Source organism: Lemur catta, chromosome 4, assembly GCF_020740605.2.
Source record: "Lemur catta isolate mLemCat1 chromosome 4, mLemCat1.pri, whole genome shotgun sequence".
Taxonomy (NCBI): domain Eukaryota; kingdom Metazoa; phylum Chordata; class Mammalia; order Primates; family Lemuridae; genus Lemur; species Lemur catta.
The window spans coordinates 101,009,844-101,081,932 of record NC_059131.1 but is presented as its reverse complement, the minus strand read 5'-3'; positions in this window follow the sequence as shown (position 1 = coordinate 101,081,932).

Here is a 72,089-nt window from a genome sequence, read left to right as displayed (position 1 = left end):
GGAGTTTCAGCCACTGCCCTGTGTTTTGACTGTGAAATGTTAATCTGTTAGCTGTTGATAGAGACTACAGTAGGGAGAGCCAGGGCAGTTCCAGTTAGGTCCTGACTCCCTGGCTTGCAGCCTGACTGGATATCGCAGGGCTCTAAATCTGCCTGTCAGGAGATGGGACACAAAGGTAACAACTGCCAGTTAAATCAAATTGCTCCGAGTAAATTGGATAAATTTTGTTAGCCTCTTGCCTACCCTGGCTCAGAGCCACATCAGCAAGGGCAATGATGTTAAGTTTGGAATTGAACTTGTGACTGAACAAAACTAATTCAGTAGATGCTTCCAGCAACTATGTTAGGCTGATTAAAAGCAGCTCCATGGTCAACTCAAATTGTTTTATATATTGATGTTTTGCTGTCGCCAAATGAGTTGTAGCTTCCTGGAGAACAGGGCCGGAGATTCAAACAGCAGTGCCTCATTCAGAGTGTGGAGCAGAGTGCTAGGCACATAAAAATGCTCAATTTATATTGTTTGGACGAAACTGAAATAAGCTGATTCTTCAATACAAACAAGCCTTGTTAACTTGGACTTCTTTTTTGATTACAGAAACTAAGTAATATATTACAGATATGCTTTCTTAATTTATACCCATGTGGCAATCAGGTACACACCTTATCAGTTAAGCTGTCTAAATATTTGAAAACATAGGCTCTGACAGGAGACTCAACTCTATTAGTAATATTCTTACTTAGGAATCAATTCCTGTTGTGGTGAAATTTCTTCTGGGGATGGAAAGAATAGTCCTAAGTATCCATTGCTAGCGCAGCACAGGACAGAGATATGTCTCGGTGTATGGAACAAAGCTCAACTTATTAATGAAAGGCGTAAATGCAATGTCCTATTTTCACACACTCACTTATTTTTACAGAAGTTACCAAGAACTTCTAAAATTGATTTATATTGTTCATCATTATTTTTATAGCAAATTATGTGGGAAAAAATACAACATTCATTTGTCTTTTGCATGAATCCCCACTTTATCCTTTCAATCAATCCATATAGTTAGAAATCAAATAATAAACAGAGCCCATAATGGTGAGAAAGTTTATTAAAACACACACAAATAAAAAATAAAAATTCAACAAATCATAAAATAGACTGACAACAATAACTCAAGTTAATTTAAAAAAAAAATTATGGTCTAACCTATTTCCATTCAAGATTTCACTTAAGTACCAAGGAAAAATTTATTTTGTTGATGAACCTCTCATCTATACTATCAAACTGATATATACTTTTACTGTAATTTATGTTTTAGTTTAGTTTATGTTTTATTATATTTACTATTTTTTAAATTAGTAAATCCAGTACCCAAGACCTAGTATCAAGTCATTTTGGAAGAAAGAATATAGAAGAAGATATATTAGACTGGGCATCGGATAGGTCATTCCAGACACATACAGAACATTCACAAAAGCTGTAAGTAATTCAAATAAAGTGGTTTTGTAAAAAAATGTTAGGTAGCTAGAAATAAATCTAGCAAAAGTTGTGCAAGGTCTGTTCATAACATATTTAGAATTTTTCTAAAAGATAATAAAGAAAATCTAAATTAATGGGGAAACAAACATCTACTGCCCACACATAGGAAGACTCAATGTTAGAAAGATGAGACTTTTACTAAAGGTCATCTACAGAGTTAATACAGTGCCAGTCAATTATGTTGTTATTTTTGTTGTTACTCTTGAAAAGTTATATTAAAATATGTACAAAAAATTTTAATTGCCAAGTGTAACCAAGACATTTTGAGGGAGAAGAAATAAAGATGAAAAGTTGTCCTAGCAGATAGAAAAATGTATTATAAAGATTTAGTAATGAAAATTACATGGTACTGGTGTAGCAAGAGAGAACAACAGAATAAATAAAGGGCCCAGAAGTGATTCCAGAGTCCAGAAACATGAAGAGTGTCAAAATAAATCTTTAAAATATTAAAATAAAGGAGAATATCATTCCAAACTAGGCATAGGGAAGTTTTTTAAAAGATGAAAAATGCAATAACCAATCAAAAAATTACCAAATTTAACTACATTGAAAACAAAAGGCCTTAGTAAAATAAAAATATAAACTTCAAAATTAAAGGAGATATTTGTAAAACAATATAACCAATAGAAATCTAGTATAAAGAGTAGATTAAAAAAGAGGAAAGTGCTCATACAAATCAAAAATTTAATAAAAATGGACAAAGAGAGGAAGTAATTATGACTAATAAGAATATGTATAGATGCCTAAATACATTAGTAATCAGAGAAATTTAATTAAATGCCCCAGTTTGTTTTTTCACTCAATACATACACACATTGAATGTCATTTTATTTTACTGATTTTATGTGTTTGCGCATGTGTGTGTGCTTATGTGTCTCTGTGCATGTAAATAGTGAACTAGGATTTCTAAATACATAACACAAATTATAACGTGCATAAAAATGTTAAGATTTTTAACATAGAACAAATTGTTTAGCGTGCAGCCAGTTTATAAGAACCTGCTAGCTCACATTGCAAGCAGAACCTAGGGTGGCCCCCACTGATTTTCTGCCTCCTGGTGTTCATGCCTTTGTCTAATCCTCTCCCCATTGAGTGGTCAAGGGATGTGACAGGCTTCTGACAAAGAGAATATAGAAAACATGATGGAATGTCACTCTCATAATTAAGGTATGTTATATAGAAAGGTAATGGGATGCTACTCCCTTGAATAGGTTTTCATATGGCAAGGTGAAGGGCTTGTGCATTCATAATTAAGGTTCCAAATCGGTTAATTTTGAAGTAGTCAAAAATAATGTTATTTGGGGTGGGCCTGGCTTCATAAGTGAGGGCACTTTAAAAAGGGATTGGTCCCTCCCTGAGGTCAGAGAGACTATCGTTGCTGATCTCGAAGAGGCTAACTACCATGCTGTGAACTGCCTGTGGAGAAGGGGATGCGGTGGGGGACTGTGGGTAGGTTATAGACTAGAAGAGCAAATTTTACCCAATTCATTAAGAATTGGAGCCCTGAGTCATATAGATACAAGGAAATTAATTCTGCCACCATTCTGAATGAGAGGAGAAGCAGATTCTTCCCCAGGCAAGCCTCTCAATAACAGCTCAGTTCAACCTTGAGTTTCTGAGCAGAGGACCTCACTAAGCTGTGCTCGGAGGACCTAGCTAAACTGGCTCTAACATGGGTGTCGTTCTAAGCCACTAGATGTGTGGCCATTTGTTATGAATCAACAGAAAACATATAAAGCTTTTAAGTCAGAGGTTAGTTGTTTACATTTTGGTAGCAGAACATCTACATCCAGAACTCAGTAATCTTTCATTTATTTAACAGATAATGTGATCATCTTCTATGTGCCAATCACTGTTCTAGGCACTTGGGATACATCAGTGAATATGGAGCTTCTATTTTGGATGGGTAGATAAATAAAAACATAAATATGATCAGTAACATATAGTAAACAGAAAGATAATAAATAACACTTTTCAAGAAAATTTTAAGTGAGACAAAGCACATTTATAGAAGCTTATAAACTACAATAATAAATACCGTAATTAGGATGAGCTCCTTCGAGTATATAATGAAAGGGGTCGGCTAATGTATTCCAGGGAGGTAATTGCTTAGAGCAATGACCTAAGGGAACAGTCTGTCTTGAACATCCAGGGAAAAGAAAAGTGGTCAATGGAGTTGAAACAGAGGAAGCTGAGGTAAGAATGTACAAGAGCAGATCAGAAGCACACAAGGTGCGACAGAAAGTGAGAATCACAACGCATCAAAGCTTTTAGTCTTAGAACATGGAAGCCTAGAGTTGTCATCAAATGAGACATGAAAAATTGTGAGTACATAAGTTTTTGAGGGAAGACCAGAAGTTCATTGTTGGACATTGCTATGGACTGAATTGTGTACACCAAAATTCATGTTTGCATTTGGAGACAGGGCTTTTTGGCGGTATTAAGGTTAAAAGAGCTCATATGGATGGAGTCCTGACCTTATGGGACTGGTGGCCTTACAAGAAGAGAAAGAGAGAGATTTGTTCTCTCTCTGTGCACACACCCTGAGGAAAGGCCAGGTGAGACACAGTGAGGAGCCAGGAAGGATGCTCTCACCAAGAACTGAACCCTGCTGGACCTTAAGCTGTGACTTCCAGACTCCAAAACTGTAAGACATAAATTTCTATTATCTAAGCCATCCAGCCTGAGCACGCTAATATAAACATTTTAAATTTTAAATTATTATTAGAAAAATAAATGATGTTGACTAAGCTGCTGTTTATATCATCCTTTGCCATCAACAAGATTATAGCAGACAAATCACCTGAAAGCATATTTCCTCATCTTCTTTAATGAGCATTGGCATTCCTTTATATTGGTGGCTGGAGAATTAATATTATACGTACAAAAGCCATTACTGTCAATGCATTCAAATTTCCAAATATGAATTAATGTATGTGAACATGTGCAGTATAGATGTGCACATCTCTATAGTGGTGGTGGGGGGGAAGAGAGAGAGAGAGAGAGGACTGACTATTGTAAATCTTCCCAAGAACAGATTTTAATAGGCACACAAAAAGTGGCATTCATCTGGGTGATATTTGAAGCAGTATAAATAGAGCTGGCTATAGTCAAGCACATACATTTATTTCACATGGCTGTAATTTGCCTAGGTAAAAGCTGAGAGACATCAACAGAAGAACAAAAAAAGTTAGAGTCTTCAGAGTTGGCAGGATGATGGCAATAATCTTGGTATTTAAAAAAAAAAGTTGAGTCATGGGGACAAATCTAGGTGACAACAGAGAGAATAAACATTATGGAAAGATTCTTTCCAGCATTAATTCAGAGTTTCAACTTCACTTTCAGGTTTGATAGTCAACCTTGTTATGAGAATAACCTTATTGTTCCTCTGGATCCTTTGGGTGCCTTGTTCAAAATAATTTTGTTAGAAGGTACAGTGTCTGAATACAGTTTTACTGATTCTTAATGGGGAAGCCAAAAGACAGAGGTATTTACAGACATGGAGGGACTTGTTAGCTGGATGTCAGTCTCTGGTGTGATTTTATTCTGTTTTGTTTTCTGACCTATACAGACCTTTTTCTTTGTTTTCATCTGTTTCTATTATGACAGCATATGCCAAATCCTTATGAGAAAAAATCTGGTAGATAATTTTATACAAATTGTTTCTATTTCCAAGGCTCATAAGTGGTTATAGTACATACAATGGCATATACATTTATATAACCCAGGGCTAGAAGAAGGGGAGGTTCATAAAATTATATAAAACAAAGTTACAATCAAATAGTAAGTCAGTCATGTAAGACCACACTGAGAGGAGGTAGTAGTCTAAAGTTTTATAAGTGGCTGACAGCTATGGAAGTCATTCCCGTAGGTGACAGGAGCATCCTAGTTTTTAAAGGGTTGGCTAGACTAAGGACATATGCCAAGTAGGAGATCTGAGCACTGTCAAATGTGCATGGTTCTAAAATGCGTATTCAAAGAATATTTGAAATATGGTACCAAAGGGGATCCAGAATTTCATACAAATGTAGATGACATTTATGGATGATTCAGAATGAGGACAAAAAATTCAAACACCTATAGACAGCTTTCAGGCCTTGAATCGGTAGGCAATTAAAAGTGAATTATTCATGCACCATAGATTAGAAGCCGTAAACAAGAGTGGTGGAAGAAATAAGACCATGGGAAATCTGACCTTTGACTTGAAGTATGACTGGATGAACCACAAATTAAAAAAAAAAATCAAGCCATGCATGGGATGTATTGCCTATTGCAATGGATCATTTTAGCAAAAGTTATGAATTACTAAATTTAAACAAAATTTTGAAATTTAAATTATGCCAATCAAATTATATTAAAGCAAATTCTAAAACAAATCTCTATAATTTTTTGTAAGATTAGAAGTTATTTTGGAAATATCTTTCTGGTTTATCTTTTGTGAGAGCAATTGGGTTTGCATATCTTAGCTTTGCTTAAAGCAGTACATACATATTTAGATGAGGGCAAGTAATAAATACTTAAATATAATCCCTAATGCTAAAAAATGCTGGGAATTGTTTATGTTTACACATAATGTTTCCAGAGAATATACTGGGAAATAATTCTATAAAGTACAATAAACCCTCTACCCGAGATATTGTACTATAATTAAGTAAATTCATTTATTTTTACTCTGCATTGGTTGAAATAATCTTATAGGGGATCTTCCCTGTAAATAAATTATCACAAGTAATTTTTCTGTATTCAAAATGTGTTTTATATGCATAAATAGAATTCTGTATTCATAAAGGTCATTATAATTTCAAGATATATGCTAACAAGGCTATTTCTGTGATTGGCAATTAGCCAAGCAACATTATATAACAAGTTCCAATATTTTTAAAAAAAATGAGATATAAAAGTGTAAATATTAGTTATCTTTTAAAATATTTTAAATATTTTTAAGTAGATATTTAATGTTTGAGTAATGAATCATTCTTAAATAGATGTAAAAATTTTATTTTATAATGTGTAAAAACTACATTTCAGTATTTATTTCACATTAAAAATAAAAAAATTGATATGTTTAAAAAGCACCAAATTGATACTATTTTAGAGTTATGTTGTTTGTTTGTTTATAAAATATGCTATCTGGATTTGGAGTTAGAAAAGTTTTCTATAATCTATGCAATTCCTGAAAAGTCTAAGATTTTGAGTATCTTCAAATAATGCAAATTATTGCTTGGCTTTTTTTTTAAATCAAGACTTTGTTTTGGCTGGGCGCGGTGGCTCACGCCTGTAATCCTAGCACTCTGGGAGGCCGAGGCGGGTGGATTGTTTGAGCTCAGGAGTTCGAGACCAGCCTGAGCAAGAGCGAGACCCCGTCTCTACTAAAAATAGAAAGAAATTATCTGGCCAACTAAAAAATATATATATAAAAAAAAAAAATTAGCTGGGCATGGTGGCGCATGCCTGTAGTCCCAGCTACTTGGGAGGCTGAGGCAGTAGGATCGCTTAAGCCCAGGAGTTTGAGGTTGCTGTGAGCTAGGCTGATGCCACGGCACTCACTCTAGCCTGGGCAACAGAGTGAGACTCTGTCTCAAAAAAAAAAAAAAAAAAAAAAAGATTTGTTTTAACTTTAGATGCAGTGATTAACAAAGCAAATATTGTTTTTACACTTTGGAATGAAATGTTGAGAGATAATAATACACAAAAAGACACGTTCTTTAATGACAAATTACTCATAATCTAATTGAGAGTTTTGAGCCTACTAGGTAAACATTTAATTTCAATAAAATGTGAGGAGAAGGATGTTTTACTTGTTCATAGGAGAGGAAAATTACTCAATCTGAGACGTCTGTATAAACTTAACTGTGATATGAGACCAGAAGAGGGTCTTGAAGAATGTAAGATAGTTCCAAGCTCTCTGGACCAAGGAATCAGAACAAATAACAGCACAACATAGAATTCCATGGTGAGCATGCAGAAAACCCCACTGATGCACAAGAAGAAGCAGAAGGGCCATCAGTGTGACAAAGTGGGAAGAGCAGAATTGAGGGTGTCCGTATTGGAGAAAGGTAAAAGGTGGTAGCAAAAATCCAGAGATTTTAGAGGCATAAAGTAGGCCAATTTTAATATTGATGGCTGCAAAGGGATAAACAAAATATTACGGAGTTAAAATTAGCATTGTATGTAGGTAGGGAAGGAGGAGAATCATTTAATGTGGTAGGTGAAAGAAAAGTATCTAGGATGACACTAGGTCATATGATTGACAAGATCATGTGATTATATTATTCACAAAAGAAAAATTAGGATGAGCAACGTATTATGTAGGAAGACAGAAACTTCATTTTTGGGACAAAATGGGTAGGGCACGTGTGAGACAAACAAGGAAATATATACAGTAAACAACTAGATTCACAAAGCTGAAACCTGAGAGATGTAAGGAACAGAGAAATGATTTGGGTCACTTTGTTGCAAAGCTGTAGTTCCCAGGTAGATGTTCTTCATGCAGTGGTTTTACATGAAAACTGAGGAAACCAGAGCTTAAGAAAGCTAGGACTTAAGAAACCCATGTTATTTATAAGAGGCTATAAGCAAATTTGCCTGAGTTTTTCCCTGGAGGGAGACATTATCTTTGTTATATAAGACAGAAACCAGACTTAGTTAGGAGGGAGATACTATGGATATTTTCCAATTGACAATCTATATCGATACCCTTGGAAAGATAACCACAATAAAAGGGCATTTGGTGTCTCTGCTCACAGGACTTGGACAAACTTGAGAGACCCATTGAAAATTGTCCTCTAATACATACAGGCAAGGATGTGTTGCTATGCAATATGGGAAAGAGGAATTATGTTTGGAAATGAGGGAACTCATTGACATGGCTCATATAACTTCCATGTAAAACAATCAAAGGCAAAAAAAAAAAAGAAAAAACATTTCAACAAAAGCAAGAAAAATACATAATGAGTTTGAAGAGCAAAGGTTAAATCACCTCATCAGGTAAAGAATCCTACCTCATGGCAACTGGTGAAGGAAATAGAGAATTTGTATTAGAAGGAAGATAAGATAATCAACTTCAGGCATCTACTTATTAAAGCATGAAGTATAGCAGCTCTGCATATCTTATATTAATTGATTTCCCCATTTCTTTTCTTCTACCTGTATCTGGTGGTGGTCAATATTGCAATTTTAATTTCAAGTGGGTGAAAAAGTGAATTGACATTAGTAATGTGGTGGCTGATGGGAGTTTGTGTTTCTCTTGTATTAGCCATGAGCCAGAATGTGACTTTATCTTTATAAATGGAACAAATGAATTCGGAATGGCCAAAAGGAGTATATTTTTCACACTCATTCTCTACTCTCCTTCATTTTGTTCTACACCTCAACAGCTGATCTTCACAAAAGAAATCACCTTGGCTCCCTTTCTATCAAGCTTCAAGTTGGAATCAGCCAATGAACAGCATTTCAAGATACCAAAAAGCAGAAGAAGAGAGCAGTTGAGATATTTCTTCCTCACCCATGTCTTTGTTTTGTTGCTGTGCTTGTGGCAGTGGTTTTAAAACTGCAGGTACAGTTCCTGCAGTGAGTTGTAGTGACATGATTTCTTCCCCTCTGGCTCTAAGGGTGGCAATGGTTTTCCTCTGCTACTAATCTCAGGGGGTCTCAGCATTCATTCTTTATTTCCTTAGGTCTACCCATACCTTACTAAAAGTTTCTTTTTTTTTTAAAGTACATAGAGAAGTGTTTTCTAATAGTGTCTTAAAGGACTATTGAAAAATAGGTCAATAAATTCTCATCATTTAAAAAGCTGAAGTATATTTAGGATCTCTGAATAATATAGGGTGTAAATAAGGGTCACAGCTTGCTTGGAGGAAGACTATGTTCTTTATTGTATCTGGAAAAAGTACAAAATGATATGTACAAAAGTTCCTGATTTTGAAGATTTGTGAGTGATTCAATGAGGTAGTTCACATTCAGTGACTTCTATTTACTCAGTGATATAAAAAAGTTCAGCAGATAAGAGTCAATAAAGTAAGAGAAGAAATAGTTTTAATTTGAGTAGGTCCAACTTAATTATATGAGTCCTTAAAATAAAGAACCTTCTAGCTGTAGCTAAAGAGAAATAGACAACTGTGGAAGAAGGGTCAGGAAGATGAGACATGACAAAGATTGGACCATTGCCTACATTACAGATGGAGCAAGATGGCCGTGACTCATAGACTAAGGCAACATCTACAACAAAGCTTAGTGCAAGACATAAAATGGGGGATCTTGATCCCAGAAATGCAGGGAACCAAATTCTGCTAACAACCTAAATGAGTAAAATGGGGACTAGAATGGATTCTCCCCATAGCCTTAGGAAAAAACAATGTGCTGACTCCCTAATGTTAGCCCAGTGAAACTTGTATCAGTCATCTTACCTACAGAACTGTAAGGTAATACATCTCATTATTTTAAGGCACTAAGTTTATGACAATTTTTATAGTAGGAATAGAGAACTAATAGGTCATTCTGCAGCTCTCTCTATTGAATTATGGAATGCTTTTTTTTCACCACTGTAGCAGTCTAAACAGTATTACTTCTGATCGGTAAATTTTTTTTTTTTTTTGCAGAAAAGAAAGTACAATGAAGGGATCACGTGCATGGAATTAAGAGTTTTTCTATAAACCTCATACTTCAGAATCTACTGGATTAATACAAATGTATAAAGGCTTATTAAAAACTTAGTTATGGCACTAGCTGGGAGATAAGACCTTGAAAGACTAGGTTCTTAAGTGTACATTACATACTTTGAATCAAGATGATTACAAGGCAGCTGTACTCAGATAAAAATGTCTGGAAATCAATAAATGGAAGTGGTAGTGGTTTCTCTATTAAACATAATAAGCTTTTCTTTATTTTTTGTCCTGGTAACTATTCTGGTTTAGAGATCTTAGTTCCCAGTGGGGGGAATTATTCCATTAGAGTTCTAAAAAAGGTTCCATTAAGTTTTATAATGAGACTGCCACTCAGCCATTGAGGATGCTTGTGTTGCTAAATCAACAGGCATAAAAGGGATTGTTCTACCGGCTGGAGTGGTTTACCGCAATTACCAAAGGAAATCGGGTCATTGCTAAAAAATAAAGACAGGGAAGACAATATCTGGAACTCAGGGAATTTTCTGGGCTCCTCTTACTGTTTCAGCATCCAATAATTAAAGGAAAACTACAGTATTCCAAATTCAGGGTAATAAAGGACTCAGTATCTTAGTGAGTGGATGTTTGGCTGAGCCAGCTGAGGGTCCAATGAGGGCAAGGTAAATATGGAATAGGTAATAGAAAAAGTCAGAAGAAGAGATTGTAATAGTTTTGTTTGTTTTCTCTTTTCTTATCTGTTCCTATTATTTTTTTAATTATGTATTTACTCTCTTTATCTTTCTTCTTATTATTTTGTAAACAAGTTATTGAAAGTTAACTTTAAAATATTCGATGGGACTGTGAGTAGATTCAAAGAAAAAATAATATGTATAGTCAAAGATAGATTCAATGACTGTTGGGATCACATTGTGTGGAATGAAGAGTGAGAACTTCTTTACCTGAGTGAAGGATAGCAGCACCTTGTCAAATGGAACTTTAATGGGTGTAGAAAGATACATACAATAACTTAGCAGCCAAAAGAGTGATATGTGCCAATTTTTAATTCATTTGCTCACAGCACCAAATCCGGTATTCTTTGCCCTTCTTGTGCAATGTTATCTTTGTCAATAGAGGGTGCTGGAGGGATACTAAAATGTCAGTAAATGAGTGGTCTTTTGCCTTTTTTCCTGTGGTACTGCTGTCTGCAGAAGAATACGCAGGAGGCCCCCTGGTACTTACCACAACAGTAACACAGTAAAAAGTCTATGCCCAGAGGGCTACTTCCAAGGAGTTTCTATGCCAACCGTGAGATATTTACTGTAGAACCCCTGGACCACATCCTCTGGTAAGTTTGGTCACAACTAATAAGCTACATGCTCTTGGGTCAGCCATGCCCTCCAAAATGAGATCTGAATCTCAGTATTAAGGATCTTTTTGGTGTTTAGTTTCTCTTGTATTCACTTATCCTTAGCGTTTGAGGCTGTAGCTACTGTGTGCATTTGCTGTTAATTCATAGAAGTCCCCCTTGATCTCTTTAATAGTTCATTTTTATTGTTAAGCATTCTTTATGTTTGCTTTCACATATTTAAATTACTAGCATAGTTGTGTCTCTTGACTGTACCCCGACTGACATGTGAATTGGCTAAGAAAAATTTTAGTGAGATATTCTGGAAGAATTTTTGAAAAAAAGTATTAACAATTTAAAATTCTCTAATAAAGCCTCAGAATTGTTGCAGTAAGATTTAATAATATAAAATTTGGTAAATGGTCCTAATATGTAAGTTACAGACAGCAATAAACATATAAAAACAGAGATAGAATTGTCACAAATATGTACATTATAAATCCTAAGTTTTCTGGCATTCTCTGAAAAAACTTAAGAATTTAAAGAAGTCATACAACACTTTGCATATAAGTCAATGTTTCAGGAATTATAAAAAGCATTATTGTTTTCAACTATTATTCTTTTTGTGTGGGTTCAGTTTTGAATTTTAAATAAATCCAAATATTTTTTCACTAAAATGAGTATATGCTGTGTACATTGTCAAACTATGTTAAATCTAAAGATCAAAAGATGTACAATGATAAATGTTTGTCAGAGAAAAGATAGCAATGAGACTTCAAGGGGTCATATGAATATCCCATGGAGGTATTAAGGACAAAGCTATATTTAGTTCTAATGTTCATCATGCTTTATTTACATACCTCTTGCTTTTTCTTTTTAGATTTTTTTTGTCTTGTTAGGGATAAATCTAAATATTATGAGGACAAAAGTTTGATATATTCCCCTCTCATCAGATAAAATAAGATGAGATAGCTCTAGAGATATCACACAAAAATCTGAATCAATAATATGACAGTACAAAAGTCAGAATAAAAAGGAATCACTGAGAATTTATAGCCTGTTACTGAATGGTTGGGCCATCCATTAGCATGGAAATTTGTTCTCTTAGCTAAAGGAGATTATGATCTAATTAGGGCTACAAGACAGCTCAGTAATCAACACAAATATGTTCAGGTAAAAACAAGTTCTGACAGGAGTTAGTTGAAGTGTACCCAGGGATTATGGCAGACTGAAGAAGCTGTAGAAAATGTCAAGAAGAAGAGTGAGTAGAACATGTATTCATAGTTGATCAGATGCTTCAGTATCACTCATAGGCACTATACATACTTAAAAATCCTGTAAAACAAACACAATGATAGACACAGTTCAAATGTAGATATTTTTATTCAAGCATTTGAATGTTTATTCAAGCACTTCTTTTTCCTAAACTTTGTGCGGTGGGACAAAATATTAAAACAACACAAGGATGAAAGGGCACCAGAGTTTTTAGGGTTTTCAGAGAGATGGATCTCCCAATTCTATGACACCAGATATTACGGAGCTATCTACATTCCATCACTCTGGCGAATCTACCATCCACGTCAAGATCTTCCTGTATAAAGTCATTGTTTACTCTTCAAAAAATGACCAATCGGAAATTCCCTAGTTACAATTAACCTGTTTCTGTTGGACAAACATCACATAGACATCTAGCTTACAGAAATAACTTCATTTTAACTCATTATATTATGAAATTTATGTCTTAATTTGTTTAAAAACTTTATTTTGTCATTTATTCTAAAAAATTCTATCTCATATGTCATATGCCTAATAGATTGGGTACATCAATCCTATGGGTTTATAACCACAAGCACTACTTTCTGATAGCCCCAAACCCAGAAATATTAATTGTTCAACATTTCTTTATAATACCAATAATTAGCAATGACATGTTCAATTTGTTATCTAGCACAAACCATATGTGTATCATTATTATTATTATTATTATTATTATTACAAGTGCACAAGTCATTACATGGTAGGGCTTGTCAGCTGTTTAGGATATCCTTTTCTTGCTAGGCACAGGATAAGTCTTTATTCCCAAGCCTTCCTTACAGAGTTTTAGTCAATGAAAAAGGAGTAAAAGTCACATCTACCTCTTACTAGAGTGGATCCTAAAAGCTTCCCATATGTGCTCTTGCATCCTTTGTTTACCCTTCTTAGTGAATGAGATGGAAATGAACTCCAGGGCAATATTGGAAGCAAAATATTGAAGATGATCAATCAGCCTAGGTCCTTAATGGCTGCATGGAGTCAAAGTTCCTGCCACCTTTTGCTAAAAACACATACATTTTTGAGCCTATTTTTTATGAAAAAGTACCATTATTTTGACAATCTTTACTCATTACTAAACACAGGCACCCCCACTCACAGTCAACTTTTATATTTTGATGCATCTTGTTTTAAATAAAATCGGATAAATTCTAACATACATGGATCTTAGTTTGATCTGAACAGATCTTATATTTCATGCACATATCATTGAACCTTACTTTTTACTTCAAACTTGGTTAATTTCATCATATTTCATATTTCCTTCCTCAGACTGAAACTTATTCTTTTCTTAAAAAAAAAAAAATGTTTGTTTAGAGAAACATTGCCTTTCAGAAATAGCTGGATGTCCCAGGCACATCCTCTTCTCTGCCTCAAAATCCAGGACTTGCTACTCCTCAGAAGACTCTGAGCTTCTTTTGCAAGGAATAGTATGAAGACCTAAATTGTGGACACAGGGAAAAGTAGGCAAAGAGAAGCTCTTCAGCTACGTCATTTCAGATGCTACTGGTTATACACCTGAAATTCAGAGAACATGTTAACATAAGAAAATTTAATCTGATTCATATTTATTCATATCAACCAATGCCATCAGTCAGGAAATTTCAGTGCTTCAAGGATGGGGAGAATTCTTTGAGCTCTTAGATTGTTGATTATTATTTTTTCACTAATGTTGGTTTCATTAAGATTTCCCTTTACAACATTTTTTGTTTATAGAAAAAAATCACTTGGATTTATGAACATTTTATTTGCATATCATGTTCAAAGAGTAAACAAACAGTTATATACAGATACTGAGACCTAGAAAAGGAAGTCACAATTTAAGCAGTCAGAATTTGAACTCAGATCATCAGATGCCAAACTGAGTCCAATTTCTATCCTTTGTTGTTTCTTTTTTTTTAATTTTTATTTACTTATTTGTAATTCTTATTTCAGCATATTGTGGGGGTACAAAAGTTTAGGCTATGTATATTGCCCTTGCCCCCCCAACCCCCCAAGTCAGAGCTTCAAACTTGTCCATCCCCTAGACAGTGTGCATCACAGTGATTATGTATGTATACACCCATCCCCTCCCCCCCACATCTTCCCGACACCGGATCAATGTTATTCCTAAATGTGCTCTTAGGTAATGATCAGTGAAACCAATTTGATGGCGAGTACATGTGGTGCTTATTTTTCCATAATTTTGTTTCTTAAATTGTCTAACTCATACCAGAAAGGTGCTTCTTATTTGTATTTACAGAGGCACATCTGATCTTCACTGATGTAGATTTACTCTTGTAAAACTTCCCGGGTATCTGCCTTTGTTTATCACTGTGGCTGAGACTGCTAGATGTTCACCAACAACTCATCCAATCATGAATTCTTCATGAGCATTGCGCTGTATTTACCAGCCTCTCTTGAAGTCAGGTGTACCATATACAAAGGAATATGGCAGCAAGAGAATATGAGGAGAGTGGAGTGCTTTTTTCAGGCCTAGGTTGAAGCAGGTGTTACACCTTCACACATTCTGCTCCTTCCTAGGGCTGGAAACTGATAATAACAAAGCTCTTAAGGATTTTAGCCACCCAAGATGAAATAATCTGTTGTCCTTGCATCACTACATAGAGGAGAACCAATTACCAACAAAGATTGTATCTTTAGGACTGTCACAGGAGTGACATATTTGAGACATTATGCAATTTTGAACATATTTGCTATCATTGTCCTGCATATATAGAATATTCCAAAACAAAGATTGTTCTCTTTTCTAGTTTATGCTATCAGTTTTCTTAATTCTAAGATTGTCCTTTCACCAGTTTTATGTAATTTTTATCATCTATTTCTTTAAGATCTATCTTTTTACTTTTCTGTTGTCTTCTTAGCTTCCAGCCTCCTGTCTACATCATATGACATACCACATATCATCACATACAACATACTATTACCATCATGGCTTTCAATAAAAAAAATGATTATCTTTAACAAACATAAAACTATCCCAAGTAACAATAATATGTGCAGTAAGCAACACAGAATACAATTGTTTCCCAAATCTTTTGTTAATGTTACCACAGTGTGAACTCTATCGCTGAGAAATTAAAGAGTACAAATCTCTTCCCTGCTGGATTACTTTTATATAAAATATTTCAAAATGCATACTCCATTTCTTCAAAAACATGATGATCCATAGCTTCAGAAATTTCAGGTAGAGAACATTTATTCCACAATAGTATACCTAACCCAAATTCATATTAATATCACAACTTATGTGGTCATAACATAGTCTAAATTGATTAACACCAATTGACTATAGAGTTTTTCATATATAAATCCAAAACCAAAATCTTATAGGTCAATTGATTTGAGTGTCAAGTCCAAATTTCTCATATATATTTGATATCTATTTTTCACAATTTTACATTCCATGGTGACTGCACTTCAAGTCAACATAGGAAAAGCAAAGCTATACCAATCAAAATGTAACCTCTTTGAGTAGGGATTGAGTTGTTCTTCATCTCTGGCAGTTCCTAACAGTCCAACAAACCATAAATAAATTTATTGATCCACACACAATAAATGAGTAAAAGCAAAGATTTTTTAAAAGCTATTGGAATATACATATTGTATTTCTTCCAACTTTTTTTTAATTTATTCCAATTTGCACTGAATTAATTTATTCTAAGTCACATTATTGTAGCATAATTTCTGGATGCTATGCACAGCATTCATTTCTCATTTTTTTGAGCAACAATTTTTCTATGACTTACGATTTTCTTTTCAGACAAAATTTACTGGGTCATTCATAAGTACAACATTAATTTGGAAGCATATATTGATCTAGTAAAATATGAGATGTAGATACTTTTTTCCCTATTTAATTAGTTTTTCAGGACCTGTGAATTTAAACTCTTGTATAAATAATTGTTAGCCAAATTCATAAGATGCATATTTCTGTTTATCAAAAAAGTAGTATTGAGTTACTCTTTATATGATTGTAAGATTAGAAAAATGTTTTCTCAATAAATATTTTGATTGTTAGATAATTTAGCAGGTGTTTCTTGTTCTCCAGCCCTTTTATGTGAGAAGTCATTTCACTTATACCATTTTATAGCTTTCATTCTCCACTTATACTTGAGTTTACGGATTATATATTTGTTTTCAAGTTGATTTATTGCTGTTTGAAGTTCATATTCCTTTCTCCTTAATTACCCACCACTCAGCATGTTTAACTGATACTTTCTTTTTCTTTTTTTTTTGAGACAGAATCTCACTCTGTTGCCCTGGCTAGAGTGCAGTGTCATCATCATAGATCACTGCAGCCTCAAACTCCTAAGCTCAAGTGATCCTCCTGCCTCAGCCTCCCGGAGTGCTAGGATTACAGGCTCGAGTCACTGCGCCCAGCCTTAACTGACACTTTCTAAGACTCCCTTTTCTCTTCTGATGCTCAGTAACACCAAGTATTATCCCACATTCCAAGGTAGATAATAATCTGAGGAGGAGTCTGAAAGGTGCATCTATTATTTTCTTATACACACACAATATCAAAGTCTCCTACCATACCACCTGCACTCACACACATGCAGACAGGCTTGCGCTTACCCTCAGCACTTAAAATCACTGTTTTCAAATTTGCGTGTTTTGCCCTATTGACCAGAACATGTGAATCTTGTGGCTTATATTTTACCTCCTAATCCATGTGAAAAAATGTAGATGAATGTAGGCAGTAAGTGCATACTCATTAGATTTCACTGGCTACTAGAATTTTTATTCTTATATTCACAATTATACTGGAGGTTGGGGTAGGGGGAACCACATGACAAAAGTGCTTTGCTAGCCTGAGTTTATAATTATATTAGACTCTCCACTATGCTCCTCCATGAAATACTATAATACATATTTCTCTAAATCTGTAACAAGTACTATATTTATAATTTAATCAATTTTTCTAAGAATATTGTAAACAATGTAAATTTCTTGTATGAAGTGCCCTTTCCCTGTTAAAACTTTCTTATTTCATTCTAACTAGCTATGGATAAACAGGCATTTTATTTTTCCTTAAACCACCAGTCACCATGAAATCCACAATCCCTTTCAAAGATATACCCCGGCACTACGATTGCAGTTTTTTCTAACACCTGATATCACAAGGCAAGAGTGTTATTTTAACCATATATCGTTTAATACATGTATAATTGTGTACGTTCAAATAGTCATCCTTGTTTTAGTCAAAGTTAAGCTATTTTCATATTTTTCTTTCAAGAAAATATTTTCATTAGCAAATATTTATTCTTGAAATTTCTATTAACTAAAGAATATTAACTGTCAGTTATCGAGGGCCTACATGCACATATTTTGCATATATCATCTCTAAATTCTTACACAACCCTAAAAGGTAGGTGTTATTATGCACATTTTCTAATTAAGGAAACTGAATCTCCGAGAGTTAAAATATTTAACCCTCCACAACATGGCTAATAAATAGTAGAGCAAGGCCAGCAACCCGCATTTGTTTGACTGCAAAGGTCATTTCCACTCCTAAGCATTTTGACTCTTATTTACAAAAAGAAAAAAACGTGTAATTACATTTATTTTGATGTGTTATTTTGTCCCCTCATTATTAATGTACTGTATGTATCATTAAAAACTAAATATTAATTGGTAATTTTTAAGCCAGCACATGCTGATATATTTCAAAATGTTTAGAAATGAGTTGCTCTAAGACTCAGCACTTCATTCTCATATAGTTTTTATTGAAGTACAAGGTTATTCTGATACTTACTATGCATTTTACAAAAAAAGAATTTAAAGAGGCAATTTGCATATTTTCTGCAATACCTGAGAGTTAGAGGCTCCCTACTGGTAGTTATTTAGAAAGTAGTTGTACCTATTTGAAATTGTATTTCTCTTCATAATACTTTCTGGTGTACACATCCTGGTGTATCATTAAAGATGAAATACCTTCTCATTAAACATTTCAGGGACACAATGAAGATCCACAGTAGGAGGCAGGCACAGGCACAGGCTCACGGAATGACCATGATGCTGCACTCTGATGGGAGCTCATTCTTTCCTCTTCTGATGAAAGTAACTTAAAGCTTTCAATTCATTTAGTTGAGATTTTTAATTTGAAATAGACATCTTTCATATAGATCACCGCAATTGCTACATTCTCTGAAAATTATTAAGAATATGTAAATACTATGAAAGGGCATTTATTCAATTCTGGATGGTTTAAATTATACTTCATTTTTAATTTATTAATGTGGAATAGATAATAGATGTTAATTTAGAATGCCAAGAATATGAGTTAATCAATGACTTGTCATGATTACCATCAACTTCTCTGTAATCATCATCAACAAATTGGCTCTTGTGGTTTAAATGAATATAATGTACAACACTCAACCACTGTGTTACCTCATTATGTGAGGCTTTTGCAACAATAACCATCTATATTAAATGCCAAAGTAAAAAAATAAAATCTGAATCTTTAACCTTATAAAATCAAGAAATTCTCCATGAAGAGATTATATTTTCAATTAAATCTGAAGAGGAATCTTTGTTATAGTCTCTGGGAAGAATAATAAAGAAAAACATCAATCTAATGATATATTCATCATTCTAATCAATTATTAAACAAACTAATCTCTAATAAGTTCTAGAGAAAGGTTTTTATAGGCAACTGGAATAATTGAATACATTTTAGGAAAAAGAACTGGTGAGGATGCCAAAAGGGCTAGATTGTGAAAATTATAGGACTAGAGAGAGAAAATGCATGTTTAAACTAATACAATGGCTGTAAGAGTGAAAAGCCACTTAGAGATAAGACAATAGATATCATTAAAATAAGAATGTTTGGGAATGGTAATATTATATAGAGATTGCAAAGTAGCTGAGAAATTGAAGGAAAATTGGAAGAGCAGTGATGCTCAAGTCAAGAGTTTTAAGATTGAGAGGCTGGCCAATGTGGTCCAGTGTTTAAGAGAGATCATCTAAGATGTTGACTGTGGAGTATGTATTAAATCTGGCAATTAAGAGGTGATTGGCGATATTTTAATGCAAACTATAATGATGAGATAAAGCCACATTGCAGGGGCATAAAGAATGACTGGGAAGTTAAAGAAAAAAGAATCCTACATGGCATAAATACTGATGTTTCACAAAGTCTGGCTTTGAAGAGAAACAGAAAAAGACATAGTGGCTACATGCTAAAGAAGAATCAAGAATGGTCTTTTTATCAAATAGGTGAAACAAGTGTGTTTATATCATAAATTGAAAGGAAATAAATCAAGGAGTAGGGAGTGCTTGGACTATGAGAAAGATAAGAGAAAGGGCATGTTTGATGGAGGAGGCTCAGAAGGAGGGAGAGGGAATGGCGTTGAGAGCACCGGTAGGTAAACAGGACTCCACCCTTGTGACAGGAGGAAGGTGGGCACTGGGATAGGAATGCACTCAACACATAAGCAGACACTCAACAGGAAGCTGTAAGAAGCAGGTAAGTATGATGGGACTTGTGTTAAGGCATAATTGCATACCTCTTTGGCACTATGTAGGTGGACTGAAAGGAGATACTTTTAAATCTTGTAGGAGCCTATCTAATAGCCAGACATCATTCTGACACCTCTGGAAGACCTAACATCTTTTACTGCTACTCACCTCAGTAAGAAATGTGCATTTGCACTTTCTGTAAGAAAATATTTTTATCAGTTTTTGAGGTTGTGATAAATTTCATATATTTTATAAATATCTGAGACATTTAGTTTGTAAACAATATTAACCTTTATATCAATAATATACAGAAGGCCAGATGCATCATTTATCAAGAAAATTTCTCTAAATCATTATTTAGGGATAAATATCTCATTAAAGTTACTTGAATAGATCTTGTAAAGCTGAATTCAACACCTTCATCTTAATACCTCATTAGCTATTATTTTTCTCTTCTAATAAATTCTTGTTATATTTTCTCTAAAGAATGATCATTTTTATAGTGATAACTACATCTAATTTCTTTTTCTGAGAAATTTTAAAAATGTTTATTGTCACCATTAAAAATAACAAATCTAATACATGTAGATATAAAACATATATATACTTTTTAAAGGCACACTTTTCAAAAAGTAATTTTAAGACGATAGGCATTGTACTGCATGTTTTCAAATTCCTTCAATGTTTAGTTAGCAGAGGACCGATAGATTATCACATTGTTTCACAGATTCCATTAGCCACTGGAGAAAAGGTGTCATCACATGTCATCTAACCTCTGGAAGATACCACTGTACACTTGGGAGAGAATGAGTGAAGAGACAACTAACATCTTAATGTTAGGAAAATAGTTTTGACTTTGCAGAACTGCAGAAAGGGTCTTGGGATTCCCCCGGAGCCCCCATGTCACTCTCTAGGAACCGCTGATCTAGGGATTTGACTTCGCTGTTTACTCTTAAGGGCTTAGGCTGTAAGAAGTTATCTGTTTAACTCTGTTAGAGATGTAAATATTTTCTGTCCAGTCAAAAAGAAAACCCTAAAGTCAAGATCTGTGTCTAACCCAGCAAACAACTCAAAATGCCTTTCCTGGAGAAAGACAGAAATCCTGTTCCTTTAATTCTTCTTTGAGCCAGTTTTGCCGTCTTAGTTGCTCTCTCACAAATGGGTTGAGCATCATCTTTAACTTATTTACTCTATTTGTATGCTCATGTTTTTAACTTTTGGAAAATTATAGTTTGACATACTGTTGGCTATTTCTGGAGGATTCAGCAAGTGTTGTGTAAAAAAGGCTATACTTCTAGCTAGGCCCTTGTGGAAGTAGAAAGGGGAAAACAGGTGGTTTTGCCAAAGAAAGAATAAAAAAAAAAGCTCTTTCTTCTGCAACTAGAAAACAAACCCGGATGAGATTCAACAATCAAAGGCCTTTCACCCTTTCAAAATCCCAATTCTCAGTCTTAATCCAAAGGAGTAAAGGGTAGCTTTAAAAACATGGGCAGGATCAGGACCAGAAAGGAACCTGAGAACTGGGAGACTTCAGACTATCCCCCTCTAGGCACTTCCTGCTCTGCACAGCACTCTGGGCAAAAGTAATCCAGTGTGGTTGCAATGTACATGAACTAGATTGAATTACACACGTTCTGCTGGAGGGTGGTGGTGGGTAACAAGGTTGTGAAGGCAATGCTATCAGGGCTCTGTCTGTCTCTCCCTCTGTCTGGTTTGCCTCTCTAGGCTTGACTTGATGCTTCAAGTAGACTGTCACCACATAGTGTGCTCTGCGGCTTCTGAAAAAAAAAAGCATACTCAGTTCCAGTACCTTAGCAAGAACTGCAGTGGCAAAGGTAGTATGTCTCAGTATGTTTTGGCAGAAATGATTGGGGATGGGCCCCAGTGGGCTCAGTTTTGGAAATGTGATCTTCCTGCTTCATCTGTCATTGATTAGGCATGAATCTTTGCCCACTTCACATGTAGTGAATTCTCCATTTAAAAAAAAAGATTTTGTTATTGAAAATAAGAAGAGGAGGAAGCTGGAAAGACAAAACCAGTAGATAATCCCAGGATTGTCCTAAATAATAAGGCTGCCCTTGATTTAAAATCAGAGAAAACCCTAAGCCATTTGCCTCCTTTGGACATTTGTAGTTACAGGTTACAGGGACTTGGGGTCTTTATGATCATCTTTGTGATGATCAGGTCTAGATGTGGCTCTTCATACAGCAACCTCTACATGACCAAATGATATTTTACCCCTAATTTATGTTACGTTACAGTGACTGATGTTTATTGAATGCCTCTGTGTACCAGATACTTGGTATTTTTTGTCTCATTTATCTTCACAACTGCAAGGTAGATTCTGTGATACCTATTTCTCAGATGGGAATATGGTGGTAAATCCAGGTCACATAGTGCAAAACCAGGGTCCAGATTCAGGGAGATAGCTACATCTAATTTCTTATTATTTCTTTTGTTTTGGGCTGTATAATGTATTGAATTCACATTTCACATTTCTTGGAGGTGTCTATATTCTTTATAAAAGAACTTAGATATATTGATATAACTTTCCACAATATTAAAGAGAAGAAAATAAAATAATCCCTAACAATTTAAAATACCCATATAGCATAGATTATATTCCAACCAAGACTTTGTGTTGGGAAATGCTCTGCTATTTCTGTATTTGAATTTATATTAAATATGAAAATTTGAATTTACTACTTTGGAGAAAAATCTCTATATTCATTTTTTTTTTTGCCAATTGGGTCCTCACTACAGATAATGAGATAGAGAATTTGATTTCATAGTTTTTCATAGTTGATAGCATAGGCTGAGTGCCAGAATTAGACTTTAACCCCTTATTTTATTTCCATAGTATAAGCAAATTTTGCTCATACTCTCTATTAAATATTATAAGTGTCATTGAATAGACAAGTTTTACACTCAGGAAAATTGTTCTAAAATATGTTAATATATGTATTTAGGTATAAAGATTAAGATTTAAAAGTTGTTATACAGAAATACAGAAAGGAAGGTAATCACTATGACCTGAGTCTTTGAATTGGTAGAGAAAGGCATCGCAGAGTGCACCAAAGTGAACTGAATTCAACAGAGACTGAAATTTGATTAGGAGGAAATTAGCAGTTGGCATAAGAGGAGGCAGATAAGGAAAAATAGAAAAAGCATAAGCACAAAAGCAGGAATAGTGTAAGGTAACATACCACACAAATGTGTATGTGTACTGTTCACAGATGATGTTTGAGGGTGGTGCTTAGCTATGCAAAGTATTTGGATGATAAAAATCTAAAACATTATCCTTTTCTTTTTTCTTCTTACTTAAAAAAGGCTTGGCCTACCCTTGTCTCTTTCTATAATATAAGGCCATCTCTAAACGATACCCCCCAGCTAAAGATCAACCACTTCTAATAAAAGAGGATTCACAGGAGTACCTCCTCATAGAGAAACAGGCAGCTTCAAGAGTAGTATATTAAACAAATAATTTACTTTTATATACAGTATGAATAAGCAAAGATTTAATTAACAAATATTTTTATCAGGAAGTCTTAGATTTTATGCATTTTAATGAAATCTTTTAAGATATCTTTTTTCTTTTTTTTAAATCTTATACATTGTACCTTGAATCATATATGATGAAATAGTGTTTACCATAAAGGAATATATAAAAACACTAAGAAATTTGGTCACATCGAAGAGAATTTTGCCATTGAAACCATCAATTTCAAAAAATTTACTCACATTGATGATTGGCTTGAGATGCTGAACTCTATCATTTTAACCTGAAACAATTCATGTGTCCTGGGTCCTGGGATATATTCTGTTACTTATTTATAATTAGCACTGTAAATGTTAATCAGTGAATTTTTGAGTGCATACAGTATGTATGTGTATGGTCATTGATTATCTATCAGTCTATCTGTTTGTCTGTCTGTCTATCCCCTATCTATCAGAGAGAGAAAGCAAAACAGAGAATTGAATGAAGAGAGTCAGTGACCACTATTTCCCCTAACCCCCTTCTCATTTCTTAATCTGAGGTCTTGAAAACTCATTAAATTGGGTTTCAAGTTTATTTTTTTTCCCTTTGGGAAGAATATCATAGTTTTTATAGGATCCTCAAAGGGTTTTCTAACAAGGCTAAAATCACTGCTTCACTGTTGTTAAAGGCGTAAAAGTGAGTTACAATAACTAGGAGAAAATATGTCATTTCATTTCAGATGATCCAACTAAAATGGTGATTAGAAAATATGGTATGTATTGTCGTCATATAAGAGAAATAGATTCAGGAAAGTTATTCTTAAATTTAAAATGAATTATTCTCCTGAGTTAAAATAATTTATTGAAAAAAACAGTATTTTTCTTAACCAAATCTGAAGATAAAGGAAGGAAAAAAAGAAAAGAAAAGAAAAGAAAAGAAGTGAAGTTTCTCTCTGATGGCAAAGTAGTTCTAAACTCCTTTTAGATGTTGCCTTTGGAATTTTTCTTTGGAGTTGAAACTTAAAGGATAGAATTACTCTGCTATTTACAGAAATTCAGCTGCCCTGGGTACACTATTTGGAGTCACTTTAAAAGAGATAATTTCCACCAGGTTTGGTTCTTAGTAGAAGGTCTCTCTCTATTCTCAAATCAGATTGACTCTCCTTTCAGAAAGCAAAGCTTTTCAACCTTGCAGATCTCATCCCCGGAGCTAAAGATCAACCACTTCCAATAAAAGAGTATTCACAGGAGTACTTCCCCATAGAGATCCAGGCAGCTTCAAGAGTAGTACTTCAAACAAGTAATTTACTTTTATAAACAGTATAAATAAAACAAAAATAAGAAGTCATTCACAGACTTACAGCATTTCGCTTTTTTATAGCACTCCAGATATTTCATTTTATTTTATGCAGGAGGTCTGCAAGCTGTTAGAGTTGCTTATCTCTGGGAGGTCTCCAAGCTGTTCAGGTGTAATTCAGATAAGTCAAGTGTTACTCCCCATTGGAGGTTTTATTTATGATATAGCCTCAAGGTGGTACTTTACTATCTGAACAATTATAAATTAGTAGCTATTTCTGAGATATCTATTTTATAAAGATTAGAATACCAATAGTTTCTTTTTAAATATCATAACTTAATATAGAAAAACTATTTCATCCTTTGTGTATTTATCTGCATCAGCACTTCTAAAGTGTATTTTAAAAATTTACTGAGTCACTTCAATGAACGTTTAATATGCTAATGCGCATTTTAAGTCTTCATGTGGAATAGCATACAGTGTTTCCTAAACTCATTGAGGGCAAACATTTCATATAGAGCATCCCTCAGGACTTACATTAATGTGATAAACCTTTTGGAAATACTGATGTTCATCATATTTGAGAATTCATGCAACATAATTTTCTCTGAGTAAAAAATACAGAAAAATGCATAGAAAAGATGCAGTCACTTACCCGCTGTCTCATATATTGTTGATAGTAGATCTCTGAATAGAATTAAGATCCAACTTGAGCATCCTTCTCATAATACTTTGCCTTCCAGGAATTATTACAGCTCCCAGTAATGCTCTCTAGAGTGAAAGATATAACTAAAATATCCAATCATTACTGAATCCCCCAAACAGCAATGCTCATTGATTTTTATCTCCTCTTTTTAATTCCAGAGCCTCTTGTTGTGTAAAACTGAAGTATCTAATTATGTTGTTATATTTGTATAAACACATGATGTTAAACATTTAAAAAGAAATTGGAAAATCCTATAAAATACACAACTATTTCCAAAAACATATATTTTTATACAAAGTAACAAAAATTTGGATAAATTGACTGAACTTTGCAGTATTACTCCAAGTAACCAGGATTGCTCTAATCACATAGACATCTTAAGTTTGTAGTAAATTTCAGTTTCCTTAGTTCCTTTATTCATCACAAATTATTAATACTTAAATACCTTCTGCTTTTCAATGTGACAGATCCTATTATACTTCATTATTGTCATCAGAGAGCTTTCAAAGAATTGTAACCAATTGACCCATCTGCTATTTCCTGGCAGTCCGACATAAAACCAACATTTTAGGAGAGCTACAAGATGGCCAACCCGAGACACCACCAGCCACAGCATCTCAGTAAGAAGTTTTAGATGAAAGAGAAAAAAAAAAAAACAGACAGAAAAACATAAAATGAATGAAGGTCTGAAAGAAGGGTGCCAGAACCTTCAGGAGACTCCATGGGAAGAGGTTGCAGAGCAGAACTGGAAGGAGAATGGTATCGGTGGAGATCAACCCCTGAGAAGCTGGGAGACCAGAAAGAAGGGTAGTTTCTCCCTCCCTTACATCTCGGAAAGTCAGTGGGCTCCCAAGCTGCTAGAGAGATCTTCTGCCCACACAAGCTCAGAGACTGCTACTGCTAACAGCGAGCTGGGAGCTACCTGGTTCCCGACACCCCCCGGGGTGCCTCGTGCCCCACAGACCTGAGCCAGGATGGAACATACCATATTGCTTCTCTACCCACCATGTGCCTTTGTCCTCCCCAGGGGGCTTCAGCTCCTCAAGTTTTGCCTTGATTATCTACACATAAAGATTTCCCAATTCCAGCCCAGACTGTAGGAGACACAGGTGTCCAGTGGGTCCTGGGTGATCTGTGTGACTCCAGAACCCCATGCTCTGGGAAGACTGCCTCCCAAAGAGAGGGTCAGAAATGACCAGAGCTTCCTCCACCCAGACTGTTTTTCTCCCCTTTCCCTCCCCTACCCATGTTTGCTGAGAGAAACAATTGAGCGACCATATGGAGGCTGCTATAGAGAATGGATTTCAGACCTTTCCTTTTAGTGTCTAGCAGCAGATTGAGGGGTGCTCAGACTATAAGCTCCCTACCCACTGGCCCTCCCTGGTGCATCAGAGCAGGGTTCACCTCAAGGAAAAAGAACATTGAACAAGCTTGGGCATTTTGTGGGTGATTCAGGACCAGAATGCTTCTCCCTGGGATGGTCAGAGATAGATCTCCAGGGCCTGAGATGGGGCCATTGGCCAGATACTATTCCCCCAGATCTCCATTGTGTTGCCTGGGGAAAGAAATCAATGAAAACAGAAAACTACAGACCAATATCCCTTATGAATATAGATGAAAAAATTCTCAATAAAATCCTAGCAAACCAAATTCAGCTGCTCATAAAAAACATAATCCATACGACCTAGTCCACTTTATCCCAGAGATGCAGGGATGGTTCAACATACACAAATGTATACATGTAATTTACCATATAAATAGAAGTAAAAATGAAGGCCATGTGATCTTTTCAATAGATGCAGAAAAACCATTTGATAAAATTCAGCACCCTTTTATGATAAGAACACTAAACAAACTAGGCATAGATGAGTCTTACCTCAAAATGATAAAAGCCATATGAGACAAACCCACAGCCAACATCATGCTGAACTGAGAAAAATTGAAAGCATTCTCGCTTAGAACTGGAGCCAGACCAGTTTGCCCACTGTCATCACTTCCATTCAAAACAGTACTGTAAGTCCTAGCCAGAGCAATCAGACAAGGGAAGAAAATCAAGCATATTCAAATGGGGTTGGCAGAGGTCAAACTATTTCTCTTTGCTGACGATAGTATCTTATATCTAGAAAATGCCAAAGACACTGCAAAAAGACTCCTTGAATTGATAAATAAATTCAGCAAAGTCTTAGGTCACAAAATCAGTGTACAGAAATCAGTAGCATTCATGTATGCTAAAAACAGTCAAGCTGAGAACCGAAAGACTGAATAACTTTTGCAATAGCAATAAAGAAAGTAAAATGCCTAGCTATATATTTAACTAAGGAGGTGAAAGACCTCCACAGGGAAAGCTACAAAACACAGTAGAAGCAAATAGGAGAAGGCATAAACAGATGGAGAAACATACCATGCTCAAGGATTGGCAGAATCAACATTGTTAAAATGTCTACATTACCCAAAGTGATCTATAGATTCAATGCAATCCTTATTAAAATATCAACATCATATTTCATAGATCTAGAAAAAATAATTCTACACTGTATGGAACCAGAACAGACCCTGCATAGCCAAAGTAACATTCAGCAAAAAGAACAAATTGAGGGGCATCAGTTTAGCAGACTTCAAGTTATACTACAAGCCTATAGTAACCAAAAGAGCATGGTACTAACAAGAACAGAGACATAGACCAATCCATCAGAACAGAGAACCCAAATATAAAACCACCCTCATATTGCCCTCTGATCTTTGACAAAGCAGATAAATACTTACAGGGAAATGAATCCCTATTCAATAAATGGTGCTGGGAAAATTGAATAGCCACACATAGAAGACTGAAATAGGATCCACCTCTCACCACTCAGAAAAATCAACTGATGATGGATAACAGACCTAAACTGAAGGCATGAAACTACAAGAATTCTAGAAGAAAATGTTCAAAAACTCTTATAGATATTGGCCTAGGCAAAGAATTTATGAAGAAGACCCTTAAAGCAATCACAGCAACAACAAAAATTAAAACATGAGACCTCATCAAATTAAAAAGCCTCTGCATATAAAAGGAAACAATTTGAGTGCATAGACAACCTACGTAATGGGAGAAAATATTTGCATGCTATACTTCCAATAAAGGGCTGATAACTAGAATCTATAAAGGACTCAAGCAAATCAGAAGAAAAAAATCAAACAATCCCATTAAAAAGTGGGCAAAAGACATGGACAGGAACTTTTCAAAAGAAGATAGACTAATGGGCAATAAATATATGAAAAAATACTCAACATCTGGTAATCATCAGGGAAATGTAATCAAAACCACAATGAGATATCACTGAACTCCAGTGAGAATGGCTTTAATCAAAAGGTTCCAAAACAACAAATGTTGGCATGCGTGTGGAGAGATAGGAACACTGAAACACTGTTGGTGTTACTGCAAACTACTACAATCTCTGTGGAAAGTAGTATGGAGATACCTCAAAGAACTAAAAACAGACCTACCATTTCATCTAGCCATCCCACTACTGAATATTTACTGAAAGGGGGGAAAACACACACACACACACACACACACACACACACACACACTCATTCTATAAAAAAATACCTGCATTTGAATGTTTATAGAAGTACCATTCACAATTGCAAAGTTGTGGAAACAACTCAAGTGCTCAGCTATTAAAAAAAATGGTGAACCAATACTTCTCGTAGTAACCTGGATGGAACTGGAGACCATTTGTGTAAGTGAAATATTATAAGAATAGAAAAACAAACACCATATGTACTCACAATTAAATTGGAACTAACTGACCAGCATTTATGTGCACATATGGACATAACATTCATTGGAAATGAAGTAGGTGGTAGCGAGGAGGAGGGGATGGGTAAATTCACACCTAATCATTATAATGCACACTGTCTGGGTGATGGGCACACTTATAACTTTGACTCAAAAGGTACAACAGCCATTTATGTAACCTGCATAACATTCTGAAATAAACTAAACAAAATAAAACAAAAAACAAAAAGCTACATTTTAAAAGTGTGATCTAAATGCATGTATAAATATTAAATGTATTACAAATGAATCTAATCCTCTTTAACCTCCAGTAATGTTTTTCCTGTCTATAAGGACATATGTAGGAAGTATCAAGCCAAAACAGAACTGTGCATTTTCACTATGCCATTCAAAAAGGACAAAACAGGTACACATTTAGACTGCAAGTAAAGTTTTGTCACATGAAAAAAGTAGCTGACTGGTTGGCCAAATAAACTTGCACATTGCATCAACATACAAAATGCACATCTATCAAATGCCAGCAAAAATAAGAGCTTGATGGACTTAAGGAAAAATGGTGATAGATATGGCCCAGATGGCAAACTTTAGTTTGGAACATGAATTTACATTCAACTGACTTTAACAGACTTTTTAACAGACTTCCTTGAGGACAGACTCAGATTAGTTCTTTGTTCCCTAAGATATGATTAAATCTTTGTCATAATTTGATAAGCCTTTAATTATCTCACCAGAAACATTAAATGAAAATATCACCACACCTGGATAGTTGGATAGTTATTCTTTCTTAACATCAAGAAAATAGCTTATGACATTTAAACCTTTCAGCTCATAACTTCAAATTTGTATTGACATACCTATAATTTTATGATGAATCTAGATACAGAACACAATTTCATCATGCTTAGTAAATCATTTCTTTTTATCTGTTTAGAAGTGATAGGTAGTTATATTTTATAAAGAAACTGATGCCAGGTGCCAAAAACAGGTGTGATGCAGTAGTTTAAATGTAACCTAAGAGACAAATAGATGTAAAATGTCCATCCCAACAAAAATTTTCTAAAGTCTTTAAATGCCTTCATTTTATCTAAAAACATCAATTCCAAAATTAAGTTGTCCTTAATATATTGTGTGTTCCTAAGTAATATATTTTGTGTGAGTATTCAGTATATGTACATATATATATCCCACTATATTACATACTAATATATTGTATTTCAAAGTAATATTATATACTCCATTGTATTTTGTGTTCAGAACACATTGTATTTTTATAGAAATATAGTGACATATTTAAACTCTGTGAATAAAATTAAACTCAACATCAAACTGGAAGACAACTGATTTTTGCTTAATTTGGTCAAGATAAATTTGATCAACATAAATAGCCAATCTGGGTAATTCTGGTAAGAATCTTTTCTTGATCCTGAAGAAATGATTCACATAGATAGCTCCAAATTTCACCATTTAAAAGAAATGTTTTTAAGCTGTTTATAATTGCTTCTGTTTTTTAAGAAAATCATATTCGATTGAAATCATGTAGCGATAAGGATCATGTTAATTTCATGTCTTTCAGAGTTATACCTAAAAATGTAAGCTATGAAAGTTAATCTCCAGCAAGAAATCTGTGATAGAGTTAATATTTTACCTTAAATTAGCTAAAAATACCATTTATTCCATCTTGGAAGTTCAGTATGGTAAAATGCATTAAACCGAAGCACAGATTACTTGTAAAATTATTTTTCCTTTCTTTTTTCATATTCTTTCATGAATCTATTTTAATTTGAAACGATTTTATTTTTAAAATTTACAATATGTATTTAATTTTTTGTGTACTTTATGTCACATGTAATAGTTGTCCTGTGTAAAACTAGCAGCTTTCTTAACAATATTGTATAACGAGATTGATCTCAGTTGCCCTGAACCCAATATCTTTGGATTTTTTATTCATCAATATCTATTCACTTTAGCCAGAACAATAGTACAGGCTGAACTGTAAGGAGAACCAATTGTAAATAAGAATGACATATATAACACATTTTTATGAAATGGAACCTTAAATTTAAAATACCTTCTATTTTTAAAGGGAACATTTATAATCAAGGAGAAGAATTATTGTCTCCTAAAACACATAAGCAGACAAATATTTAGGTTTACGTTTATGGACTCTTACACGGTCCAATCTTGACATTCTGCAATTGTTGAGGGAATTATTCACATGGAGAGGTGTAAAATGGGCTGATTTTTTCAAAATTACATAAGGGAGCAGAACTGTGGACGGAGGTGAATGGTGTTATCAGGGATGTCATTCAAATAACTAACTTGGGGACACAACAATGGACACTTTCTCTCTTTCACTCCCAATGCCAGGATCTTTCAGTTTCATGTAAAATGATAAAATTAGTTTACAAATAAGTTATTCTTTCAGAGGATGGACTCTTCATGTAAGTAATTTTCATAATTTGTAGAACTAGATATGTAACATATTAAATATAGGTATTGTTTTATATTGAATAAATCTATCTACTAAAAAATTTTACAAGCCTGTGATCTTAATCCAACATCTTGAGGGACACTTGCTCATGCTCAGTAACTTTTTTTCATTTGCATTTTATATTTTTTATTTCAGCATATTATGGGGGTACAAATGTTTAGGTTATGTATATTGCCTTTGCCCCAGCCGAGTCAGAGCTTCAAGTGTGTCCATCCCCCAGATGGTGCACACCGCACCCAGTAGGTGTGTATATATCCATCCCCTCCTCCCCTCTTCCACCTGCCCAACACTCAATGAATGTTACTGTACATACACTTAAATGTTGTTCAGTTAATACCAATTTGATGATGAGTACATGTGGTGCTTGTTTTTCCATTCTTGTGATACTTCACTTAGGAGAATGGGTTCCAGCAGTCAAACTGCAAACCAAATCAAAGACTCAATACCTTTCACAATATCAACTAAGAAAATAAAATACCTAGGAATATATTTAACTAAGGAGGTAAAAGACTCCACAGGGAGAACTTTCAAACACTGAGGAAGGAAATAGCAGAGGACGTAAACAGGTGGAAAACCATACCATACTCATGGGTCGCCAGAATCAACATTGTTAAAATGTCTATACTACTCAAAGTGATCTACAGATTCAATGCAATCTCTATTAAAATAGCAACATCAGTTTTTGCAGATGTAGAAAAAATAATTCTATGCTTTGCATGGAACCAGAGAAGGCCCTGTATAGCAAAAGCAATCTTGAGCAAAAAGAACAAATTCGGAGTCATTAATTTACCAGACTTCAAGCTTAATAACTTCTTTGACAAAAGAAATATTCTTTAGCATAAGTCCTGCACTGCACATAATCCTTTAAACTCAAGAGATTAATTATTTTTTTTCTTTAAATTAAATTACTTTAAATTAATGAAATTTAATGAACAACCACGATGTGTAGAATACTAGGACTCCAGGAGCAGGATATGGGCTTCCAAAGTGCTAAGGTGTCCTGAACTTCCTGATGTGTTCCTGACACACACAATCTTTCCTTATGTAGGACAGTTTTGCTTGATTTTGACTTAAAGTAAAAGGTTGTTTTCATCAATGTCAACGGATTCATCAGCTGTCACTAATATTTACTTCAGCATTTACCATAGCTCTCTGTACATTTTGGGGTAGCAGAAAGAGAATGTATCTGCATAGGAAGTTTGAAAATATTTAATAAAACAAAATGAAAGTGGTTTTTAACCTAGGTCATATATCCATAACTATAACTAAACTATCAGTCTATATATTTACATATATAGTTATAACTGTAGCTATAAATAATTATATTCATATGTATATGTGTGTATGTGAATGTGTTTATATATTTCCAGAAAAAGAGGATGTAATACCTCTCAAATTATCTTGAATGTAAACTTTTTTGTTCTGTGGAGTGTTGTAAAGAACTGTGTTAGGAAATGCTGGCCTAGATAAATGACCTTGAGAAGGTGGAATAGACTGAAGAACTCTGCTACTTGTTGGTTCATGAAGCCTGAAGCCAGGAAATTGTCATGTCTATATCTTTCTGGTCACCAGAGGCAATATAAAACCATGTGTTTCTGTTGTCTTAACTAAGATTTCAAGAAGGCAATAAAAATAACTGTCCATTTCTGGTGTAATAAGTACTGTTATCATTGCCAAAATATTGTATGTCCATTGCTTAAATTCTGATGTACTTGGGAAAATGTACCATTTATCCCTGATATCTAGTTATTATACTTAAATGATTGCACCAAGTACATAGTCTTTTTTCCCCAATGGAGAATTCTCCATGATAGTAAAATCAGAAAATTCTCAGTATTTAGGATTATTATTCTTTTATTTCTTATGCTATAAAATAGTCTTTTGTCCCTGAGTCAATGCTAATAATAATAATACTTTGCTACTATATACATATTAAAATATTTAACAAGAGGTATAATTTACTTTGCTGTTTTACATAGTAGCTTCATATTTGCATATATTTTGTCTGTTTAGGCAAAGTGAAACAAACCACCAAGAAATTATACAATTTATTCTTTCATTCAAAATAGAAAAGGGATCTGGCAGGGTGGCTCACTCTTGTAATCCCAGAGCTTGGGGAGGCCCAGGCAGGAGGATCGCTTGAGGCCAGGAGTTTGAGACCAACCTGGGTAACAGAGCAAGCTCCCATCTCTACAAAAAAATTTAAAAATGAGCCAGATGTAGTGGTATGGGCCTGTAGTCCTAGCCTCTCAGGAGGCTGCGGTGGGAGGATCACTTGAGCATAGGAGTTTAAGGTGTAGTGAACTACTATCACCCCACTGCACTCCAGCTTGAATGATAGAGACAGACACTGTCCATAGGAAAGTAACCTACATAATTCCTATGAAATAAATTTTATATATTCAGTTATATAATAAGTTATTTGCAATTATCCAGTGAGATTGCTATTTTTGTTTGTTAGATGCCCATCCTAAAATTTCTTCTTTCATACTTTTCACAGACTTTTTTTACTCTCTTTAATAATTTTATATTTTTTATTTCTATTACTATTTATGAAATGAAATATGGTTTCCCTATACTTACATATTGTATTCAGGTAAATATTGATTGTTAAAGTAAATTATACTACTTTACCAGAGCAAATTGCAGTCTTAAAGTGCTGAATTAATACACAAGGATATTTATAATTGCTGATTTAATTTCTTTGGACTTTTTTTAGATTCAGCACTTTAAAACTATAACTTACTCTGTTTTGGATGTATGTATAAGCACATATACACACATATATAACCTTCAAGATGTGCTTTATTTTTATGATAGGTTTATTAAATAGAAAATTCTAATTTCAAAGATTATAATGATATTAATTTTTTGAAATTAAAGAATAATACAATTATTTTCATGTGTTTCTACATTTTTTCAGCCATGGTTCTATAATTTTATAATGATCATTCATAAAATTTCATAATCCTCTTTTTATTTACCCTTTCAATCCATTCAAATAGTGCTCTGAAAACAGCAGTGGACCCTTAAATGGCATTCAGTGGAAGCCTTGCTTCACTGAGCATTCCTCCAACTCCCTGCCCCACCCTTCCCCACTGCCCAAAGCCTCCTTCTTCACTATCATGGTATTTCACAATTTGGGAGCCCAAAGTAGTCATAGCTACCAAGCAAAACTCATGAGACTTTATCCTTTGATTAGTCTTTTAGCATGTCATCTTCATTTTGCCATACATTGGCACTTTTCCAATTTAAGCACGTGATTGGCCATTCAAATTTGTCCTTAAGGAACAAGAAAGTTCTTCATAATTTTCTTAAAAAGATAAAAAACAGCTATGTTCTTTTAAATGAAATCAAAATTACTGGAGAAAAATAAAGGTGAATTAATAAAAATTGCATGAAGATGCCAATTTGAATTGAGAATGCATAAACAAATCAAATCCACTGAATCCTTTATGGGATTTCTGAATGGAGTAGTCCAAATTCTTTTTTATTTTTTATTTTTCCTTCTGAGAAGCTACTTTCTGAAAATCTTCAATTATGGCCAGGCTATGTAGACCCTAGCAATTTCCTCACCATGTTGATGGAAATGACAGTCTAATTTACTTTGCTATAAGATCTTGAACTAGGGTTACATTACGTTTAGTAGTCAGGAATGACTAAGCAACTCTACTAACTACAGAGCCTTATTTTCCATCTGGGAATATATGTGCTAATGGTTCTTCTCATCTTTCATTTTTCCTTCCCCTCTTATCTAGTCAGTATCAGTCCTATTGATATAGTACATGTAACAATTACTAATCTTTTAAATTCCATCTATACAGTCTCTACCACCATAAAACTATATATAGTATTTGTATAAGAACATAAAATTTACAGAGTGTGCCCAGACTCATCCCATTCGATGTTATCCTTATGAAATACTTAAGAAGACAGTCTCATCACAATGGATAAGTTAAGTAATTTGGCCAAGTAGCACATTAGCAAACAGACTCTAATCATAGGCCTTCAGATTCCACCTAAGTGTTTGTGTTTTTGTTTTTAATTTTCCAACTTGCTAAACATTGTCATTTAACATGCTTACCTCTAACAAATTAGCCTTTTTATAATTTCACTTATATTATGCTATACACATGATCAACGTCCTTCAACAAGAACTTAGTGACTATAGTTTAAAAATCGAGATTCCCCAAGCATTAAGGCTTTTCATAATCTGGCCCAAACTTGCTTTAATAGACGTATCCCCTCACCACCACTTTATACACACCAAATAATATCTTTATAATAAGCAATTCGCTACTTCAAAAGTACTTTGAGAAGACTTACCTTAAAACACTAGTTAAAATAAATCTTTCAAAACCTTGCAAAGAATCTCTATGAGCATAATTTAAATATTTTGATTTTGAAGTATATCGAAATCTTTCCCCATGCTAGACTTACTTTATTCTCTCTTTGACCTTAAATTAAAATTCCATGCATATGCTTTAAATCCTACCTCTTTTATGACGTATCCTTCTTTACACTTACTGTCTGTATAATACGCCTATTTGTACTTCATCTTGCTAAATATCTGCTGATCTTAATAATAAACAGAATATGCAGTATGATGGATGAAAAAATTTCACATGATATAAATTCAGCGAAAATATTTTGATTAATAATCAGTTTTGTAAATCCAAGCTTATGACTGAAGATATTTTGAGTTTGATACCTTCAATGAATATTACTATCTAAGAAAAAAATATTCTATGACTCTATTCATTAAGAGACTGCATTTTAACCTTCTCATTTGTCCTCTGTGAAGTGTCTTCCAGGTTTCTGATTAAATTTACTTTAGCTCTTCCAGAATAAAAATTTAATGTGTTATTTGCTCCTGGCCCTCAACCCTCAAATTTCTTGTCTCTTTACAAGTCTATTGAGAATTTAGAATCTGGAATTTCAGAACAAACTATAGGTATAAACAAATTTATTTTCTAAATTCTGAGAGACATGAACAACTAAAAGTCCTGTGCAACATATATTTTAATCAAAAATCTATTACTTTAAGAAATAGGGATGTTATAGTGAGTGCAAAATTTTCTTGGTTATTATACTAGTGGCCATTATGTCTTATTGATTTATTAACTTACATGTTATTATCCTCATGCCCTTTGACTTTTTCTGAGTATCTTCATCTGCTAGGATGATTGCTACTTCAGCAATGTTGCTTAACGTCATTTTATGTTTGTTGAAACTTTTATTATTGTTTTATAATCTTTGAAACTCCATCTATTTCTCTTAGTGGAGGATTAAGTATTAATAGTGACTTTATTAATACATCATATGATCAATAACTTGGCATTAAAACTCAAATTTTGCAGTATACAAATTAAAGAAAAGGAGGGTAAGTGTAACAGGGCTGGACACAAAGGAATTGACATAGTTTTATAAGACATTTTAGTATACAATTTATATTACTTTTTCATTCTGACTATTTTAATAAACATAATTCCCATATTTTTAATTTGAACCATGTTGATTATCTTGATACAAAACCAAGAAGGCTCATATAATATGGAACATCAAACATATTATACATCAACTCAGTGAAAGCCACTACAGTACAATATATTAAGTATTAAGTAAATTTGTTTTTGAAAATACTATATAAATAAGCACTTGGCACATGACAAATAGCTCTGTGGGGTAAACATCTATATAATAAGAATTTTATAACATAAATATGCCATTGAAACTTGTTTTGTTATTTTTATAATGTGTCAAAATATCACAGATTATTATTTCTCAATCTCATCCTAAAATAAGCTAAAAATAGATAATATAGCATGTCACTTTTCATATCTATTCAACAAATAAGTTGAAACCCTTACACGTCAAAAGCATCTTGTGTGGCACAGAAAGTATACTGAAGAATAGGGCAGCTTCTAGGTTCAATAAGCTCACTATGTATGTGAGTAAACCAATGTAAATCTCTAGTGTACAGGCATGAAATAATTTTAAAGAGTAATATACCAGAGCCACTTTTTCTTGAAAAGGAACATTTGATTAACATTCAAACATTTTGCAATTTTAAATAATTTTGTCAAAATTATCAGTGGATACATACAGAATAGATAAAATAAAATGTTTACTAGCAGCACTGAGTAAGCATGTTTTGATCAAACCATTTGATTTTAAAATTGCATTTATTAAATTCTTCTTTCCTTGAGCCAAGCAAAAATCAAGACAGCTTATAAAATTGTAAACACTCAAAAGATAATTATTTTGGAGATGAAAAATGAGGGTAAACTGAAACCATTAATTGATTTGTAAATTATAGGACTCAAAAGAGAGTCAATAGAAGCACATGTTATCTAGTACTGCACAATATGCATGTTTTGGGATGAAAAATAAGCTGAACAGGAGCTTATGGACTACTGGAGCAAAATACAAAAAATAAAATACATTGACAATATTAATCAGTTAATACTCACCAGCTTTTCAGGAAGAGAATGATTATTCTAGTACAGACCTTTTAGAAAAACTTCCTCTGTAAGCCTTCTAACCCCTCCCCCCAATATATATATATATATATATATATATATATACACCAGGCAATATCTTGACTAACAACACTACAACATACATGTTTTCACTTTTATTTTAGTGTCTCTGAGTCAGAAAGAGGATAAGTAATGCTAAAAGAAAATTTATTTAAAATAATCCAGATTTGGACAAGATGAATAAAATGACACAATCAATAGTGTAAACCCGTGATAGACCACCTAGATGCTGTAATTAAAATTAGGCAATTATAGAAATGTGTGCATTACATATTCCTCAATCATTTATGAGCGTGACCTTATTTTATGATTAGAGCAGTTTGAGGTTATATTCCCTGGAAAGAGCCTACAGTACACTTACACTATGTGACAACTCAGCAAAAATCAATTGGGGAAGATCTTCATATACAAAAGATCAATTGAGGTAACTTAATATCTTATCTTGAAAATTAAGGAGTCTAGTAAGTTCAACTAGAACAGATTTTTGTGTAATATTGGAGGTTAAAAATTTATGTGTGTGTGTGGGGTGGGTGGGTGTGTAATATGTTTATGAATTTCAATGGGTCCTAGAAAACATATATTATCTTTAGGCTATTTTTACTGAACATTATTTAGTCCATGAGACCATTTAAATAATTTATATCTAAAAGTCAGAATGATATACAATTTTAATGCCAGGCAATGTGGATGTTAGTATACGATTGGCAATAAACCAAGTGATTTTGGCCACCCGCAAAAAAGTTCCTCATTTCTGAAGAGCAGCTATCTCACTTCCTGTAATATCTTTGATTTTTGGTAGGATGGAGGAAAAGAAAGAAAACATTTCATTTCTTCTATAACATTCTGGTTTTGGTTCTTTTAATAAACCCTAGTTATTACATTTAAGACTTTACATATCCAATGTACTCACACACATTCTTTTTAAAACCTTCTCTAACAAACTGAATTATATTGACGTATGCTACAGACTGAATGTGTTTGTCCCCCAAAATTCATGTGTTGAAACCTAATCCCTTGTATCATGGTATTGGTAGGGAGGGGGGGCCTTTGGGACATGATTAGATCATAAGGCTGGAACACGTGTGAATGGGACCAGTGCCCTTATGAAAAGGCCCCAGAGTGCTCCTTTGCCCCTTTTGCCATGTGAGGACACAGCTTGTGAAAAGACCACCATCTCTGAACCAGAAAATGGGCCCTCACCAGACACTGAATTGGCTAGAGAGTTGGTCTTGGACTTCTCAGTTTCCAGAACTGTGAGAAAAACTTTCTGTTGTTTATAGGCCACCCAGTCAGTCTATGGCATTTTGTTATGGAAACTCAAATGGACTAAGACAATGTATGAATGTCCTATTGTTACATTAGTTCTAAATAAATGTGGTAGATAAAAGGGGATTTTTTAATATTTTAAACTCAGGTCTTATTTTTTATATTGACAAATTATAGATGTATATGTTTATAGAGTACAAAGTAGTATTATAATTTTTATTACCATGTGGAATGGTTAAATAAAGCTAATAAACATATTCCTCACTTCAAATATTTAACAATTTTGTGATTAGAACATTTTAAATTTACTTTTTTAGCAAAATTTAAATGTACAATGCTCAATTATTATATATGTTCACCATGCCACATATTCATCTTAAAAAAGAAAAAATAAAAAAAAACTTTGAGTGTGAAGATGAAATTCACTTATAGATGATAATGTAACAGATATTTTATGTCACATTTATAAATTTTGAATAAAATACCTCATTAACAAAGGTGTCCCAGATTTCTATGTGTGCCTTAATTATAAATACAGTACATACATGGCAAATCAGCAGCTCAAGACTTCCACGAAGAGGGTGATTATTGGCAATTTAGAGAATTTTTCAGTAGTGAATAATGGTTCTTTAATTATATGGTAAGCATAAGTACTTGCAGTTACCAAATAAATGGTCTGAAAAATATCACATTAATAAATGAGCAAATAGATAGTAAATAACTTCTTAAAAATAGAATGGTCTTAATCATATAATTAGGGTGAATATTATGCAAATTTCAGTTGGAGAGAGTGGTAAAGATATCTAGAGCAATATGAAGTTTCTAAGCTTATTTTGGCTTTTTTTTTTTTTTTTAGCATTCCTGCTCTTTTTCTTTTCTAGTGTATGTTGTAAATGTGGATGCTTGAGTGTATGTTTTTCCAAGTGGATGTGGCTCTTTTGTCGCATAACAGGTCCTGGCAGGGAGCAAGGAAACTTGCAGTTTTCAACCTATTCCCTCTGTTGACTGTAGTAATGAATCCAAGTACTCTTGACCTTGGCTTCCCCAGCTATAAAACAAGACATTTGCGTAATGTAATTTTTGAAATCATTTCAATTTTTAAAATCTGTGATGGATTTGTATTTGATTCTTGAAACAGTAGACTTTTAAATGGAGACTTTCTTGAGAAAAGCATTTTTTCTCTCGTCAATGTATTTTTGTTATTGTTATTTTTATTGTAATTCTCTCAAACATTCAAAAGTTGAATAATTAGTTGGTATTAATAGAATTTGATTAGATTTGGGAATAAATACCTTTCTCTTCTTTTTTACTATGTTTTCTTATTTTAAGTTCTTCCCGCACATCTGAGAATCTTAGTAACATGCATCTGTTACCACTTAAGACATTACACTAGAAAAATATCTACCATAGTTCGAGTGTCAAATGCCTTTCAAGCACTGTGTAACTACCTGTAAACATTAGGTCTCATTCTTACAGCTGCCCTGAAAGAATGGTATTTATTTACACTTCGGAAATAAAGAAACCAAGACTGGAAAAAGGTTAAAATCTTGCCCAGAGACAGACAACATTAAGTTGCAGACACCAATTTAAACTTAGGCTTTCCTAATTCAAAAGTTCTTTTTTTTTCTACTGAACCACACTGAATTTAAGAGTCACTATTAAAAGTTGAATGCATAAGTAGTCTTTTTTTTTTTTTTTTTTTTTCAGACAGAGTCTCACTTTGTTGCCCAGGCTAGAGTGAGTGCCGTGGCATCAGCCTAGCTCACAGCAACCTCAAACTCCTGGGCTTAAGCGATCCTCCTGCCTCAGCCTCCCCAGTAGCTGGGACTACAGGCATGCGCCATCATGCCTGGCTAATTTTTTCTATATATATTTTTAGTTGTCCAGATAATTTTTATTTCTATTTTTAGTAGAGACGGGGTCTCCCTCAGGCTGGTCTCGAACTCCTAACCTCTAACGATCCACTCGCCTCAGCCTCCCAGAGGGCTAGGATTACAGGCGTGAGCCACTGCACACGGCCCCATAAGTAGTCTTAAGGCAATTATTGAATAAAGCATTTTAAGGCAAATCATTTACATTTTACCAAACATAGCAAGTATATTTGAATTTCTGGAGTCACAGGCTAATTGTAAATGTGTCTTTCTTCTAGGCTGAACCTAGTTATAAGGAACTTGAGAGCAGGAACCCGGGTGTCCAGGGTAATGTACTTCACTCTCAGGAACCTCTCAATAATTGGTTTCATTATATTGTATTAAACAAAACCCTAGTTTCTTTTGTTTCTTGGACATATATGATCTAAAAGATAGCTATTTAAGTAATTTACAAAAAAACTTTAAGAATAATGATTTTGTTACCAGAAATTGTCAGTTGAAGAAAACATTGGATTGAGTTTATGGGATATATTACCCAGCATTACTCGTGCAAGCAATAGGCCAAACTTTGGGACCCACTGGGGGGCAGTTTCTACATGTTATATGACATAGTGAACAAAATGATATTAAAGCTATATTTCCTATTTAAAATTATGTTCTCTTAAACTATGTTTTAAATAATTAGTGGCAATGCTGCAATAGATCCAGAAAAATCTGTAATACTTCCTTGAATTTATTATAACAAATGGGAATCAGAGAAATTAGCAAATATTGTTCTAATGTCTCTGAAAATTCTTACATTGGGTAACTCAAGGACTTTGGTTTTTTAATTTATGAAGTTCCTTATGAGCCATGCAGTAAGAAGTAAGTCATAATTAACACAACACCAGGGATATTCTAAAAATTATATGTCAATAAAGGTGATTTAAAAAAATAAAGTTTTTTTTTTAGGAAAAGAAAACAAATGTAAAGATATGTAAACAAAATAGTTCTTTCAAAAGAGGATCCCCCAAAGGAGAAATGGTAGAAAACATAAATTTTAAGATTTATAAAATTGAGGTCATTCCAAGAAAGTAGTCAATTTAATAAATTAAGTAAAATACTTATGTGAAATATTTTTAAGTTAGAAATGATACAAATAGTAAATAAAATTTCATATATTATTTTTTCCAAAAATTATTTTGTTATTGATTACTTCCTATTAGTGGCCACATTTTTCTCCATTTGTGAATAAAAATAAATACCTGAAGGACTCTTGAAGGAAAAAGCAATTCTGAAAACAAAATCAGGTAGAAATTGGTAATGTATTATTTTGCAAATTACCATAAGGGAAAGTTGTTTGGTGGAATGAGGGAAAAAATCCCATTGATATTTGTTCTTTATTTATTTCCTTGAAAAATTTTTAGCATTTCCTATTTGAGAACTTCTTTACTAATACCTTGAGATACTTTGTGTTGACCATTGATGGCTCCTGTCCCCTGGGTATGTATCACAAAAGCTCTAGGTAATACTGCTTTCAAGCTAGAGGACTGTAGTAGTGAAGCCTTCAGGAAAGCTTAGCCACCTTCACTGCAATCATAAGTAAGGTCACTAACTGGGAATTGAGATGAAGAAGGAGTTGTTGGATAAATGGAAGAAGAGAAGAAATGGGAGAGTAAATGGAAAAGGGAAGTATAATCTCATTTCTAATAAGTGTCAAGAACTTACTTCAGATAAATGATCTTGATTTTAAAAGGAGACCTTAACAGTAGTTGTGTTTCTCCAGCCATGTTCAGCCACAGTAGGCAGAGTTGCCTTTTATAGGGATTAGGGTTTAGCCAAGTAAGGAACAAGGAATTAGAGGGTATATGAAACAAAGTGATTTTAATGATTTTAATAAGTTTTTAATGAATTTTAATAAGTTTTAAATTATTAAATCTTAATTCAGTGTGATTATTTTATGATGTATTGATTCAAGATATTTTAATTTGGTTGTCTATTAAATAAATGGTCATTCAGCTGTTGCCTCCATGTTTTAGTCTTAGAGAATCATATAAATGGTGAAAGCCACCTTTGTCCACCCTATGTTACTCAAATTGCACATGATAATTGCATTTCTCCAGCATACTTATTTCCAGTGCCCCAGATCCTTTACTTGAGGCAACTTATTCATTAAACAGCCTCTTAAAGTTAACTGCTACTTTTACTATTTGAATATTTTCCAAGTCTTTTCTTCTTAAACCCACAAAATTACTGTCTTCCTCTTTAAACTCCACTTTTCTACAGATAGGTATCTATAGAGACATGCTAGATTTTTCAGTCTGGATAGAATTATTTACTAAAGCCTTTGTATCACTTCAATATTTTTTGGGTAAACTAAACCTGAGTCATGCTAGCAGCTTATACCCACTTCCACAGCCGCTCACATAACAGTCTCTCTCTTCATTAGCAATCAATGCTGCCAGGGAAAATGAACTTATCTCTGCACCATAGTGGGTGGAGCGGGGTGGGCAGGTGCTGATTTAAGAAGGTATGTGCAACGTAACTATCAGCCTGTTATTTTTTCAGATAAAGTCCTCCTCTCTTTAGTTTTCCTTTTTCCTTTTTTAAACATCTGAAGGGTTTAGAGCACATAAATAATATTGTTTTACTGGTATTCAGTATTGAAAAGTAATGTGCAGATGGTAACCAAAGTCATCATTCAGAAGGATGAAGGCTGAGAGTAAGCTCCAGTAGCAAGTTGTGGGGTCTGAAGATGCAAAGGGAACAAAATGCCATCTTCTGTTGACCTCTGTGTTTGCCGCATCGTGTTGCTTTCATACTGTTTTCTTGATTTTTCTTTTCTTCAAGTTCTTAAAAACCCTTATGGCCAAACACTGCCTTTAAAATACAACACTTCTACAGCTCCTGCTAAGAATAGGTGATTGCTCATCCTGTTCGCCAAAACTCTGATACTTGTCTGGTATTTTTTTTTTTTTTTTAACATTTCTGAATGTTCTTTGTGGGAGAAAGAAAATAGATGAACTTTCAAATAAAAATTAAAAAATTAGTCACATATGATCTTCCATCCTACTTGTTTGTGAAAATATTTTAACTCCTTTAACAGCACCTTTTTAACTTTGTACAAGGCATAACACCTTGAATATCATAGGCTTTCAATAAATACTTCACATTAACTGTGTGAAATTACCATGAGCCTCGGTATCCCTAGTCATTCTGTTGGTAGGGCTTAGCGGAGATAACAAGGCCAAGTTCATATCTGAGCGTTTTCACTGGGACATTATCACATTGGATAAGTTTGTCTTTGGTTCCTTTCTGTGTTTGGTTTATGTGATCTCTCTAATCTTGGCACTTTTTCCTAACACATGGTTTTCTGGTGCAAACCTGGGGTTCGACTCTTATTCTTTGCAAACAAAAATAAAAATAAATGTAGACAAATCTCACAATTCCTTGTTCTTAACTATTAGAAAAATATATCTGTGTGAATTAATTCATACGAAAGTTAGACAAACTGAAAGCTGAATTATCGTCTAAACCATGTTTTCATTTTGATATTAGTTACATCCATTATATTTCTAAGGGTACAATTTGAGTAAAGACATTTGTTGTTGTTGGCTATATATTTCACATATTTAAAACTCTTAAATTGTACCAGGCCTTCTTATTTTTAGTATCTGATAATGTTCACAACTTCCATGTATCTCTGAGAACCCAGTAAAATAATTTTAAAAAGCTAAAATTTGTTTATATTACAATTTTAAAAAGTAATAAATTATTTATTCAAATATGGAATATATTAGAAGCTGCATTTATAAATATACTAGATACAAAAATATGGTTTTCCTTTACATAAAGCAATTGAATCCTTAATTAAAAGAGGAACAGTTTTATAGACATCGAAAAGATATATTTTGGCATTTAATAGCCTTATAAGCAATATAATAGCCTCAAATAGTTAATATTTTTTCATGCATACAATTAAATTATTATTTTAAACCATGGGTAAAATCATAGCTCTCTAAGCCTCAAAATTAACTTGTATAGTATTCAGGATTTCTTTTTATTCTACATTTGAATGTTATTGGAAGACTTGTACACTCAAGTTAGCTATAGTTTCCTGGACTTCCTGTCTCTTGTAACAAAATTCACACATTTGATCTACATGACCTTAGAAAACTTAGAGGGAATATGGCCTGCCTTAAAGTTGGTCACTGTCTCAGTGATACTGTGTGGACGGGCTCAGGAAGTGAATCTTTCTGTCTTCAGCATCCACGATAGAGTTCTCTGCCTACACTGAAGCCATTCAGCAATCAAATATTCATGTTTAAAATATTTAATCTCAAAATATAATATGGACTTTGGAGACGAGACAAGGAGCTCATGTACGTGTCATCATATTGTGCTGTAGGTCTTGCTAATCTCCCTGGTTAGTTAAATGAGATGGGTTCACTCAGTTACCCATCCAGCAACATACTGTCAAAGATAAGCAATGCTGGACACTAATTAAAACAGTGGAAACAGATCTAGTTCAGCAGTACTGTTACAAGAGGGCAAAAAGTCCAGTATGAACTGAACTGAGATCCTTGAAACCAAAGTCAGGAGACTTTTTAAAGGCTGGGTGTGCTGAGGGAAAAGCACTGCCTGTGCAGGGGGGGGCGAGGGGGGTAGGTCCACGTGACCAGGCCGCCTGGATTTGTTCTTCAGAAACAAAACCTCTCCTGTCTTTATGACAAAATGCAGGAAGGTACCCAGGATGTTAGGCCCTTATCCTTTCATAGGGACTGGATTGAAAGAGCTAGCTTTCTAAATGCCAGCATTTAAAAGAGATGATTTTCAAGTCTTTGAGGAAATAGTTTTGAGTGGTAGATTTACATCTCAAAAGACAGAGAAAGGATTGATAATTGCAAGATTTCTAAAGGAACTGCTCTAATAGGAGTTCAGAGGCCTATGTGCCTGTCACCAGATTTTGGCTGGAGCAAACAGTGCATTTTCCCAGCAGGCATTTTAGGAGGGGGCTGAAGTCACCCTAGGGACTTGGCCATAAGCTTCCAGAAGCCACACTAGACTTTGGTGAAGTCTCTTAGCACTAAGAGATTAGGACGGGCTCCTCATATGTTGAGAATTCTACAGTTCCCAATATTATAAGCCTCTGTTAGTTATTTCCCTTTCATTACATTATATTTGACTGATGTATCTCAACTTTAGTTATGGGTCACAACTACAAAACTATGAAGTGAAAGTAAGAGTGGATTAGTTACCAGGTAATATATATTTTAACATATATCCAACAAAGTTTAGTAATTCCACAAGTATCATTTTTTAAAATTATTTTCTGGCTTATTTATTTTTAAATTTGGTTAAAGAGTACACTGATTAAATTTTTTATTAAAAATTAAAAGACAGTTTATGTATTTTCATCCTTCCACTCTGTGTCTGTGTGTCCTTAAGGAAGACAGTCTCAATATAGTGTAACAGCCAAAGGGTGGATAGGATTAGCCCTGAACCCTAACCTTAGCATCGATGCTATCTCACTGTGTGAGCTGGGAAAATATTCTTAGCATTTATGCTTCTGCTCTCTCATCCAATACGTGAAGGGAGTTTGATTAAAGGATCTCTAAAAACACTTTGGGCCTCTAAAATTCTGTGGATTTATGAGTCCAATTTAATGACTTTATCAATTCTGTCTATAAACCATAAAGTGCACTAAAAGCCGTGTAGCATGCCAGAAGATGCAGGATTTTTCTAAACTTTGAGACATCAGTGAAGTGTGATGGCCCTATGGTGATTGCTTCTGGAGGAAGTTGGGTGGGAGGGTAATTCCCATTTTAGAATAATTGAGATTAGTCACAAGGATACCCAAAATTCGTTCAATTACTTGCAACATTTCATTCTGCCCTACCCATACATGACATCATTTATTTTCAAGTCACATGTTCACAACTGGAATACATTACTAATTCATTAGTTTAGTCAGTTATTCAGTTATTTAGTCATTTTTTTCATAGCGTCTTAAAACTTTGTAATTAGTCCCACAATATTTTTCTGAATGCAGATATAGAATTTTTCAACAATAATAAGAGTTTCCACTCCATATATTCAAGCACACAGAAAAAAAAATAGAACATAAGATATAGACAGTCACTAAATTAACTTTACTTTGGGCTAGGCATTTTTCAAATTACCCAAATAAGAAAGTTATTTTAATGCTGTAATTTTCAATATTTGCCTCATCTAGCAGGTTAAAACATAACGATATATTAGCTACTTTTTAATAGCATGTATTTTTCCTGATTAAAGAAGTCATGCATATTTATCTCAGAGCATTAGGAAAATATGGCAAACATAATGAGACTACTTCCAATGAAAATATTTATAAAAAGAGATAGGATAATACTAAGCATTAAACTTTTTTATATTATTTTCATTTCCAAAGTAATGTTTTTAACTAAGAGACACAATCTGCAGAACACTATAATGTATTATCAGTCCAAGAAGTGGAACTAGAGCCAGTCTAGTGTTCAATATTAAAAAGAACAGCTGGCCCTAGAAGGCACACATTGAATGTGTCAATCCATTCTATATATGTATTCCCAGATTTTTACACAGCTCTAACAATTATTTTTACTTACATGAATTTCTCAGTGTCTATCACTTTTCTGACATCTACACATCCACAAATAAGCCCAGCAAAATGTAGTTCTCTCTCCTGGGTTTTTCACTTATCTTGCCCCTGTCTGTAGTTGATGTCGCTTGTCAATTACTGTTTAGCTTTGCTTGAATCAGCATTAGTTCCTTCCTTCCTTTTTTTTTTTTTCTTGAGACAGAGTCTCACTGTGTTGCCCAGGCTAGAGTGCCATGGCATCAGCCTACTCACAGAAAGCTCAAACTCCTGGGCTTAAGCAATCCTACTGCCTCAGCCTCCTGAGTAGCTGGGACTACAGGCATGCGCCACCATGCCTGGCTAATTTTTCTATATATATTTTTTTAGCTGTCCATATAATTTCTTTCTATTTTTAGTAGAGATGGGGTCTCGCTCTTGCTCAGGCTGGTCTTGAACTCCTGACCTTGAGCTATCCTCCCGCCTCGGCCTCCCAGAGTGCTAGGATTACAGGCGTGAGCCACCGCGCCCGGCCTCTTCCTTCCTTATAAACTGTGTCTTCTTTTGTGTGATTCTCAGACCTGGACTCTGGACAAAAGGTTTAATAAATACTGTATCTTTTTAAGGGTCTGATGATCAATCTCTAAGTCTTCTATATAGAATGAGGTCATGAGACAAAGAACAACAAAGACCTTTTTACTCCCTAGGACAAGATGTAATTTTAGCAGCAATTGAGTTCAAGGAGCTTCAGATAATTGTGTAAAGTGGAAAATACCAAGTCCACTCTCACATCTTCTTAACAAAAGTTTGGGGATGATGGAGGGTAAAATGTGTGTCGGCTGCACATATAATTTAGATAGACTTCAAATAATAAGAACAGGGAACATATTTTATTTGTTCAATATATTTAAATATATTTTTAAAAAGGAAATATGAACATTCTTTGAGATATCTTGGCCTTTGTGGGGAAATAAATCGTAATATGTTTTTTATGAGGAGATGAAATGCCCAGGAAATACTCAGAAATGAAAAGCCACTGAAAATAATAAAAAAATAACATAGTCCGATATGTGTACTTTCACTTAGAACTAGTAATGGTTCATAGTAATTTAAAGTAAATGGCAATATTAACATTTTAATTAAGTTTTAATTTGTTATAGTTATTCTCTGCTGAGAGGAAGCTCACTCTACTCTCTTACAAAATCCAATGCATGTATCAGTATTATAACATTGATCTTGTATTTTGAATAATCTTATTAGGGTTGAAAGCATAAATGTAGACTCCATATAGTGAAACATGTTCTATAGATCGTGGCTATCACACACCAGAACCACATTCCACTCTGGGTGCAGCCTCTAAGGAGACTGGTATTGCCTCACGGGACATCAGTGGAATAGGGTGTCAGTGTTTTATAATCAGTATGGATCCTGACATTTACTTATGCTTCTTACTTGAAGAAAAATAATACTTATGTCATATAATATCTGTGTCAGAGGATTATAAAAAAATAAAATTGCATATTTTAAAGCTTGTGCAAATTTCTTGACACATAGCATTTGATAAACTGTGGCTGTTTTTATTGACAGAGTTTTTCTAGATTATAAGTGTTCTGAAATTTTCCCCTTTCTCTCAAAAACTGAGAAACCTAAATACTTCCCACTAGAGAAGTTTTTAGGGACACAGATTAGATGCAGATAAGCCATACTCTGGGAAATAGACAGCAGTGTCGGACATTTGGCAAAGTGTGTTAAAGAGAATTAGAGCTCTGCCAGTTCAGTACAATTAAGAAGATAGATGAAAAAGAAATCAAGAAAGCAATGCTATTTATAATAGCTACCAAAAAATACCTTGGAATAAATTTAACAAAGGAGGTGAAAGATTTCTACAATGAAAACTATAAAACACTGCTGAAAGAAATTGACAAGGATACAAATGAAATGAAAAGATAGCCCATGTTCATGTATTGGAAGAAATAATGTTGCTAAAATGACCATATTATCCAAAGCAATCTACAGATCTAACAAATCCCTATCAAAATGCCAATGACATTACTCAAGAAAAGAAAAAAATAGAAAAAGCAATCCTACAATTTGTATGGAACCACAAAAGACCCCAAACAGCCAAAGCAATCCTAAGCAAAAACAACAAAGGTAGAGGCATAACACTACCTGACATCAAAATATATTACAAAGCTGTACTAACCAAAACAGCATAGTAATGGCATAAAAACCGAGGCAAAGACCAATGAAACAGAATAGAGAACCCAGAAATGAACCTACATATTTATATCCAGTTGATTTTCAACAAAGTAGGCAAGAACAGCACATTGGGGAAAGAATTAAATAGACAGTTATTGAATAGGAGTATTCAGTAAATAGTGCTGGGAAAACTGGATATCCATCTTCAGAGGGATTGAAACTAAATTTCTCTCACCATATATAAAAATAAACTAAAATGGATTAAATTTAAATGTAAGACTTGTAAGACCTAAAACTATAAAAATACTAGAAGAAAACAGGGAAAATACTTTAGAACTTTGATCTGGGCAAAGCACAGGCAACAAAAACCAAAACAGACAAATGAGATTACTCATTTGCTTCTGCACAAGAAAAGAAATAATCAACAGAGTGAAGAGACACCATACAGAATGCATAAAAATGTTTGCAAACTATTCACCCTACAAGGGATTAATAACCAGAATATAAAAAGATGCCAAACAATTCAATACCAAAAAACAATCCAATTTAAAGATGGGCAAATGATCTAAATGCACATTTCTTGAAAGAAGACATACAAATGGCCAAAAAGTATATGAAAAAAATGTTTAGCATCTCTATTCATCAGAGAAATGAAAATCAAAACCACCATGAGATATCACCTCACCCCAGTTAAAATGGCTGTTACTAGTAAGACAAAACATGTATGTGCTGGAGAGGATGCAGAAAAAAGATCTCCTACACTGTTGGTGAGAATGTAAATTAGTTTAGATATTATCAAAACTGTATGGAGGTTCCTCAATAAACTAAAAATAGAACTATCATATGATCCATAAATCCCACTGCTGGATATATGTACAAAGGGAAGGAAACCAGTATGTTGAGGAGATTATCTGAACTCCCATGTTTATTGCAGTGCTGTTCACAATAGTCAATACATGGAATCAACCTAAATGTCCATCAAGAGATGAATGGATAAAGAAAATGTGATATATGTACACAATGGAATGCTATTCAGTCTTAAAAAGAAAGAAATCCTGTCATTCACAACATGATGAGCCTGAGGGACATTATGTTAAGTGAAATAAATCAGGCACAAAAAGACAAATACTGCATATTCGTACTCATGTGGAAGCTAAAAATGTTGATCTCTTATAAGTAGAAAGTAGAATAGTGGATAGTAGAAACTGGGTAGGTTAGAGGAGAAAAGGAGATAGGGAGAGATTGGTTAATGGATGCAAAATTACAGCTCCATAGGAGGAGTGAGTTCTAGTGTTCTACAGCTCTGTAGGGTGACTATAGTTAACAATAAATTATTGTATATTTTGAAATACCTAGAAGAAAGGATTTTGAATGTTCCAGCACAAAGAAATGATAAATATTTAGATGATGGATATACTAAATACTCTGATTTGATCATTTCACATTGTATACATATATCAAAATATCACACTGTACCCCATAATCATGTACAAGTGCTATATGCCAGTTAATAATAAAAATAAAAAGATAGGTAATTATAGATACTGAAAAATTTGATGAAGACTCTACTTAGATTATGATTTTTGTGATGTTATAAACAAAAACGACAAAAATGTCTCTGCCATTATGTTAAATTCCTAAAAGAAGGATGCATCCATTCTGAAGTAGGGCTTTGTGAGTTACCAGAGGGGCAGGCAGCAAATGAATGAGTCAGTGGAGACGGCCCTACACCTGGAAGGTGAACAAAGAAAACAAATCAAAGCAGATCAGGCTAATCATTTCCCTATCGATAAAGATATGCTTGTGAACTAGTCCATGCAAGTAAAATTTTTTCTCCTCATGTAGGTTTATAAGATTTTGTTTTTTTTAAAGATGTGTGATTTTAGTAACCTTTAACTATTTCAATGCCTACATGAAATCTCTAGATAAAGACTTTTCCAGAGATTGTACAATATGGGTATCTAAACTTAATGGACAGAATATAACTAAGAACATATGAGCAATATTCTGGTGTTCAGTTTTGGACCAGATATCTGTTTTTGTTCATTTTCAAAACCCATCCCTCTCTTTATAGGCTAACTGTTGACCCTACATACCCTATTATTGATTGAGGTAAAAGAATTGTGGAGAGTAGCCAAAGTCCGAGAAACTCCTCTAGTCTTAAACAAAGTTATATATATATATAAAAAAAAAATGCCATGGGCTAATACCAATCAGGAAACCCTCACAATGACCAGATACGTTTTAGAAAAGATGCCCCCAAAAAGCTGATGCTACTTACTCCAAAAGACCTGATCTGGCTCAACTTACACTCATTAATCTGAGGTTTTTGTACTCCTACATTAATTTATTATTTTAATCGTGTATTTTTTATGCTTTTAAGCAAATTTTATTTTTCAATTTTTAATAAATGATTATGTAAATAAGGCCTATTTTGCTAATTAAGGGTTTTAGCCAGTATTCACTTATGTGTTCTTACATTGTTAACATTTTAATATGTACTAGAGTATGTTTTTACTCTAGTGTTTCTACCTCCCTCATATAACTCTTCATAATATTGTTTAAAATATAGACTTGAAAAGAATTGTGACACTAAATTTTGGATGTGTGCGTTAAAGCAAAACTTGTGGCAGAAGAAGTTAAACAGGTGAGAAAGACTACACTCAAGGCTTTGCACAAGGTGGAGGAGAGAATCTGGACTTAGCTTCACTGAAACAAAGGCTGGGAGAGTTTCTAAGGGGAGTCGGGGTGGGAATGGGAAGTCACAGGCCATCTGTGTTTGCTAACTGGCCTTACCCACAGGAAAAGTGAACTTTCTCTTCTTGACAGAAAGCAATTTTACAGCTTGGAGCAAGGGGCCCATCAGAGTTAGGCTTCTATCTTCACACAGAGACTGGGAGAGACACGGACGCCATCTTGTTTGGTGATTACATTTCAAGAAACGACTGTCAGGGATTTGAGAAAGACAGTCCCAGATTGTAAAACTGGTAAGAGGTCTTTAAAAAGACTTATATCCAAAGGGACAGAGCAAGAATTTGCAATTACAAGTTTTCTAAAGTAAATGCTGTGAGGGAGGTCAGGGCCTGGATTCAGGAAGAAGCCTATCTAAAATCTAGTCACACTGAGGGGGGTGTGCAGGCCATGCTGGTCAGATATTTTCTCAGCAGTGAGTGAGCTCCTTGAGCACAGTGAGAAATAGAATGTACCAGGGGTCAAAGGGCAGGCCATATATAAAAATAGGACTCTGACCCACAACCTCTGCAGAAACCAGGTCAGAACTCATTCAATAAATTCTAACTTTCCTAATTTTTGCTCCCACTTCCAATTTAGAACTAACTGGAGAAAGCCCAGTGTGTTCCTCTAACCAATCACGTCAGATGCCTGCTTCTCTTCTTAAGCCTCTTCCACCTTCCAGATGCCCACAGCCTGCAATCTGCAGAGACTTAAAATCTTCCTTTTTTTTTCACTGTAAAGCTTTCCCACTCCTCTGCCTGCCTTTGAGCCTCTGTCAAATGCAAATGACAACGGCTGATTCCCTTAGCAAGCTGCAAATAAATGGTCTTTGCCTATTCTGACCTAGGTGCTCTGCATTCATTTCTACAGCAGAAAAGCAGCATCTAGGACTTCAAGGGATTAATAATACCAGCTTAATCCATTAAAGAAAGAGTTAGTTCCTGTCTAAAGACTTCTGTGCTAACAGCATGGTTGACTGGAAAAAGGATGTAAGAAGTCAATAATGCAGTTTAGCACTCAGCGTGTATCACTTGTTTTGTAACCATAGACAATGTAACATGTCTGGCTCTCTGCTGTGGTCTGAATGTTTGTGTTCCCCCTGAATTTATATGTTAAAATGTAATCACCAATGCGATGGTATTAAGGGTTGGTTGGGCCTTTGGGGGAAGATTAAGTCTCATGATGGGATTATTCTCCTTATACAAGAGGCACTAGAGAGCTGCCTTATCCCTTCCATTACGAGAGGGCACAGAGAGAAGGCCCCAACTATGAACCAGGAAACGGGCTCTCACCAGGTACCAAATGTGACACGCCTTGATCTTGAACTTCCTAGCCTCCGGAATGTGAGAAATAAATTTCTGTTATTTATAAACTACCCAGTTTATGGTATTACGTTATAGTACCCTGAACAGACTAAGACAGCCTCTATTCTTACCTCTATTTTTGGAGTAATAATGCAGCTCATGGGTTGCTTGAATATTAAGGTAGATGGCATTTGGGAACACTGTTTCTCTTTCCTTACTAAGGTGCTCAGTGTTTTCAGGGAGTCACTGTCCCATGAACTAGGTGCTAAAGGGGATAAAAAATTATCCTTAAGATGCTGCTCAAAAAAAGTGGTTAACAATTCTTTGTTTCTATCTATAGTGACAGAGCCTGAAAAAGTTTAACTTCTTGTACACTAGCTGAAAAAATGCTCAAGGGAAAAATGGTCAAGAAAGAGAAAAAGACAAAAACACCCTCTAGCCACTATTGTTATTCAACCGAACCTGCAAAAATATAAATAACTGTCTTGGGGAAGCACCAAAGCCCTGGGGTTTTTCTGCATCTAATGACTTACAGCCACAGACTTACCTATGTAGTTCTGTTTTGTTTTTTCTAAATTATATTTTAAGTAGATCATGCAACCTCATGATTCAAAGAGCAAACAGGTGAAAGGTATAAAGAATTTTATTTTTATACCTATTCTCAGACCATGTGGTTCCTCACCTTCCACCTGGGTATCCTACTATCAGAGCTGAGCATTTGTCTTAGTTTCTTGTTTAAACTTCCAGAGTATTTTTTAAATAACAAAAGTTTATATCCATGCTTTCTCTTTTTTTATGTAAAACATCACAGAGCGTACTATTTATCACCTTGCTTTTCTTCATTTAATAGTATATTTTGTTGGTCTTTACCTATCCATGCATAAAGAGCTTCCTCAATCCTTATTTGTGTATCTGTGCATATGCAATATTTTAAAAATTATTTGGTCTTAAAAATATAATTTATTTAACATGTACCTACCGGTGTACTTTTAAATTGTTTCCAGGCTTTAGTTATTGTGAGCAATGTTGCAATGAATAAACCTGTGTATTAGTCATTTCAATACTATACATTTCTTTTCTTCCTGAATGTGCGATATGGATCTAGTGTCTGTAGAATAAATTCTTGAAATGGAATTATTGAGTTACAAGGTAGATTCTCTATCTCTCTTTCTCTCTCTCTCTCTCTCACATACATACGCACATACATCTAACTACATACACACACAAAATTAAAAAACACTATCTAACATAAATATTTTGAAAAATATCAAATTGCCTTCACTGGTTTCCAAATTTTGTTCCTACAAGCCTGTTTGTCCATACCTTCACAAATATATTATTGAACATTTGGTGTTTACCAAGCTGACAGGTGAAAGTCAGTATCTCAATGTATTTCTAAAGTGTATTTATCTTACTCTGAGGAATGTTCAATATTTCTTTCTATATTAAATGGATCTTTCTTTATTTGGAAGCTGTCTTTGCATACCTTTGCTCACTTTCTATTTTTTTAATTAATTTGTAAAAGATCTTTATATATTATCCCTTTGTATTTGGTAAGTGTAGTAATATTTCCTATGTCCATATTCATATCTATATCTATCTATTTAATATAGCTGAATTTTTCAGTCTTTTCTTTATGGTTTTGGGATTGTCCCTATTTCAAGAGTATAACTAAATTCTCTTACATTTTCTAAGAGTCTCTTATGGGTCATTATTTTTATTTAAATAATAAATTAGTTTTGGACTCTACTCTTTAAGTTATAGATTTGATTTAATTTTTCCACATGGTCGGTCATCCCAAACCCATTTATTCCCCATGAATTGAAATAATACCTCAAACATAACCTAAGTTACAAACGCATTTAGGTATATTTATAAATTTTCTTTACAGCTGGGAGTGATGGCTCATGCCTATAATCCTAGCACTTTGGGAGGCTGAGGTAAGAGGATTCCTTAAGGTTAGGAGTTGGAGACCAGCCTGAGCAAGAGTGAGACCCTGTCTCTACAAAAAATAGAAAACTTAGCCAGGCATGGTGACATGCACCTGTAGTCCCAGCTACTTGGAATGGGCTGAGGCAAGAGGATCACTTGAGCCCAGGAGTTTGAGGTTGCAGTGAGCTATGATGATGCCACTGCACTGCAGCCTGGGCAAAAGAGGGAGATCCTCTCCAAAAACAACAACAAAAAAAAAAAAAAATAAGAAACTCCTTCTTTCCCATTATTCTATTTTTTATTCTAGTAATACCTAGATATAATTAATTAATACTTATTGTATGTGTTTAATTCTGGTATATTGTAAGAATTTGATCTTTTTTCTTGGTGGGGAAAGTCAGATCTCTATATATAGTTGATATATTAGAGACTCATAATTTTATCTGATAGATAAAAATTATAAGGTGTTGGGTGTAGATGGAGAATAAAAAAAGACATTTACCAAACTTGTTGTTTGATTTTGGAAAAAGAAAATATCAATATTTGCGATGATTGTTGTTGTAGTTGTTGATTGTAGCAAATAGTACAGATATTTATAATTAAGAATTTCAGCAATAAATCATATTCAAGTGTCAAAAATATTTAAAATGTAATGTTATTGATTGTAGTAAGAATATTAAGCAAGTTTCATTTGTGGGTGCTTTAAAATCTCAGATCAATGCACTTTGTGTGTGTCACTATACTTTTTAATTCAAAAATGAGTTACAAGGTTTATTCAAATATTTCTAAAATTTATTTGGAATTGACAATCAGTGAATATAACTTAATCAAATATATCCATTAAAAGTTAAGGAATCTGTCAAAGAAAAATCCTCATATAATCTCTGGGATTATACAGTCTTGGTTTCTGATTGGGTAATAATTATAACATGCAGAATGGTTTATAAAAAGCCATTTTTTTAAATTTATGGAGACACTGGCCCAGAGATAGCTAATAATAATTCATGCTTTCAGATTGCATAGTATGGCTACAAGTATTTCAATGCCTGTTATACATTTAGATATGACTGTGACTCTATGAAAAGGGAAATATTTTCCATATGTTATGAATGATTAAATTAAAGGGAAGTTAAACAACACCCTGCAAATGGGGGAGCTAGGATTTTTATTACTGTTTTCTTCATTTCAGTCCTGTACTCTCTCCAACACAAAGGTTCTTTATTTTTCCAGTAATTAAAGTGATAATAAACGCCATGCTTGTGCTTCTTTCTGCTCCTTTTATTTAATAACATTTCAAGTAATCATCAGCACTGAAAATTATATATTCTTTTTCCATTTTCTTTTTAGCCTAGGCACTCTAAAACTTAAACAATTGTATTCTTTGTTCACTAGCCAAATAAGTTGAGCAATTTTTGATCCAGAGCGTAGACTAAAAATTCATCTCTACTGTTATTTTGCTGCCTGATTAATGAAGTAAAATCTGTCCCTCTTATCAAGTTCACTTACAAAGCTAGGTTTTTTACGGGAATATATGAACTACTTTTCTTTTCAGGTATTTATTTGCTTAATAACAATATATGAGGAAATTTCCAGTATAATGAAACTTGAAATTGTTCTACTCAAAGATTATAACCTATCAACATCTAAATTTCTTTGTTTGCATCCATGCCTTAATCTATAATATTAGACACAGATGTGAATAAATAATTAACTTTTAGATATTGGTAAGTTGTGTGTATACATATTTTTTGTTAATTTAATATTTGAGTAGATTATATATTTACATAGTTCAAATTCAATCAGTATAAAAAGATTCTCAGTGACAAGTAGTGTCATCCTCCATCCTCCCATATCTGATCTCTTCATCATGGCAAAATATAAATTATATGTTTCTTTGGAAACTTTTCAAATGTGAATATATATTTTTAAAAAATATATAGTGTTTTTCACCTTTCTCTTTAAAATTAAAAATATATGGGAAATTTATCCATATCAACATGTAGAGATCTTTTTTAGTTTTAAAGATGATTGTATTCCATTGTGCTGATACAGCATGCCATAATTTATTAAAACCCTTTCCTATTGCTAAACTTTTTCTACTACAAAAAGAAAAGAAACAAAGGCTCATTTAATGTATATATCATTTTGCACATATCTAATATATCTGTGGGACAATTTTTGGAGGGTATAATTCATAGATGTTCCCAATTGTCCTTCATAGGATTTTGTGCCAAGTTCTCAATCAACAATAAATCAAAGTGTCTATTTCTCCATAGCCTGGCCTATAAAGCATGTTACCAAGCTTTTAGAATTTTGTAAGACTTTATATAATATATATATATGTGCATATGTGTGTGCTATATATATAATGTATTTTTAGTTTAAAACTTAACTGACATATACTAGTAAAGCAACACATTGACAAACTAAAATTTCCTGTAAGGAGTGAAACTGAGAATTTTTCCTATGGTTAGGGGACTTTGGTTTTTCATTTTTCTTGAAATGCCTATTGCTATAATTTTCTGATTGTTTTCTATTGAGTAGTAGATTTTTGCTTATTCATTTTGTAGACAGACTTTAATTACTAGAGCAACAAGTACTTCATCTGTAATGTACTTATTTTTATATATACTTTTTCAAATTGTTTCTTGCCTTTGATATTGCTCATGGTATTTCTCTCAGCTTGTAGTGGTTCCTTCCCAAATCTCCATTATGTGGTCAGCTATTTTAACTTTTCTTTTGGTTTTGGTTTTCTTTCACAGGATGTGTGTGGGTGTGCATTGGGGTGGGGGTAATATTTATAAACTATTCCTCCCTATAGACAGAGATTGGTAAGCAGTGCCCCATGGGGCAAATATCTGGTTCACTCCCTGTTTTTATGAGTAAATTTTTCTTGGCACACAACCACATCATTTGGTTATGGATTATCGTGCCACAATGGCAGATTTAAGTAGTTGTAATAGAAGCATTATGGTCTGAAAAGCCTGAAATATTTACTATGTGGCCCTTTATAGAAAATTTTTACCAGGCCCTACTTTTTACATTTATATGTATCAGGTATTCTCCTATCCATATTTTGCAAATATAAAATCCCAGACTAAGTGAGACTAAGAAATATTTGCAGAGTCACTCAAATGGGAGATCCTGGATCTTACTCAGGTCTGTTTGACCCTAGAACTGAGCTTTTAACCACTGCATCCTTGATCTCATTATCTAAGAGGGCATTTGTGCCCTCACATTACAGATGTACACCATTTGGACATAAAGAGCTAAAACCAGCTGGGCGCGGTGGCTCACGCCTGTAATCCCAGCCCTCTGGGAGGCTGAGGCGGGTGGATCGCTCGAGGTCAGGAGTTCGAGACCAGCCTGAGCGAGACCCCTGTCTCTACTAAAAATAGAAAGAAATTATCTGGACAACTAAAAATATATATATAGAAAAAAAAAATTAGCCGGGCATGGTGGCGCATGCCTGTAGTCCCAGCTACTAGGGAGGCTGAGGCAGTAGGATCGCTTAAGCCCAGGAGTTTGAGGTTGCTGTGAGCTAGGCAGACGCCATGGCACTCACTCTAGCCTGGGCAACAAAGTGACACTGTCTCAAAAAAAAAAAAAAAAGAGCTAAAACCTAGCCACACAAGAGTCACATAGAATGAAGCTTTCACTGAGTCTTCACTTAATTTTGTATCAAGAATATAAGTAAGTTGAAAGCTATAGATACCTTCATGAAGGCAGAGAATTTTTGGATGTCCCAAAGGCACCTAAAAGCACATATAAACGTTATAACAACTACTGTAAGAAAGCCTGGAAAAAATCTACAAGCCATATGTAAATGCTTGAAATTATAATCTCTGGCAGGATTGTCCATATAGAGGAATATGAGCTTAATAAATCAGAATGGGGAATGAAAAAAACTGAGTCTTCAATTACCCATGATGGGCAACAAAAATTGTTCAATAAATTCTTGGTAGAATTGCTTTTAACTTTCATTATTTTCTGTAAAATGTACTTTGCGAAAAAGACCTTCCTAGAAAAACACAATAGAACAGATCAAACAACTACAAAAACAGTCATTTTCCCTTCACTCTAATTTAGTGGTATCCTCTAATTAAACATAAAGCAAATCAAAATGTGACAGTGGATTCTCAATCTATTAATTATTTCCCAGCATCCATATAACTGAGCATGAAAATCAAAGTGCCCATTATTTAGTGTTTCTGTTCAATGGGGAAAATTGACATTTTTCAATATATTAATACTATTTGTCTATACTTATCAGCCTAACTAGTTTGTGTTTTCATCTTACTTAATGAATTGAGACATTTTGATAAACTTAAATTTAAAAATATAAATTCTCTAGCCATGCAAATCAAAATCACAATGAGATATCACTTAACTCCAGTGAGAATGGCCTCTATCAAAAAGTCCCAAAACAAGAAATGTCAGTGTGGATGCGGACAGATAGAAATACTCATACTCTGCTGGTGGGACTGCAAACCAGTGCAACCTTTGTGGAAAGTAATATGGAGCTACCTCAAAGACATACAAGTAGAACTACCATTTGATCCAGCAATCCCATTGCTGAGCACCTACTCAAAAGAATGAAAGACATTCTATAAAAAATACATCATTACTAGAATGTTTATAGCAGCACAATTCACAACTGTAAAGATGTGGAAACAACCCAAGTGCCCATCAATACAGTGGATTAATAAAATGTGGTATATGCATACCATATACCATGGAGTTCTACTCAGCCACAGAAAACAATGGTGATTTAGCACCTCTTGTATTATCCTGGATAGAGCTGGAGCCCATTTTACTAAGTGAGGTATCATAAGAATGGAAAAACAAGCATCACATGTAGTCACTATCAAATTGGTATTAACCGATCAACATTTATGTGCACATATAGTAGTAACATTCATCGGGTGTTGGGCAGGTGGAAAGGGGGAGGAAGGGATGGGTATATTCACACTTGATGGGTGTGGTGTGCACTGTCTGGGGGCTGGACATGCTTGAAGCTCTCTGACCTGGGCAGGCCAAAGGCAATATATGTAACCTAAACATTTGTACTCCTGTAATATGCGGAAATAAAAAAAATAAAAAATAAATAAAAAATAAAATAAAAATATGAATGCTCATGGGAAAAAGTCAAAACAAAACATTTCAAAATACTTTTTGGTTTTAGATTGCCAGGTTCCAAATTATTTATCTTGAAGATGGGTATCTGTATATTGGAGGAAAAAGCAACATTAAGATGGGAATGTGGGTTAAAAATACCTCTAGTATATTATGACTTTTGTACAGTTGACAGTGCTGAAGTTGATTATTTGTATTTTTTCTTTCTGCCCATCATATTAGGTTTATTGATAATGAGGAAATTATAAAACCATTCCAAAAGGACTTTGCACAACTATGAGATCAGTTTCATCAAAATAAATTAAAATTTAATGATGAATTGCTTATATTTGTCAAACATACTGCAAATATATTAAGTAGCAAAAAATAAGTTTAGCGATCTGGCTTTTGTTAGGAATGTGGTAATATGCAGATGTTTTCCCCTTATTTTAATACTGCCCTACATTTCTTAAAAAATGCTTATAAATATTGAAATTACTTCCCAGATCAGAAAACGTTCCCTTTAAAATCAATCCTATGTTACTTGCAAGCACATGCATATAAGTACACTTTACTTTTTAGCATGCTTTGTAATTTTTAGTGGAAACTGGACATAATGTATCATGTAATAGGAACTGAGATAGATGGTCTTTTAATGTGAAGTTTTATGTTTAGCTGGCTAGGGGTTAGGCTGTGTTTACTGCTTGATGGAGTTGTTGGTTTCAGATGCTTCTGTTTGCTCTATTGTCTATTTTTGGTCTGTTCTATTATCTTTGGTTTTCCCTAGAAAGTTCTTCTTATATAGAGCCTTGCAGAATTTTCAGCTGGATTTCCCTGTCATTATACAGGAGCCCTGTTGATACATTGGTGTTGGGGGAAGGAAAGTATTCTGTAAATGCATGATTCAGTTCCACTCATTTAGTGAATCTGTGCCTCTACAGTGATTTTCAGAAGTCCTTCTGTCCTTTTCTCCTCTTCCTAAGGTGAGACAGGAAGACTAGAAGTGGCTAGAGTTGGCTAATTTCCCTTTCTTTTTATTTTTTCATTTCAGCTTATTATGGGGGTATAAAAGTTCAGATTATGTATATTGCCCACACCCACCCCCCAGTCAGAGCTTCAAGCGAGTCCATTCCCGAGACAGTGGGTGTTATTCCCAAATGTGCACTTAGGTGATGCCAGACTTCAAACTATAATTTCCTTTTCTTCAAGTTGGGTAAGGATCTGGCAAAGTCTTTTCCTTTGTTGTGAACACTCTGGATTTCTTTCAAAATGGTTATTTTTCATTTTGATACATTTCAAAATGGTTACTTTCCCCCTTCCCTGGTCAAACAAAAGGGGCTTTTTCTCTGATCTTCATTAGGAGACCTTGTTGGAGTCTCTAGAGGTAAAATCCGCCAAAGTAGGTGGTCCTTCCTTAGGCTGGGCTTCCAGGAGTTTTCAACTCTTACGCTCATCCACACTGAGCTTGCAGCAATTTATTAAAGTTACTGTTCAAAGGCTCTGGTGGCTTTCTGCTTCAGGTGAGCTGATCTGTATTTCCTGAATTCATTTTGTTCAGTTACGTCAATTCTGTGATGGACTTAAGAAAAGTTGTTTTTCAGTTTGTTTGGCTTTTTTTTCCCTTGCAATGATGAAAATGATGACTTGTAAAGCAATTTACATGTTGGGAGGGAAACAGGAACTCAAAGGTGACTTTTAAAATAACTTACAAATTAAAATATTTAAGAAAAATCTTTGAGTAAAATATATATTCAATAACGGATATCAAGTATGATCTAGGGATTTTAGTATCTCTTGCCATTCTTATTATTGTGAGGGTACCATCTGCTTCCAGAGTGATCTGAGTTAAATTTCAGTGAGCATGATAATAAATAATGATTCTGGAAACATTCCATGTGTATCAGTTGCTCACTTGGGGCCACTTTTGAGCAAAAGGCAATTTTCTGGTTGATTCTAGAGATGTCCTTTGCTTTGGGATCTTTGAGTTTTATATGTGATCTTTGAGTCATATACTGACTTACAGAAAAAAGGAAAAGGAATATGCTATTTTATAGGCAAAAATGTTGTAATTCATAATGAAAACCCAAAGGATTCCCCAGAACAGCCATAATAAAAACTCTAGGTTTTTTTATTTTAAAAATATATGATTATAATAAATATTAATACTTTGCGATGCTTAGGACCATTTTATTCCAAAACAGAGAAGTGTCTAAGTAATTCCAGAGGAAGAAAAATTTCTTCATGAATACCAGAAGTTATAAACTACCAATTATACCTTACAGGTATCTTTCCTTAAAATTCAAACCCACAAATCTGCCTTAAGAGTTAAGAATTAATGATACCTATAGTTTACCACTTTAGTAAATGATTCCCTGTGAAAAATTGAGTATTCTAAGACCTAATAAGAGTAATTAGCCAGTACATTATTTCAGGTAAGTGTTGTCTTTCTTAGTATAAGCTACAAGCGAAAGTAATACATATGTGGTTCTGTAAAATATACCACAGCACTTACTCGTAGATTAATCTTCTAATTTGTTAATTATTAAAATGTTATGCAAAAATTATGACACTCAACCTCCATCTCCAATATCAAAACATGCAAGCTCTCTTTTATTTCTTGTAAATATATGCTTGTTAGGAAATTTGCATTTACTTGGCAAAGATAATGCTGTTAATGTAATACTCAGTAATCAAAGATTTAATTTTCTTATAAGGAAAACAAAAGTCAAGAAATGTTTATTTTCTTAATGAATAATAACCAACAGGCTTATGAAAAGTGTTTTAAAACCACAGTGCTCCCATAACAAATAGACCCAAATGTGAAGTAAGTATTACATTCCTAATTTTAAAGCATCTTATTAGTATTCCAAAATATATTAAGGCTTATCCTCAAAGGTAAATTATTAAATTTTGAAAAGTAAGTTTGTTTTATATTATACAGGAAAATAAATATTAATTTGTAAATAAATGGATTATGAATTAAGTTTCTTAAATTTATATTTTAAACACAGTCAAAGTAAAAAACTAATGAATGAGGTATCTTTACTCTTCATTGTCTTCTTTTGTTTTTTTTTGCATGATTTGCAGAAATTAGGTTGAGAATAATATATGAAAAATTTAGAACTTTAACATTCTCTTCCTATATGTTTCTCAAAATACTTTATTTAATATTTCCATTTAGTTTCTCCCTGGTGTGCATTTGATTTTAGATCAAATGATGCCTTCATTCTCTTGAATTTCCACCAAGCAGTAAGTAACAGAATGATAAAAACCCTTAGGAAAGTTTTTAAATAAAAATTAAAGTTACAGATAACTCAGATAAAGAAAACAAAATTCCGATACCAAGTGTAAAGGGACAGGATCCACAGTGCTTGAAGATTGTCACATTGAAAAAAATAGCAAGAAATACAAATAGAAAAAAATATTTGGCCAAATTATTACATACTTCTAACTATGGTTATCAGACTTTCCACTAACTTCCCTCTGTTTCAAAATAATAGGTAGTTGTTCTGCTCTTAAACGTGAATCATTCTAATACATATTCACACAAATGTAATATTTTTGTGTGCAGTTAAGGGTATATATATTTTTTAAGGCAAAGAGAGGCATAGGATCTCTTTATAGTATTGTCTTGATTACTTTAAATATAGGCCTAGATGTTGATGTGAGGATATGTTTAGGTTTGATTAACACTTAAGATTTTGAGTAAAGATCATCCTCCATATTATAGGTAGGCTTCATCCAATCAGTTGACGGCCCTAAAAAAAAGGAGCGAGGTTCACTAAAGAAATCTGCTTCCAGACTGCCTTTGGAGGGCAGCTGCAACATCGATTCTTCCCTGCATGTCAAGCCTGCCAGCCTGCCCTGCAAACGTTGAACTTGCACAATTGCTCTCACAACTGCATTGCACAAACCAATTCCTAAAAATACCATCACCTCTCTCTCTGTCTGTCTGTCCCTCTCAACAGATTAATATCTCTACCACCTATCTATCTATGTCTATCTATTTCCTATTGGTTTCATTTCTCTGGAAAACTCTAATAAAGGAAGCTTCCCAGTCTTTTATTTATTTCAAATTAACATATTTATTCTTTTCTCAGTCTTTCATGACGGTATTGCAGGTAGAGTACCAGGCTGCTGTTTTTTTCCTCCAGATTTTCCTGAGACCACGTCAACTCTCGCTCCCAAACTACGGCATTCTGAAGGTATTTATTTCACTGAGTTTTAGGCCCTATGGTCAGCAATGAAAGATTCCGTCAGTTTGATTGCTATTATTATAATTTTAATTTTCTTTTTTATTGTTTTAATCTTTCTTATTTTCTGGATGTTTTTAATATATATTACCATAATAGTTACAGACTTGTTTTCATTTATTTCTGCATGAGATTTTGTGTCTTTAAGATGGGAAGTCATTTCTATTTTTAATTCTGAAAAAATCACAGATATCATTCTTTGAATATTGTCCTTCCTATTTTTTTCTTCTTATACACCAATAATTGATAGAGTGAACATTTTCATTCTCTCCTCTATATTTCTTTATGCCGCTTAAACATTCATTTGTATTTTTTATCCTTTTTCTCTTCTGAGCAACATTTTCTCTTTTAGCTTTATTCAGTTCGTCTGTGTTTTATGTGATTTTTTTAAAACTTGATCTATTAAATTTTACTTTAATGATTAATATTTTCAGAAGTCATTTTTTAATATGTAGGTGTGATATGCTGACCTTTTCTCTCATTGTATTTTCCATTCTTTTCTCTCTTATGAATGTGAACACATTAATTTTATATTTTTCAAGTAACTCATTTAATTGAGGAGCTAATTTCTTTTAATTCCTCTCTCTCTATGTCCGTAATTGATAATTTCACTCATAGTCATCATTTCTTTGTATAGTCTGTAATTTTTAATTTTGAGCTCATTATTTTTTGAATTTCAGTTTTTAAAACTGAAGTCATGTCTCCTACACTGTGAAAGTGTTTCAACATAGCCATTTTGTATTCGTTTCTGCTATAGCATCAGAAGTTCCAAGGATTCTGGATTAATTTTTATTTTAATTTCTTGTTTAGGATTATGTGCTATGCAGTTTTGGTAATTTGTAATACATATAGATATATGAATTGAATTTCTTACACATCAAATGTTTTGCACTAATTTTGTAGGAAATTATCATTATCTATTGTATTTACTCTTATTTCTAAGTCTGTAGGAAGAAGAATGGCTTTCGTGTTTGCCACATTGGTGACCATAATGTTTATAGTCTGGTTTTTTGTTGTTGTTGTTATTTTGGTTCAAGGTTCAGGAAGTATCTTCAAGTTATGGGTCTCCTGCAAGTACTAAATTCAGGATCCCAGATCACTTCGACAGAGATCATGACTGCTACTGTAAAACTTTATTAATGTATTCTTCTCCATTATCTACCTGATTATTTTATTATATATTTCTCTAACTCTCCTGACCCAATGAGGCATGTAATTTAGTTTGTTTCTTTGTATTTGAGTTTACTTCTCATACCTAAAAATGGGGACTTCCATGTCTTACTTTAGTAAAGGACATGTGTGTAAAGCAATTTTTCTATTTTTTCATCATTTGTATTTTTTGTTGGAATGGTAGGCATATGCATCTCCTCAATTTATCATTTTATTGAATGTTGAACTTAAGCTTATTTTATGATCTATTATACATTTTGAAAGATTAGAATAATTCTTACGTGTCTTATTCTCACATTACTGAGTGTGAACAGAGAAGCTGATTTGCCCTTTTCTTTAATTTAGTGGTAATCCAATGCATTTGTGCACATCAAATAAATTGCTGTTATGTTGATTCACTTGACAGACATCAAACTGATATCTTTCCCTTGTCCGTGTTCCCACTGTTTTCATAATATTATGCATCAAAAAACATATAGTTTGCCTTACAGAAAGGAGTCCAATAAGAGTAGAGGCTTTTATTTTCTTCAGCTTCATATCTACAGCATCTACTGCAATGCCAGGCGCTTAGTGAATAATACAATTGTAAATGTATAACAAAAGGTCAACTTATCCTAAAACTTGCTTAAAATTATATAATTACCTAAAGGATAAGCTTAGATCTTTAAGTATACAAAATTCTCCACATACTTGCATAGTCCTCTTACAAAAATAAAAAAAAAAATCATGATATATTTAGTAGGATCAGGGTTCTTGAAGTTGTTGTAAACACTATGCCATTATAGCTTAATTTGAAATTTAAATTTTTAACATGTATTTTTATTGTACTCAAGAAAGAAAACAAAAAAATTAAATTTCTATTAAAATACAGCAACATTTTTATTAAAATGCTGACACATCAGTAATTCATTACTTATTTAAACTTGAAAATATAACACTAGTTTCAGTTTCTAGTTCAGGTATGTAAGAAGCTCAGAAATTACCACTCCATCCTAACAACAAGTAAAAAGATAACACTGAAAAAAATAACAACTCTTCTTAGACTCATAAAAGAAATGAAGTCACAGCTCAAACCACTGCCTCTAAAGTTGGAGATACTGACAGACAAATACAGAAAATCACAAATTTTCTGTACATATCAGAACATAAACTCATGAGTTCAACCATCCTTAGGAATCAGTGCCGGGATAGGAAACCTAAACATTAATTAATGAGTTACTAGAAACTCAGTGTGGACAACTCTGAAAGTTAAAAATTCAAGGGGCATCCAGTCATGGGGGGTGCCCACATTTTTGTGAGTTTATATCCAGGAGTGCAACCTGGCTCACACAGTGAATATTGGAGAAAACTCTCCTCATGCTTTCAGCTGAGGAAAAGGAAAAAGAACCATTTTGAAATATGCCAGAGCACACAGAGGAGGAGTTTCTTTTCTTCTTAACTGTCCTACCCTCAGGAGAAACTACTTAAACAGAAATTAACATGCTGGAGTTTTATCAGAGTTTTCCATTTGAGAGAAGGGAAATATCCAATTCCAGTCCACTCTAGCCACACTGCCCCACTTATGGAGCAGGTCAGGGGACTGAAAAACATGTGTGAAGTTCACAGTCCAGGGACACAGGCTCACTAAAAGACTGAGACCTAATCATAAGGCTATGCTTCTCCTACCCACACACCTTACCACATTACCAAGACCTTATTTGCAGCAATTCCTTTTACACAGTATATCATATCTGGCTATCAATAAAAAAAAATAGAAGATGTAATAAAAAGGAAAAAAAAACACAGTTTGACAATTAAGAATCATAACCAAACACAGATAAGGCAAGATATTAGAATTATCAGACCAAGAATTTACAACTAAGATTAATATGCTAAGGGCTCTAATGGATAAAGTAAACAGCATACAAGAACAGGTGGGCAATGTAAGCAGAGAGGTACAAATTCTAAGAAGGAAACCAAAAGAAATACGAGATATGAAAAGCACTGTAACAGAAATGAAAAATGCCTTCAATGGTCTTATCAGTGGCCTGGACATGGATGAAAAAAGAATCTCTGAACTTGAGGCTATCTTGATAGAAACTTCTAAGGCTGAGGAGAAAGACAAAAAAGACAGACTGAAAAAAAAAGGAAGAGAATATCTAAGAATGATGGGAGGCAACCACAAAAGGTATAACGTACACATAATGTATACAACAAGAAAAGAAAGAAAGAAACAACACAAATATTTGAATCATGAATGACTGAGAATTTTCTCCAAATTATTAACTAATGTTGGAAATGGAACTACAGATCCAGGAATCTCAGAGAACACTAAACAGGATAAATATCAAAAAACCTATACCTAAAAACATTATGTTCAAACTATAGAACATCAAATATAAAGAAAACATCCTGAAGGAAGCCAGAGGAAAAAGAATCCTTACCTACATAGTGGAGTAAAGATAAGAATTACACCTGCCTTCTAAGAAACCATGAAAGCAAGAAAAGTGGAATGAAATATTTTAAATGTTTTATCAAAATTTGGAGGATTCTGTGAAAGCAGTGGTTACAGGGACATATAAAATTGAATACGTATAGTAGAGAGATCTAAAATCAGCTATGTAAGCTTTTATCTAGGGACACTAGAAAAAGATGACCGATCTAAATCCAAACTAAGCAAAAGAAAAGAAATAATAAAAATTAGAGAGGAAATTAAGAAATTGAAAACAGGAAATCAATAGAAAAAATGAACAACTCCATATGCTTGTTCTTTGAGAAAATCAATAAAATAAAAAATCCATTAGCCAGGCCAATTAAGGACAAAAGAAAGATGACAATAATTACTACAAATATAAATGAAAGAGGGGACATTGCTACAGATCCATGGACATTAAAAAGATAACCAAGGAATACAATGAAAATCTCCAAGGTCACAGATTTGATAACCTAAGTGAAGTAGAGCAATTCCTTGAAAAACAAAATGTGCCAAGACTCACATAAGGAGAAATAAATGACTGAATAAATCTGTATCTATTGCCTTAGTCCATTTTTGACTGCTATAACAAAATATCTGAGACTAGGCAATTTATAAATAACAGAATTTTATCTGGGAAATCCAAAATAAAGGGGCCACATCTAGCAAGGGCCTTCTTGCTTTGCTATCCCATGGAAGAATTCAGAGGGTAGGAAAGCACATGAAAGAGAGAGAGAAGGGAAAGAGCGTAAACCCATTCTTTTATCAGAAACCCATTCCTGCAATAACTAACTCACACTGCAATAATGACATTAATCAATACACAAAGGTAGAGTCTCCATAATGTAATAATCTGTGAAAGGCCCCACCTCTCAACACATTTGGAATTAAGTGTTCAACTCATGAAATTTGAAGGACACATTCAAACCACTGCATTTAATAAATAAATTGAATCAATATTTAATAACCTTCTAAAACAGAAATCATCCAGCCCAGTGGGTTTACTGGTGAATTTTATCAAACATTCAAAGAAAAAATTATGCCAGTTCTCTACATTGTCTTTTGGAAATTAGGAGCAGAGGTAATACTTCCTAACTTATTCTATGAAGCCAGCATTACCCTAATACAAAAATATTACAGGAAAACTATAGCCTAATATCTTTCATGTACATATGTACAACAATCTTCAAAAACTAATTGAATCCAACAATATATAAAAAGAATTATACACAACAGCCAGATGGGTTTTTTTTTCCATGTATACAAAGCTGATTCAACTTTCAAAAATAAATTAATGTAATTCATCACATCAATAGACTACAGAAAGAAAAAATCACATGTTCATATCAATATATTCAGAAAAAGCATTTGGCAAAATCCAACATCCAACTACTTTACTGACTACTAAAAGAAGTCAGTAAAGTAGTTATAGAGATAAAGAATATTTACAAAAATCTTGAACCTTAAACTCTCTTACTTAAATTAGAAGCTTTCCCACTAAGATTAAGAATAAAGCAAGTCATTTGCCCACTTTTTGATAGGATTGTTTGATTTTTTCTTGCTGATTCTCCTGAGTTCTAAATAGATTCTTGTTATCAGTCTTTTATCTGATGTGTAGTATGCAAAAATTTTTTCCCATTCTGTAGGCTGTCTGTTTATTTTCGTGACTGTTTCTTTGGCTGTGCAGAAGCTTTTTAATTTAATCAGGTCCCATTCATTTATTTTTGTTGTTGCTGTGATTGCCTTAGGGGTCTTCTTCATAAATTCTTTGCCTAGACCAATGTCTATAAGAGTCTTTCCTACATTTTCTTCTAGAATTCTAATCGTTTTCCATTTAAGGTTTAAATCTGTTATCCACTGTAATTTGATTTTTGTGAGAGGTGAAATCTGTGGGTCCTGTTTCAGTCTTCTGCATGTGGCTATCCAGTTTTCCCAGCACCATTTATTGAATAGGGATTCTTGTCCCCAGAGTGTGTTTTTGTCTATTTTGTCAAAGATTAGATGGCTATACGAGGATGGTTTCATATTTGGATTTTCTGTTCTGTTCTGCTGGTCTGTGTCCCTGCCCTTGTGCCAATACCAGGCAGTTTTAAGAACCACAGCCTTATAGTATAGTTTGAAGTCTGGCAAGTTAATACCTCCCATTTTGTTTTTATTGCTTAAAATTGCTTTTACTAAACGGGGTCTTCTCTGATTCAATATAAAGTGTATAATTATTTTTTCTATATCTGTGAAAAATGATGTTGGTAATTTAATAGGAATTGCATTGAATCTATAGATTACTTTGGGTAGTATAGACATTTTAACAATGTTGATTCTTCCAATCCATGAACATGGTATGGTTTTCCACCTATTTACGTGTTCTGCAATTTCCTTCCTTAGTGTTTCATAGTTCTCTCTATAGAGGTCCTTTACCTCTTTAGTTAAATATATTCCTAGATATTTTATTTTCTTTGTTGCTATTTTGAAGGGTATTGAGTCCTTAATTTGGTTCTCCGATTGAATGTTATTGGCATATATGAATGCCTCTGATTTGTATGTATTGATTTTGTAACCTGAGACATTACTGAATTCATTAATTAATTCCATGAGTCTCTTGGTTGAGTCCTTGGGGTTTTCCAGATACAACATCATATCATCAGCGAAGAGTGAGAGTTTGATCTC